This window comes from Uranotaenia lowii, chromosome 2 (assembly GCF_029784155.1).
Source record: "Uranotaenia lowii strain MFRU-FL chromosome 2, ASM2978415v1, whole genome shotgun sequence".
In the NCBI taxonomy this organism is placed as follows: Eukaryota; Metazoa; Arthropoda; class Insecta; order Diptera; family Culicidae; genus Uranotaenia; species Uranotaenia lowii.
This window is the reverse complement of record NC_073692.1, coordinates 392,692,778-392,764,866: the sequence shown is the minus strand read 5'-3', so window position 1 is coordinate 392,764,866 and position 72,089 is coordinate 392,692,778.

Genomic DNA, 72,089 nt, shown 5'->3' with positions numbered 1-72,089 from the left:
GTCCGGTCAGAAATTAACAAGAGGAACGAAAAACGGTTTAACGATACCGATTCCGATTCCGCTTCTCCTGGTTCGGGTCCGGTACACCAAATAAAAATACATAATGGCGTCTTGCCGAGTTTAAATCCGGTGCATTGTTTGTCTTAATAAATTTCAATAACGCATCAAAATATGAACCGAATCAAAAGAGATGGCAGTCTTCCCAGGCTGCCGCGTGGGTCCGTTCCAGTTCGAAGGCTTCCAATGGATTAATTTAATTGGACATTCTCCACGCACAGGTCCAAGAACTCAAAACAGAACTGACAAGGGAGAGGGAAAACATTTCAGTTCCAACGTCGTCGGTCAAACCCCATCCCAATTTTTTTTTGGTTTTTGGTTTTGACTCTCGGTTTCCCAGGGCCACTGTTGGCTGCTGGAGCCCTGCCGGGACTCAACACATCAGAACACGAGGCGCTTTTGTAGCGATCTAGTTGACGATTGACTGTGTTTTTTTTTTTGGATGATACCCCACTTCGAGAATTAATTTATAATCATTAGCTTTTCTCTCGCCAGGGTCTACATGGACAGACCTGTCCAAACATTCTTCTAACCTGCAGCACGGTGGGTTTGCTTCACATATGAAGGAGAGAAATCGGCTGTTCAGCTTTCTTCTTCCCTTCATCCTTGTTTTTATTTTTACAATGCCCGCAAGGGATGCGATCTTCGTTTTTATCATTTTTATTGATAATTCCGAGGATACGCTGTGTGACATTACGACTTCTATTCGCCGGGGTCGTAAATTTCTCCTCACCCGAAACTAACGACTTTTGAACAGAAGGAAAAAAAACCTAAAACTGAAACAAATTTCCAGGATGTCAAAGAAAAAGGAAAAAAAATTACAAACGACAATACAAAGCCGGGAAACAAATGTGGTGTCCTCTGGACACATGTTTTTCTCACTAATTATGCTCGAGTTCTCTCTGTCTCATGTCTAGTGACTGGTGGCCCGGGATCTTTTCGGAGCATTGTGATAATTTAAATTAAGATATTATATGGCCTTTATTTGCTTGCGTTTTTATTGGTACCGGTTGGTTAAAAAATAAACCGAATTAAAAGATCGGACATGGGTGGCACGGCAAAACGGTTCCCGGAAAAAAGATGAGGAGAGAGCCGTAAAGTTTTACTGGTTATGCTATGCAGCGCAGGAGGAATCACATGGGTTCACTCGTAAAAATATGATTCGGGACTCGGGTTTTGTTTAATTCCGGTAACGAGGAACTATTTGCTTTTTAATTGTACCCGGAGGAGGCCTATTCGGGGTATGGTTAAGGTTAGCTTGAACCGTATTCGGTTTTCGGGGGGCCATTTCTTCTTGTTTGCTCAGATACCCTCAGCATAGGGGTTGATCCTAATCTGACTTATTGTTCTCAGGTGCTTCAGCTGTGGGTTTTTTTTACTCGAAAACATGTCATGTTGGAATGATGATTGATGATAGTGTCGTATTGACCGAGGGTGGAAGAAAATGTCAGCCCAAATTAATTAATTCTTGCTTGGTTGTGGACAGTTCTTGTTTAATCAGCCTAGAAGAAATTTTTTTTTTGAATCATTCATTTTTATGCCCAAAAATAAAAGTTCAAATTAATCTAGCTTTATTAAATGACAAAAACATGAGAACATATTTATTAGCAGTCTTTTCAAAAATAAAAACACCAGCTTTAACGTCTGGCGTTATTCTCATAGTTTGTTAAATTTATCAACTACGATTTTTCTTAAAGCTTTCTTAAGACAATCATCGTTATCTTACAGAATATCATTAAATTTCAGTACCCTCGTTTCTAATGTTCAATTATATCCGAACATATTCCTCTAATCTTTCAATTACGCTTCGCTATCAACGACTAATTTGCGCATCACCCCCTTCAATATTTTACAAAAAAAAAACACACCTGAGCTATTCAGGCAAGAGATTACACGAATGAGCCACTTCTACCGAGAATGAAGCCAAGCAGCTCATCCAGTGGGAACACCTTTCATCAGAAAGCGCGCAGAATACGACGAGACGAGCGCTAAAATCATTCCCACTCATCGTAAGCCTACTTGCACTGCACCCGGGCAATCAAAAGTGCTAAGCCGCCTTATTTATTGCGATCGCAGTCATCATAAACCAAGTCAGGCCGACTGACTGCTGCTTACCGGGAGCTGAGTATTTTTTTTTTAAATTTTTGGTTAATCTCTGGAGCAATGTAGTTCGCTAAGAAAGGTGAAACGGTGTGCTGGAAGCCAAATATGAGTTAAATTTTAAAGACGCTAAAAATTTTTAAATGTTTTTTTTTTATAAAATAAAATCAAATAAAAGCGACAAAAAGGAAAGATGATTGGTGAAAACGTGTATGGATGAAACTTAAGTAAATAGAAAGGACACTTCCGTTGAATTTGTGTAAAACAGTTGTGTTTGGTGGAGTAAATAGTGAGGTAAAAAAGATTTTCAGTTTTGTCCAATCTTTCTGAACAATCAGTTATTTTTGAGGTATTTGTATGGCGACCGTAAAAATGAATATAGCCAATAAAAACGTAGTCTAGTCCTGGATTATCAGCTAAGCAGTAATTCTCAGCGATTTCAAAAGCAGTATAAAAATTTAAACAGTAGTTTTCTTGTTTTTTTTAAGGAGTTGTGGGGCTCGTTGCGGAGTCTACTGGAGAATCGACAATCTCAATTCCCGCTTGGCCGATCAAGGTGTCTTCTGTCGTTCGCAGCTTGGCAGAAGCTTGCGACTGTTCTGGCGCACGACCGACGAACGAACTGGCTGGCTGACGTGACGGGACCTGATGTTGCCAGCCCCGCTGGAGAGAAGGAGAGGATTAGAGCGAGAAAGATATCAATCGTGACAGATCTTACAATGCTGGCAAATAGTGATGCCAGTTGCATTGTTTGACTTTACATTTGACATTATTCCTTTTCTCATATCCCACATCTTCCCTCTTCTCCATTAAAAACAAAAAAAAAGTCCTCATGTCGTGTGCATTTTATCTATAATTGCGTTTAATAAAAACCAGAAAAAAGCTATCACACCCCAAGGATTAAGGATATTAGAACTCTAAAACATTGGCAAAACAAACCAAACACGTTTTTATAATTTTTCCATTTTTTTTAATCCTTACAACCCGAGTGTGTCCTAATCAAGTCCCAGATATAAATAAGACTCAAGATTTGAACAGAACATCAGGTTTTATTTCAAACATTAGTACCCGCAATCGTTTCATGTTTGTTATGGCTATGCAGATCTTAGGCATCATAGTATTACAGACTAACTTTTGCAATTCAGATTTCAGCTTGCAAACTTGGAACTCCATTTAACGTCATACTTGTTCTTCTTTTATTAATTCTCTAGCGTTTAAGTTATTACCTGAAACTAATTTTCGATTATACTAACTACTTACTACGCTGCCTAACGATCTCATAATCCATGTCTGACAATATTTTTGTACAGATTGTTTCGGTAACATTATTCTCAACATACACATTTGTATCGCGCTCGAGGCAGGTAAGAATTTTTCAATTTGTTCGTTTTTCACGTAGGATTCAACTCCATTATTAAAGTCTTTGATTCGATTCGAAGCATTCATGTTAGAAAGTTTAAATAATTTTATCTTTCTCCCCGAATTAACTTTTTGGTTACAGAAACATTAAAACTGGACTGTAACCACTGTAACTTCGAAATTATCACAAATTATCATAAATACCACTGCACGCAGTCTTTATAATTCTTTCACTGGAAATTGTCCGACAGATTTTTTTGTTTTACTATTTTGAAGCAAAGGTTTCAACTATATTCATCCGCCCTCCGTTACAAAATATTAATTTCTTTATTTCCACCTTATTCAGTGGTCGTCGAGAAATGTGGTTTCGTTCATCATAAATTCCTTACCGCCCACTCTTCTGCTCTTCTCGTGATATGAGTGAAAGTATTGAAGACCAGGTTTGCACCAGACCTGCTTGCATAACAGTTGATACTTCATGATTTTTTTTTAATTGAAACTTAAATTTTTTTCAGCATCTTATTCATGCCCCAGAACCACGCTTTACAATCTCCAACACGACTGAAATTTAAAACACATGATTCAGATTTAGCTGGGAGATTGAAAAAACAATGAATGAAAAATTCAAACGTAAGAATTTCATCTCAAAACCAGATTTCCAATTCCAGGCACTGGGTGAATCTCATGCTTCGGATATTTGGCATGCACTTCGTATTCGAATTCATAAAAATAATTTTTATTATTATTATTTTTTTAAACGATCCCATAAAACTCATGTTTCCCTTTTTTTCAACTCAGATTTCAATCTCCGATTTTAGACTCCATCATCATAGCGCCAATTTTATCATTTAAAAGCTTTAGCTTAGAACACAATACTCAATTTTTAAGTGCTTCATCAAAACTGGATTCTTAAAACGACGCGATTCAGGTCAATTGATTTATTTTTATATTTTTCTCGACATCTGACATTGATCTTTCAAATTGAATCGTTGTCCAATAAAAAATTCAATCAAACAATTTCTAGAGATGTATACTATTTCACTCATCATTCGATATTTCTCGACGGACGAGATGGAACAGTATCTGCTTTGATGAAATTCCTTAAAAAAAATCCTCATTTATTTCTCTGAATAATCCATCAATCACAATCTTGAACATTAAAAACAATCAAAGATCACCTTGAGGTTCCAATCCACTTATATCCGATATCTGCCAAAACGCTCGGTGTTAATAGCCGTTTTAATCAATTTCCGATATTGTTAACAACCAGTTCTTACTCAAAATCAGTTTATTTTTGTATAACAAGAACTGAATCTTTTGTCCGGCATCCCCCGAATTTAAGCTAGGTCCTGGTCAGAATCGATCTGAGATGAGCTTTTCAACAAGTTATCCAGTATCCAGCTGAAAAGTTTCAAATCCGAAGTCATTATCCACTGACTAGCATATTTTGTGCTATTCTTGATCCATTTATTTGTTTTAAATCTTTATCCTATTTCCACAGCATCATTGGAATTTTTTCAATTTCCATTCACAGTGCTATTTATTTTCATTCAAAGATATGCGTCGGTTTTTTCAAAAGTATCATTCACCGGTATCCGCCGGTTGCTTCTCCAATCCATAGTCGGTATCCGCCGAACTATGGGAATTTATATCCCGGTATCCGCCGGTTTTCTATCCATAGCCGGAATCCGCCGGACTATGAAAATTTCTATACCGGTATCCGCCGGTTTTGATACATAGTCGGTATCCGCCGAACTACGTAAATTTGTATACCGGTATCCGCCGGTTTTCGATCCATAGCCGGTATCCGCCGAGCTATGGGAATTTATATCCCGGTATCCACCGGTTTTTCATCCATAGTCGGTATCCGCCGAACTATGTAAATTTATATCCCGGTATCCGCCGGTTTTTCATCCATAGTCGGTATCCGCCGAACTATGTAAATTTATATCCCGGTATCCGCCGGATTGCTCTAGCCTAAGTCGGTATCCGCCGAACTTAAACAAGAGTTATCAAAAATCTCACACTCTACGGATTGTTTCGTCACTTGCAGTTTTTTTCCATATTGCCGACCGCCATTTTCTAAAAAACCCGTCGTTGGCGTCTTACACTCACTTTCAATTTTTCTCACTTTCACGATAAGGGGAATCAAACTGTAATTTTCCTGTCCTGTCACGGTCGCCAAAATGTGGGGCTCGTTGCGGAGTCTACTGGAGAATCGACAATCTCAATTCCCGCTTGGCCGATCAAGGTGTCTTCTGTCGTTCGCAGCTTGGCAGAAGCTTGCGACTGTTCTGGCGCACGACCGACGAACGAACTGGCTGGCTGACGTGACGGGACCTGATGTTGCCAGCCCCGCTGGAGAGAAGGAGAGGATTAGAGCGAGAAAGATATCAATCGTGACAGATCTTACAATGCTGGCAAATAGTGATGCCAGTTGCATTGTTTGACTTTACATTTGACATTATTCCTTTTCTCATATCCCACAGGAGTCAGGGTTTAAATGTGAAGCTAACTGACCCGGTGTGCTTTGCTACACTTTATTTATTTTATTTACATAGTATTCCGTCTCACGACATAACTTGACGAACATAATTTCAAAAATTCACTCGGTCCATGGCAACCGTTCTCCAATTCCTCGGGCACCCCACGTTCGCCAGATCACGCTCCACTTGGTCTAACCACCTCGCTTGTTGCGCCCCCGCTCGTCTTGTTCCTACCGGATTCGTAGCGAACACCTGTTTTGCAGGACAGTCGTCCGGCATTCTTGCAACATGTCCCGCCCAGCGTATTCGGCCAGCTTTCACCACCTTCTGGATACTGGGTTCACCGTAGAGTCGCGCGAGCTCGTGGTTCATCCTTCGCCTCCACACTCCGTTCTCCTGTACGCCGCCAAAGATGGTTCTTAACACTCGTCGCTCGAATACTCCGAGTGTACGCAGGTCCTCCTCGAGCAATATCCATGTCTCGTGCCCGTAGAGAACAACCGGTCTAATGTGCGTCATATACAGGTTACACTTCGTGCGAGGGCTAAGTCTTCTCGACCGCAGTTGCTTGTGGAGTCCATAGTAGGCACGACTTCCGCTGATCATTCGCCTCCGGATCTCACGGCTGGTGTCATTGTCTGCGGTCACCAGTGAGCCAAGATAGACAAAGTCTTCGACTATCTCCAGCTCGTCGCCGTCGATCGTGAGCTTTTTATTACTGGACAAGCGGGTTCGGTCGGTCTCGGATCCGCAGGCCAGCATTTACTTCGTCTTGGACGTATTAATCATCAACCCAATCCTTCCTGCTTCGCGTTTCAGTTTACGGTAGATGTCTTCCACCGCCGCAGATGATCTACCGACTATATCAATGTCATCGGCAAACAGATTAGTCTGGACTGGATCACCGCTCGTCGAATAACACCTTTTAGCGCCACGTTGAACATCATGCAGAATAGACCATCCCTTGTCGAAGCCCCCTGCGCAATTCTAATGAACTCGACAATTCACCCGAAATCCGCACACAGCACTGCGTTCCATCCATCGTCGCCTTGATCAGTCTGATCAGCTTCCCGGAAAAGCCGTTCTCGTCCATGATTTTCCATAGCTCGTTGTGTCGTATGCGGCTTTGAAGTCGATGAATAGATGGTGCGTAGGGACTTGGTGTTCCCGGCATTTTTGGAGGATTTGCCGTAATGTGAATATCTGGTCCGTCGTTGACCGTCCCTCCATGAAGCCGGCCTGATGACTTCCCACGAATCTGTTTGCTGTTTGCGGAGTAGGATTCGGGACAGCACTTTGTAGGCGGCATTGAGGACAGTGATCGCTCGGTAGTTCTCACAATCCAATTTGTCGCCCTTCTTGTAGATGGGGCATATTACCCCCACCTTCCACTCCTCCGGTAGCTGTTCTATGTCCCAGATCCGGACTATCAACCGGTGTAGGCAATCGGCCAACTTGTCCGGGCTCATTTTGATGAGTTCAGCTGCGATGCCACCCTTCCCAGCCGACTTGTTTCTATTCAGCTGCTTTGCTACACCTACCAATAATAAATGAAGGTATAAAAAAAAATTATTATTTTTTTTTATAGATTTTATTTAAAATCAAATTTCATCATAATTCAGAAGCAACAATTTTAAAATGAGTATTGCTGTTGGAGATTCAAAATGCGATACAAGGATAATTTTGTAAATATGGTTCACTGATATTTGATCTCAAAATTGGTTTTTCAAGATTTGGAATTTTGACTCTATTTTGAAGCTTCATAAGTTTTTTTAAACTATTTTGAAATGTATGTTTTACTTGTATGGATTCTCCACGCTATCCCATTTCCAAAGTGAGAAAGGCTTTCAATCTACCATAAAACATTGTTAGAATCTAAATAATGTATATGCTACATTCGGTTCCATTTGTTTGATAAGTTTGATGTGCCAAAAATTCGTACGCAAACCATCTCTTTTATATAAAAAGAAGGTTGCCGGTTTTATCCGAATTTGCCCGGATATTTAAGACAAACTTTGGGAACAGTCCGGCCCGGTTGCCTGGATTTCATTAAAATGCCCGGATTTTGCAGAACAAAAACAAGGACAAACAAAAAAAATTGTTATATAAAATTTATTTGATTTATACCTTCAAAATCGAAATTTTTGGATCATTTCTATAATAATAATCATCATCAAAGGTTTTTGAGAAGTCAAAATACGATTTAAAATTTGTCAATAAGTTTTTGATGAAAAAAAAAAATTATTTTATTTTTTCATTTTTGCTAAGAATTTGTTGGGTTTAAACAAAATTTACCAGCATTTTTGGTCATCGATATTGAAATCAAACGGCGGATTTTGCCAGGTTAATTGCTCGGTAAATTGCTCGGAATTGTCCAGCCTGGGCACGTGTTAAATAAATTTTGGCAACCTTATAATAAGAAGGACCATTTTTCTTAGTAGGTTGCTGATCCAATCTCAAAATTGTCCCTTTTTTTCGTAACCTTAAACTCTCTTTCAGCAAATTTTTGATCCATTCGTTAGTAATTTCTTTAGCTATACAACAAAACTTTAGTAAGATAAGTTTTCAGGTTGAGCCAAATCTGTGATAGCCCCTTGTCCCTTCCTATATCCCCAATTCCGTTTTTATATGGTAGTGAATAAGGAAAGTTAGAAAATAATATTAAAATGTTGAATGACCTGATCCTAAACTATTTCAAAGTAATATCATAAACCAAATTTGTATCAGTGTTTTGAACGAAGATTTCATTTATTCTGTTAAAAGATTTGGGAAAGAGCTCCTGCTTTTAAACGTGGGAGAATAAAAGAGAAAGGTGTGAGGAAAAAGCACAAACGATCTCGAGTGTATTGGAACGGAGAGTAACCCGTCAGTCTAGTTTCGACGCTTGCTTTAGACGTATGTGTATTTTAGCATTATGCAAATTACCGGAAGGACGTTACAGGTCGCGAAAGAAGCACAGGACACGACACATATCTCTCCACAAATAGAGTGCCCCAATTGACCCGACTTTTCAAATGTTATGCGCTGTAGGCTAAAATTGATCCTAGGCCTAGTACAAGATCTCATGCCAAATTTGGGCCAGATCGGATCACGGGAAAGGGTCGCTCATCGAGCTTGAAGTTTGTATGGGATTTTGAGACATTTTGTTCGAGAGAAACAAGAAAAACCACACCCATAGAAGAGGTTGCAAAAATCCAATGCCTATTTAGCACATCTCTGTGCCGATAATGCGCTGAAATGTGCACTGTGCCGAAGATGATATGTTTGAAAAACCGTAACTGGCATAAGGACTCGCCTCCCAACTAAAATGATGCATGACCACTACATTCAAGCAAAACAAGAAAAACATTTTATGGGATTTCGTTCCTATTGGATAATTCATCCCAGAAACAAGAAAATAAAAATATAAACCACAGCGCCCGTAGGGAGAATCGAACTCAAATCACTAACCAAATGGTCTTGCCAGACCGACATCTTAACCAGTGTACTATTCGAGCTTCATGCAGGAAGAGGGATATTTGTCATAGGCATTCTGCCACCGATCAATCACAAAAGAAACGCACGACAGTGGCTTCCCGGCGTTTGGCCTCCTTTCAAGGTATTCATTTGTCTTGCGATGGAAACGGGAAAGGGAACGGGAGTGAAGGAACGGGAAATCCATTGAATGAGAACTGTGCTTTGCTTACTGCCTGCTATTACATACACACGCTACATATACACAGCTGCTAAAGCCGGGCAGCTTGGCCGGTGCTTGTTTGCCGGTGAATTGAAGGAATATATTCTTGTTGCTTTTGCTACATACACACGCACAGCTTAGCCGTGGTTGTTTGCCGGCAAATTGAATTGAAGGAATGTTTTTTTTGTTGTTGCTTTTACTGCATACACACGCACAGCTCGGCCGTGGTTGTTTGACAGTGGATTGAAGGGATTGAATTAGAAGGATGTGTTTGTTGTTGCTTTTGCTACATTCACACGCACAGCGCTCGGTTCGCTGGCTGCCTGGTGTTGGCCGGTATTTATTTCCATCCTTCTTCGTCTTGTGATGCGATAGGGAGGGACGTGAAAGCGTTTTTATTTTGTTTCTTTAAGACATACGCAATTCGGTTAACTTGGGAGATTAATGCCGGTGGGAGCAAATCGAATCAGCACCAATCGCGTTATCTTCTTGTACCAATGATGCTATGTAATTGACTACACGCCATTGGCACAGAGGCTGAATTTTGGGTGCAGGTTTTGAATTTCCCATACAAATTTGGGGCAGTCTAATATAGGGTTACCATATCCTTCAATGCCAGAAAGAGTACGTTGAAATCATATTTCAAAATATTAAGGAGAAACGGGAGAAACCATGAAATTTAAGGCCATTCAAAAAGTTGCAATTAGTTGCTAGTTATGTGACTTACCTGGCAATTATGAGTTTAAAAAAAATCAAATTGAAAGTTATCGTTTTTTGGTTTTGATCATTTTCTTGCAGGTTTTCAGTGAAAAGGCAAAGGGTCGTTGTATTATTCGAAGAGATAGAGATGAGAAAATGTTGCATTTCAAAAAAAATTCAAATTGCTGATGTGCTGTTTGCCAACCCTTTGGGCGCTAATTGCATATTCAAGGGCGCTGATTGCCTGCACAGTTTATTTCGACGCCTGTGAGAACCTTTTCTCAAAAGCGGCTTTAAAACTTTCGAATTTGATGAATTTTAATTATCGAAAAGTACTGCTGATGAAATAGAAAACTTGTTTTTGACGAAAAATTTAGATTTTAATCGATTTGTGATACTTTTCATTTTAATTCATTGTTTGAAAAACTTAACTAAGTAGAGAAACCTGAAGTACCGTGCCATGAATGCATAAAGTGTTGCATTTCTTTTGGACTTCTTGTACACATAGGAACACAAACTTAAGAACTGGAAGAAATAAATTCGTTTCTCTGATAAAATGTCTTTCAACAAAAAAGAGTACAAACCGCAAAATTTCACAAAAAGAAGAGTACGCTCATTTCTCGATCGAAAAAGAGTACATGTACTCTTAAAAGAGTACGTATGGTAACCTTAGTCTAATATAGAAGTTATATTTTTTGTTGATGTGTCTGTTGTTGATATCTATTTAAACGCTATATAAAAAACCCGATTTAATACATTTAACAGTGGATTGGAGGCTTTATTACAGAGTGTAAATTATCTTTGGAGACATATGACACAAAAATGGATTCCTTATTTCTGAGTTATATATGATTAATGTATAAAAAATATTATGATTAAAGAAAATCGAAAGCAAAAATTACTAAACTCAATGTAAAAAAAGATGGCCAGTACGTTTTTGGAGGATAAGCGAACTGATATTTTATTTTTTTCATTTACTATCAAAATATTTCAAACTGTTCAAGTTTGAGAGCCTCATGTCTCGACGCTCTCTAGTGGTCAAGAGGTAAGCCTCGGAAACTCTCATGATAGATGGCATGGGATCGATTCTCGGCAGTTTGATTGATTTTTGTAAAATTTTCGATCGCCTCTGTAATTAATTTAGCGATTGCTGGCTACTGCTGCTCAGCAAATGACTACCTTTTTTGGAGCCGACATAAGCATGATATTAACTATGGAATAGAAAAATTTAAAACAATTTTGTTTTTTTTTCGTTTTTAAGATATGACTCACAGGAAAAAAAACAATTTTTCGATACAAAATTCATCAAAATCGTGAAACCCGGAATAGGAGTTAATGTGGTAAGAACGTTTCAATGGAACATACAAATCCATGGACATATTCGTAACTTGTCGAGCTGAGTCGATTGATATATAGAGTAAGATGGGCTAAAAGTACGAGTCGGGTAAAAGTACGTTTTGAGATTATCACAAACTGAGTACAGCAAAATTTTAAACTCTGGCGTGGATTGATAGTTATTTAGGAATTTTACATCCAGACATTTTTTTTCGTAGAAGTTGAAAATACTCCAAAAAAATTAGGTAAAGTAGCTTTTTTGCATAATTGATGTAATATTCAAAATAATGACAAACATGTTTGAGCGAAAAAATTATGGCTTTCAATGAAAGTGTTAATGTGTCTGTTTAGTTGTTTTCAACCACTATCAAATGCCTAAAATAGAATTGCATTAATTTTTCTCTGCTTTGCACAATAAACTGTGAATCACAAGAAACCTTGAAGGGGCAAAAGAACAAACTGTAAATGGGGCAACAGTACGAATGATATACAGGGTTCTCTGAAGTAAATGTGAACGGAATTTTTTTTTATTTTTTTTTTAAATGCACTGGAAACCTCAACGCATATTTTTGTTTCTACAAAAACCTGCTTGTGCTAAAAACTGCTCAAATGCGATGAGAACTAGATTTCGTAATCCTTTTGAATATGGACAATTAGTGAAGAACTCCGAATTCCCGCAGGTTATTCGCCCATGTATAGGATTTGTATCAGAAGCAAACACAGAAGTTGCTGCTGTAATCAAAGATTGATTTAAAATAATTTTCCACTTGACTTCATGCAGGAATGTGGAATTTTAAAAGGTCGTACTTTTACCCCACATCATTCGAACTTTTGCCCTAGAGCTGGGGTAAGAGTACGTTTGGATAGCAATTAGGCATTTTCATCACTGCTAGCAAATGCGTCGATTACCTTCGTAATTTTTTAGAAGAGAGATGAAAGTCTAGAGAATCAAATACTGTTTTTGGTATTTGGAAAAACAACTATGTACAAAAATTTTTAAAAATAGAATAGCACTAAGGTCGTACTTTTACCCCACCTTACTCTATATATAAAGTGGGGTCTGACCGTTCGCTTTGCCTTTCTATAAGAAAGCCAAAAAACGTGGATTGAAGTTAAGGGGGGAGTAGGGTCTAACGGGTAAAAAAAACTAGCTATCGAGCTTTCGTTCAAACAAATGTATTCAAATTTTTTGCATTATACAAAGCATTGTTAAAAGAACATTTAGTAATTTTTTCGTAGAAAAATATTGAAAAATGAGCCGGTGACGAAGCACTTTCGAGGATGCCTTTTAGAAAACAGGATTTGCGGTGGACACTATATCTCAGCACAGAATCATCTGAAGTCAAAAAATCTGAGCAAAACATTTTTAATAGATGTTTTTCTGGACCCCAACGATTTTATTTTACTTTAAAAAATTTTTTATGAAATTTTTGTGGCTGTTTGAAGTAAAAACTACGATTTTCCACAAAAAAAATCCGTCATTTTTAATCTGTAAAATCTTCCCAAAGTAAAAAAAAAAAAAGAAAATCGTTGGGGATCGGTATTTTATATGTAGAAAATATGTTCCATATTTGAAAAGAATCGGTGAAGTATTTTTCAAATGACGATGTCCACGGACTTTAAAAATGTGCTTTCGAGAAAAACGCGTTTGAAGTTTCTGCTCTAAAAATGATGCAGTATTAGATAAGAGGAGATAAAGGCATATAGTTCCTACAGTTTTGCTTCGATTGACTTGAAATTTTGACACAACATTCTTGAAATGTTTTACAATAAGAAAATAAAAAAAATCGATTTTTGAAAGTGTTAGACTCTACTCCCCCCTTAAGCTAAATTGAACAGAAATATAAAAAATAGCTCAAAATGGTACCGATTCACTACATTTTACGGTATTCCTGCGTTTCATTGATTTTTTTTCTCAATCGTATGGAAAAGTTGCCTAACTTTGGTGGATCAGAACTCAAAAATAAGACTTGTCAAACAACGTAAACATCAGGGATAAAAATCTAAAACATCGTGAATCTTAACAGAGAAACAACTTTGCTGACATGTAAGACAAACTCCCATTTTTCTTTCGGTTATGGATAACATTTTTAATAAGTCATTTTTGTGAGATTTTTCTACGTTATTTAGGATTTATTTTGTTTAAATAATCCATGCTTTTCTACTTAGTCATGTACATACGTACAAGAGTTCTGTAGTGGTTCTTTTGAGGCATAGAAAAATTGCATTTATTTTTCTCAATGAATTATATTTTAGAACACCGCATTTTTTCTCAGCTCACGTATGCATGCGTGGAAAAAGCTGAAAGAAAAAAAAACCTTTCAGCAGCAGCAAGCTACCCAGATTCACCTCCAAGAGTGAGCTGAATGCCGGAGCTTCCTGCTTATCTTCACATAATCGACGCATAGCAGATTGAGTGCAAAAGCATTCATTGTGCGGATGGAAGCCTCGAAGCGTCCAGTCTCCGGACGATTGAGGATTGCGGAGGCATACCTTATCTGCTCCAATTTGCACAACATTCACTCAACAAAACACAAAGAAGCTGCACGAACGGGCAGCAGCAAAAGCAGGGGCCCCAAATTGATTCGAGTGCCCACAGGTGAGATAAAGTTTGTTCGATCGTTGGAGTTTGGGTGGTTCCCAGATTGAGACCAACTGACAAACATAAGATGTTTTCAGACTAAAGCTTCTTTTTTTATATAGGATTCCTTAGTTTCAAAATTCGATTCTAGTACAATGCATCAGGTTTTAAGATGTTATATTTCAGATGAAATTGGCCGACCTTCCTTGTCGCAAATTCAACGCCTATCTCGAACTCAAATCAACGGAACTGTTTTATGATCCGATCACCAACACCAGCAGCACCCATATATTTGTCAATCGGTGCAAAATATAAAATAAATTCAATCCTGACAGCAGCTAATCTGCATTCGATTGACGATGGTCGAGATGCAACCGATAAATCCCCTAGTCGACATTTTATCTTCCTGAAGTTTTCGCTTCGGAAGGAACTGCAATGGTTGAGAATCTGATTTTACTGTTTCCAGAATCCAAGACACAATGAAGAATTGAAGAATGAATAAAATGAGAAAATTGAAGGAGATTCATATAACTTGCATATGTATGAGGAAAGATTCGACTCCATAGCACTGCTAAGTGGATTAATACCGGATTTCTCGGTTGCGTGACATGAATTCGATCTTCGTCGATTCCTCAAAGCGATTCGATCTGGCTGATTCCTCCATCACTGTCTTTAACGGATTTGAAGACGACGAAACGACGTCAACCGGGGTATGGAAATGCTGACATATTGTCGATGCACTCAATCCAAGTGTAAGATTTACATCGCGTGTTTATGCAGAGAAAAAAGGAAAAAAGGGTGGGTCAACTTCCCTGCCATGCAGTTTTTGCGGTTGTGCAAATCTTCCTAGGGGCGCAGATCTTATCCCAAAGCTGATGAATTGTGAGCCATGCCAAAAAGTGATGCGATCACATGATCGAAGTTTGATCCGTTCCGTTCGGATTTTCGTCCGCAGATCGATGGGAAAGGGATTTAATCTTCCTTTATGTAGATAGGAATCGATATCAGGTCAGAGATGGGATTGGTGCTGCTGCTGCTGTTCTTCGTCACTTGTCAATCCTGGCTTCTTTGGAGATTTGTTTTGGGTTGGTTGGGGGTTTTTAACGAAAGAATAAAAATACTGGAAAGACAAAGTAAGAATGACATGTTAGACTGAGTCATGGCCGTAGGAACGGGGGGGGGGGGGGGGGTTTGGGGGTTAAACCCCCCACCCATGAGGGTCCATAACAGCAAGTGAAGTATTTTACTCTACACTCAAAATTTTAAAATCATAATCAAATTATAATGATAGCGCGTAGTTATTCAAGAGTAACATTCTAGACTTAAACCTAATGCCAAAACCTAAAAAACCCATCCCAAGTTAAAAGTTCAGCTGCAGTTTCTCAAAATTTTCTTACTTGTTCATAAAATAAAGTTGCCAGAATTTTATCATCACGTATCCGGGCCAGACAAATCCGGGCTGTTTTTTATACAAACCTTACAAAATCCGGGTATAGGATTTCAAAATTGTCGGCCAAAATCCGAGCAATATCCGGGCAATTTTGGTCAAAACCTAGGCATTACTCATCAAAAATCAAGAAAAAAAACTTTTAAAAACCTTTCATGAATTTTGTTTAAAATTTGCTAAAAAAAAAATTTGAACGCATAAATGAAAAATATTTAAAACACAATTCTTTTTAATTATATTTAAGAATGAGAAAGAGAATAAACTCGAGAAAAATTCGTGCTTTTCCAATGAAATCCGGGTAACCGAGTCGAACCGGTCTTTTCCAAATTTTATATTAATTAACCAGGCCAACCCGGTTAAAACCGGGAAATCGGTCAACCTTATCATAGAAATTCAGGTCTGAATATTAAATTTTAAATCAAAACCCATTTCGTAGGTTCTTTTTCCATATTGCCATAACCAAAATTGAATTTCTATATATTTTTGTATTTTGATTCGGAAATCGTGTTTTTTGTACATTTCAGAAATCATATAAAAATTCGGAAACAGATTTAAAGTTCAATTTTTGAAATCAGGCTCAGGATTCAGTTTTAAAATTCAGAAAAAGATTGAGCTTGTGAATGCGTTTTTTAATCATCATAAAATCACAAATATAAAGTTTTTTTTTTATTTTGATCACCGCATTTACAAATAATCATTTTCTTTCCTTTTTTTTTACTAATGATCACCAAGAAAAAACAATCGAAAAAGATCATAAATATAAAGTAGAGTTTAAGTTAATTTTCTAAGTATTGTTTTATGCAAAATACCCCAAATTATATTTTTAAAAAATCATCCACACGATTTTCATTATTGAATTGATTCTTTAAGAAAAATGTTAGAGAAATATGTACCTGATCTTCACTTAAAATATCTATACAAAATCCTATGTTTTCTCGGTGCATTGTTTAACATTATGAATATTGCAGTTTTTTTAAAGCCAAAATAAAATCATAATTTTTTTTTTTGTAGAGAAATGAATCCAACTTAGATGAAATTTCAGGGACTAGATAAGGGAAAATTGATGTTGAAAAACATGCGAAAAAAATTTCGCCTTGTCTCCCGGTGAGACTTGAACCCACATCTTGCGCCTCTCCGGGGCCCATGTATTAACATTCTACTACAGGAGACCAACCTGGCGTATGAATATTATACTGGTTGAGTGTCGATGTCTATCGGAATGAAGGGAATAGTTCTCCCATGTGATCATAATCATTTTTCCTGGTCTATTTCTATTCCCATCTTTTCATCTTACGGTAGTTGGACTCAAATTTGGATATTTTAGGCACGGCAAGATTTGCATTGCCTTCTCATATACTGCACGGGTTGTCAGTTATGATGAGAAATGATGCGTTTGCCGTATTTGGATATCCAACCAAATTCGGTGTTTGGCACCGCCTTATTTTCTATTTTTAAACTGTGACCCAAAGATGGGTCTTGACTCAAACATTCAGTCAGCGAAACTTTTTTTTTTGTAGAGAAAAAAAAAAAAAAAAAAAAGTTTCGCTGACTGAATGTTTGAGTCAAGACCCATCTTTGGGTCACAGTTTAAAAATAGAAAATAAGGCGGTGCCAAACACCGAATTTGGTTGGAAATCCAAATACGGCAAACGCATCATTTCTCATCATAACTGACAACCCGTGCAGTATATGAGAAGGCAATGCAAATCTTGCCGTGCCTAAAATATCCAAATTTGAGTCCAACTACCGTAAGATGAAAAGATGGGAATAGAAATAGACCAGGAAAAATGATTATGATCACATGGGAGAACTATTCCCTTCATTCCGATAGACATCGACACTCAACCAGTATAATATTCATACGCCAGGTTGGTCTCCTGTAGTAGAATGTTAATACATGAGCCCCGGAGAGGCGCAAGATGTGGGTTCAAGTCTCACCGGGAGACAAGGCGAAATTTTTTTTTACATGTTTTTCAACATCAATTTTCCCTTATCTAGTCCCTGAAATTTCATCTAAGTTGGATTCATTTCTCTACAAAAAAAAAAAAAAAAGTTTCGCTGACTGAATGTTTGAGTCAAGACCCATCTTTGGGTCACAGTTTAAAAATAATAAAATCATAATTTTAGTTCAACTTTACATCAAGCAAGTTTCATCCGAAATTTGTTTTATCTCTTACTGTCTCTTGGGAAAATTTTATTTATTCTCATCAAAGGTTAGAAACTTGGAACTTCAAAAGCGTTTGGAAGATTGGGCTTGTTTGATTTGAGTATAGAATAAGTTTTTTTTAAGAAATTGAAAGCTTTCCTAAAAAGAACTTATTTTATGCTCAAATCAAATAACTTTGATCTACCAGACCCTTAAACAAGGTCAAACATTTAAACCATCGTTGAAAGCAAATTGCATATTTTGTTTCAGAGGGTTTCATTATAAAATTTTAGCTCACCTTTCAGGCCAAGGACCACTTTTTTAAAGTTACGATTCTATACGAAAACTATTAATGAGTACTTAAAAATTAATAATCATATAGAGACAAACATAATTTGTTTCATTTTTTTTGTATTCGTGAATAGTTGGGAAAAAATCATAGGTAAAAATCAGTCACGAAAACCCTCCCCATGAGTCGGTTCTTCCTACGGCCCTGGACTGAGTCGATTTGGGGTAATTATTGAATTTCTCAAACCTTGGGGTCTGAAATGTTTCGTTTTGCTTCAAAACACATCCATATTTTTTTTTTTCAAATCCACTGTTTCGGTATTTGTAATCTATAAAACCGATAAAACCGATAAAACCAGTATTTTCAAAGTATATCATGTATTCATGAAAGTATTCATTGTGTATATCAAAGTATTCATGAAAAGGTTTTGTCTTATTGCAGTAGTAAAGCATGGATCACGACAAATGTGGACGCATTAAAACGTGTCTATCTAGGAGCTATGTAAACGAAATAAAAATGTTTTGTAATCAAAATGTAGGGTTTTATGTACTTTAAAGGAAAAATAAAAAAAAATTCCGATGTTGTTTTGATGAATTTTCGAACTTTTCGTCGAGTACCACTCATTATAGTTTGGACACCCTATTCGACCTGACCTTAGCGGCCATTTTGTTCCACAATCTCTTCATCTCTGTTCCATCCCGAGTCGTCCTAACATTCTTCACCATCTTCTGCTTGACAATTACCCAAAAATTTTCAATAGGGCGAAATTGAGGGAAAATGGGCGGGTTAATGTTCTTTTCGACAAAATCCACACTGATACCACTGTAGTACCTCTTTGCTGTAGTGGCTGCTTGCCAAATCTGGCGGAAACTTTACTGGTCCTTTGTGAGATCTAGTGTACGAAAAAAAACGTTTTTTAGGCACTCCTCCTTGTACATTTCGGAGTCCATGGTCTTGTTTTTCACAAAAACCGGGGTTTTTCGTCCGCAGCTGCAAATACCTTGCCAGATCAAACACTTTCTTGCAAACTTATCGGAAAAAACGAATTCGAACTTGCCGGGGACATCACCCCGACCAGTGGCTTTGTAAAATATTTGGCCAAGATGCCGCCCAAAATCAAATTTAACGACTTTTGAACCAGACCACGTCGGGTTTTGACGTGGGTGTCCAAAATAAACTTTCGCCTCACGGCTTCCATTACGTGTAACTTTATTGGAACAAAACGAATCGTAATGAAATTTTCAGCACTGATAAAAGAAACATTTCCGAACAAAGTAGGTACTGTCAAAACATTCCAGATCTGACAACTAGGAGCGCTATGGTATAATAAACAGTGCGTCCAGATTTTGGATGTTCTTTATCATGCTTTATCACAACTTCACAAATATCAACAATACTGTTGATCAAACGCAATAATGAAGTTCAGATGATCAATAGCAAATTTATGTAAAAACAAGATGCAAAAAAAAAAGATTTCAAATTTATGTTATTCAGTCCGAGCTATTTGAATATAAGTACAAGTACTTTTATTTTAATTTTTCCAACATTTCATATTTGAAGCATAACTCAAACTACAGAGATTTTTTTAAATTTCATTTTCGGATTCAGCGTCCGAATTCACATTAAAAATTTTGGGTAAGTCGATGAAGCTTACGATTTTGTTTTTCAAAATTCTGTGAGCTAGTGTTATTAAAACAGAGGCAACGAGAATACTGTTTTAGTGATCAATTGAATTCTGTAAATAATTTTTCTAAGTTCAAAAAATAATATTTATTATCTTTATAATTTGTTTTTGTTGAAAACGCAGGTTTCAGTGGTAGAATAGAGTTATCTTTATTCATGTTTCATCTGTGAGGTCAGTAGAATACAACTATATTAATTAGCGATAGCTAATTATCACTTTCCACTTCTTATATTCCCTAACCGGGAAAGTACTCATTTCTCAATGAGTACTTTGATATTCTTACCCAGAATATTTGGAACATTGTTGTGTTACCACAAACCTAAGTTGAGTTGTTTGGCTTCACAATGTGATGATGTAAACATTTGTACCGTGTTTACCATCATCAGCTGTCAGCATCAATCATCACCGCTATTGTTTCAATTGCGAATTGACTCAAAGCATGCGGAACCAAAACAAACTGTTTTGGTTTCGCCGACGGAGCGGCAGATTTCCTCTGCCAAAACCGTAAGTATTAACAGTTTTGATTTTCAATTAATTTACCAAATTTCGAATTTTATTGTATGGTTTTTTTTTTTAATTTCAAATGAAAATTTTATGAATTTTATATGCTTGTGAGTTTGATTGTTTCGTTTTTCAAATAACACAAACACATGAAAGAAACACATTCAGAACATAACAGTGCATACGATGCCATGCTTCGGGTATGTGATGGTTTGCATTATAGATTGTTCGAAGCCGAACTAGTAATCTAAAGAATGCAAATTAGTGCATACGTTGGCGTAACTGCGGTAAATCCGTGCACCCATAGTGTATTATCTATATACATACATACATACAAAAATATTAATTTGAATGGTTAAGAACTTAAAATTTATATTATTTTGCTCCACAATTATTAATCATGGTTAATTTCAGATCTGATCTGAAATTTATTTCGGAATTCGGATTGAATTTCTTTTCAAATAGTGTGATATTTGATGGATCTTATTTCCGTGCACTGATCATTATTTCCGAAGCTTTAAATTCTAGTTCTATTCGAATTTTTTACTCGTATTCGTTTTATTTTATATTCATTTCAACTTATTTTTTCTTTTGGGGGTTCTCGTTGATGTTGTTCGGTGATGTTTAGAAGAAAAGATTTGCTTGTTTTTTACGTTTCGGTTTACTTTTTTATTTCAACCATCTTCAGAAAAAAAGCTTTTTTTCCGCCTGCTAAGGCCGTTGCTTAAATTAGATAGCTTAATAACTTTCCAATTTAAGCGACGACCTTAGCAGGCGGAAAAATAGTTTTTTTTTCTGAAGATGTTTGATATAAAACAGTAAACCGAAACGTAAAAAACAAGCAAATCTTTTCTTCTAAACATCACCGAACAACATCAACGAGAACCCTCAAAAGATAAAACCAGCGGTGATCTAAACGGTCGTTAATAAAATTATTTCAACTTTGCAAGCAAGACTGCTTAAATTGTTTTTTTTTTCAAAAAATTTCAAAATATGAAACATTATTTTGAAGAATTTATTCCAATGACTGAACGGAAATAACATTGATTTGAAACATTAATTCCAATTTATTTTTAATCGTATCATTTTTTTTTTTTGTGATGGTCATAAGAAGGAAAAGGGTTTTAAAAATCAATTTTCTTGTTTCTCTTTTCAATAGAGATTTTTAGCTTTTGGCTGGTTCGTCTCTGCGATCTTTTTATACTACGTAGAATTTGCAATTTCTGTTTTCTATGTTGCATTATTTCAATTCGTTATTGGGTAACGGACATATTTAGGACCGGGTACATATTTTAGAGCACCTTCATGCTTTTTTCCAATATCTCTCTCATAAATCATGTTCATTATGAAAACTTTGAGCAAATATAGATAAAGTTACTTTTTATGATTCTAATCACATCTAATATTCCTTTCAATAAGCTGTTCAGGGAGAGAAAATTGAAAATAAAGTTTTGATTTTTAACAATTGGGCCGAATCAATCCCATATCAGGAGGACGTGCCATTAATGGTGTCAACTTCCATGAGGTTTTCTGCATAACTGTGATGGGTTTTAAAACTAAAAACATGTTTACAGCTATGATAAAACACATAAAAACTAGTTTGCAAGCTGAAAGACTCAAAACAAAAACTTGTTTTAATAGCAATTTGACCCATGTCGAAAATAGGTCCTACTTAATTTCTTAGGGGCTTATTTTGGACCACTCAACATAACCTAGGTATTAAAATTGCTTTTAAATGTTCATAAACGTTATAAGACGTTTAACAAAGATATGAAAAGAATTATGCGCACCATTTCAATCGCTTATTATAAATAAAATTAGGAATTTTGGCATTATTTTATTTTATTAACTCGTTATAGCCCAAATCCCCCTATAGACGGGGTTCACTTCAATCGGCAGAAATCATGCCAAACATTCTTTTAACTTACTTTTGGTGCACTTTGCTTTAAATTTCGTTAATCTAATAATCCACAAAAAAGGCAACTGATTGATAAGCAGTTGCCAAATCTACAGCTTAAAGAATCTTGAAAACATGAAAAAATGAACATGCACCAAGTTTTATGAAGTCATTATTTTTAATGCTTCACAAAAAATAATTGACAATTTGGTCTAGAAGGCAAAACCACTCAGGGTTGATTTTCGAGAAAAAAAATAATCTTGGTTAGGTAGAAAAGATGAAATATAAACCTTGTTTAAAGGAGGGGTTGAGAAAAAAACGACGAAAAATCGGCAAATTTGTAACGAGATTTATTTTTAGTTGAAATATCTAAGTTAATAGTAGAACAATTTAAACAAAAAATATATTGAACTAAAGCTAAAAAAATCTAGCTTTCAGATGGTTAGAAAGGTCTCATAATTCTCGCACATTTTTATCCTTTTTTGAATCTGTGTATTCTACAGAACCTAAGCTAAACCAAGTTACTAAGGTTTCGGAAGTCAAATACATCAATTGATGTCGCCGAGTTGATGATCTCAGACTTTCTTAACTTATAATTGGGTCGCCTGAAGAAGGTTTGCGTTCTTAAAACTGAGCTTAAAGAAAAGCCAACTGGCCTTTTTTTTTATCGAAAATTACTGTTTTAAAGCATAAGAAGTTGAAGAAACAAAAACAGATGGTTGTAGTAAAAAATATTCAACAAACAAGTGTAGCTTAATAGTGACTGGGGAAAAGTTGAAAAAAGTTAGTTCAGAAATGAATGTGATATGTGTCGATAGAAAAGGCCTTGATTTTTGTAAAGAACGCAAAAAGCAGTCAAATATTGTAAAATATACTTTTTTTATTTAAGAAAATAGCATAGCCACTTCCCAAAGCGGTCCAAAATAAGTCCGTTACCCTATATGTGTTTATTGACCGTTCAAAGGATTCCAAAGTTTCCTTATTCTTGATTGAGGGCAGTGTTCCGAAAATCACTCATTTTCAATGAATGTTCCTGATTGCACTTTGCAACTGAACGTACAGCGATCGGGTTTTGTTATTGATTGCTACTGGACTTATCCGATCATCGATCGTTCTATTCATCGCTAAAATACAGATCACCTCGCACGATGTTTGCTGTCAAAACAGTGCAGCACTATCATCAAATTGGAATTTCACCATTGAGCGATGCATACGGCGAATTATGTTGGGCTAGGATCAGGAGTGAATGGTTCAGGCAGTGAGCGAGTGATACATGTAACCGATCATAAGCAAATGTTGATTGGTTTTTAACTTAGCCAATTAATAAATTTATTTGATTTTACAGCTTTTTTACTACAGTAAGAATAAAATCAAATTGTAGTTGTGTTTGTGATGGAAAGATGGTCACTTCCGCCGTCTTTTCAATTTCTAATCAGCCAGGCGGATACTGAGTGCAAGGTTCCGAAATTGGATCATTTTTCGAGAGAATTCTCCGCCGAAACAAACATAGTGTATTTTCTCTCTGCTACAATCCCGCGTGACATTTTGTCAGCCTAGAGAGAGTTTCTGCAAATAATCTTGTTTCATTGTATCCTACGGGCAGACGAATGCAACAAATCACCTATCCATAATGAATCAACTCAACGATGATAAGCGACATTGAAAATACAAGTTGTCGCTTATCACCTCTGAATGCTATCTGTGAAGAGCGACTCAAGAGACAACGCTGAGCGATGTATTATCCTTCGTTTGTATCCGAACTCGTTTGGTTGAAACGTTCAGCAGAAGGATAGAACAGTTTTCCTAACAGGAGAATCGGCGTATACAAATCGTATACCTATACGTATTTTGACTTATTTGGACTTCGAAATTGTTCTGGAATTTTTACGATCCACCTAGATAATTTTTGAATTATTTGTTTTTACTTAATGGAAAACATTAGCTTACTCCTTATGCATGGTGGTATCGTTCCAGTCGAATTGATTTGACTGAAAAATATACATTTTCCATCAAAATAGATACTTTTCTGCACTTTTCATGGTTGAATAGAAATAAATGCTGCTTTCATGTTAAATTTGAAAATTAAAACTTACCCCAGATAGGGTTTTAGGTGTACCAACCTCCGTCGTATCCCTCTGATTCGTCTTAATTCATGAATGCATGTTTTAGAACCGAAAAATCATTTTCTACTTCAATTGGCTACTTCACATGATAAACTTACGCATGTGAATATATTTTCTATCACAAATTTGTAACTTTTCAAACTATTTTTTGAGATATTTCATTTTAAAATCGCGAAGTGAAATGAATTATTAGCGCATTCTGCCATATTGAAAGACAAACTTAGTGATCCCCCCAACGTGTTTCTTTGCTTTAAAGCTTCCTGTCAACGCATGTAACGATCAAAATCATAAAATCCAACATTCGCGACTTTATCAACGTTCCAGTTGGCGGACAAATATTGAAAAACTTATCCGGTACAACTGTGTTCGATATTTACTTTTGGGCTCGAACTCGCGGACATCGGCTCAGGAAGCAACAGACTTGCCAACTGAGCTATATCACAAGCACTGCCATAAAGATGGTAAAACGACTATAATCGAAACAAAAAAAAAAATAAAATAAAATCCAACAGAAAAATGTTGACATAAAAAAAATGATTTCAAACAGATCTGATTTGTACAAATTTGTTAATTTTCGATTGAAATCGAATCGCTATGCCCCCATAATTCGTCGTAATTTTGCGACAACAATGGGAAACCGCTTTGCAATTACTGGAGTAAGACCGGTTTTATTTTACAATTTTTTGCTGACCACATTTGGACTCATAGAGTATGAACATAATTGATTTAATAGTAATTTTGATTATTTTGACCTCAATGAAGCTAGGAATTTGATGCGCTGGGAGATAAGTGCAAAAAGTCGATTTACATTAATAAATTACTTGAATGTATTCAGCATTGCATATAGTGCATGGTTTTAAATGAACGAAGAATTGATGGCTTTTTTAGCTAAGTGGTTGGATTTTACAAAATATTCACTAAGAGTACCGTGCATAATTTAACAGAAGTTGAGGTGCACGCAAGAATATCTCCAACTTTACACATATCTAACGTTCAACTCCAATGACATTGTTTCTTCAAAATTTTATATTTCAAGATTTGATTATTTTTAATTCTATTTTCTGATGACATTAAACATTAAACACATGTGATACATAAATTCTATGAAAATTAGACTTTTTGAACTTTTTTCATTCAAACTGCAATATCTCACATACGATCAAACGCTTTGCTCTACAGAATGGTCACTGAGAGATCTCTGAAAACTAAAAATAATGCCGTTTTCGTTTTGTCCACTGGCGCGGGGCAAAACTTTTTCTGAATAAACAAACAGCAAAAACGACTATTAATTTAATGTTGATCGATGCTCGATGCTGTGGAAATTTAATCCAGAAAATAGGAGGAAGTACGGATTTTTACACACTAAGTCAGACAGCACTACAAAACACTAGAATCACAAATTAATCACAACATGTTGTAACAGACACAAATGACAGCTTTACCCGATCAGCCGAATCAAACCTGACAAGAAATACGACACATTTTAGGTAAGAATCAGTTAATTTTGTGAAGATTTTTTGATATTTTGTTAACACACAATAAACATTACAGTCCCTGATGACGATCCTATATGGATTGAAACGTTGGAACGTTGGAACGTTGAATAAATAGTCGTTTTTTGCTATTTGAACAGACTGAAATCAAAAAATCACCTTAAATTAAAGTAACAGTCGTATAAAAACATCGTGAATAAACAAACAGAATCGTCACCCGGGACGATGCAAATATATGGTTGCTATGCTCACCCTTATGCTTACGACGAACACTGGCAACTTCTACGGGTTGCAACCGCCTGCTTGAGGTTCAAACCTCGGGCAAAACTAGTGGACAAACATTAATAAACGAACACAATAACAGTAGTTAGTAGACTCGATTTGGGGTCATTTTTGAATTTCTCAAACCTTGGGGTCTTAAAAGCTTCGTTTTGGTTCAAAACTCTTCCATGATTTTTTTGCAGATTTTTTAAGTAACGTTTATATGAGTAAATTTGAACTTTTAGGATTGTATGGGAAAATTGAATATTTTGTACTGAAAAATCATCATCATTTTTGTTTCTTCTGTGGAAGCGAGCCTGCTTATGGTTTTGTGCCAATTTATAAATTCTCCAAAGGAAATTTTCCGCTGAACAACTTTGTCGAAAACCTCAACACTGTATCTTATTAGGCAAAAAAGTTATTGGCTTTAAGTGAATAAAAAGCGGGGCAGTGGGAAATTTTCGAATAAAGCGGGACATGGACCACTTCTTCAAAACGGGAGCCAACCCATGGTTAAACCTTATTCTTTCAATTTATATAAAGTATTCTTTATTATTTCATTGATTTTTCCCCGGAAGTTCCAGCCATAATATTTCACAACAATTCATAAATGACGAACCTAAATTCAATATTTATGGTTTATTTCGTTCTGCTTTTCCAAAATTGCTCCACTAACCTGCGCTCCATAATTTTTAACTGCCCCTATCGAATAAATTACAAAATAAACAACCATGAAGAGGTTCGGCTCCACTTGATTCCGATTCGATACCTATCGCTGCTGCTGTTGCTTGCTAGAGAGTCCAAGAGAAAATTAACTCTAAGCACCAGCTATTTACTGACTTACCAACTAGAGAAGGTATCGATGCCGCACACACACCGGATCAGGCTAATGAACGTTGAACATAAATATGCATTTCCCGGTCGAATCAAGCGTGAAAAAACCATACCAAAACATATCGTTAACCGATTATTCTTTGGGCTTTCTTCTGTTTCTTCTCAGTTTTGAAATCTCCAGTGATGGTATTCCTCTGCTTAGATTTAGCTGGGGTCTTAAGCTGGTCCCATCGTAGTTTGCCGCGGTATTTTCTTAAAATTGTTCCACAAATTTCTCCTTGCTTTGCTGCGTGTCTCTGAGAAGTAAACATCATCGGAATCTAATTTTTCCTTCAACTCTTAATACCTTAGCCTCCACAGGAGCCGAAGAAGATCATGTTTTGGGTCAAAGTTAAAAACCCGTAATTTATGTTCCTATCGAGCATTTAAGTCTGCTGCAGAGGGTTAACATTTCTTCGACGGATTCGAAGGGCGTCGACGTCGCCTCGGAAACGATCCAGAAAAAAAAACAAACCTCCGAAGCGAATCGACCCAAGTACCCAAACAAATTTTAAGCCCTCCGCTGGCTTCTTGCTGCTATTTGATCTGCGGAGATGTGCGTAAAAGCAAGGGATACGAAAATCCCTGCGGTTTGAGACCCTCCTCGAGGAAGATTATCAGTCGAAATGTTTGATCCCGGCCTCGAGTAAGCGAGCCGTAAGGAACTGTCTTTCGGATTCTCGAAATCGAGAAATTGGGAACACACAGGCACACCTGCCTTTTTCGGGATTTGATTTTCCCGTAACCTACGAGCAAAGGGTAACACCGAAATCGGAAAATAGAGAGATAAATTTAGGAGATATCTTTGTTATTTTTTTTTTACCATCTCCTGTTTACGGGGTGTTTCCTTGCGCTTCTTCAATGCCCACCCGAAAAAGGTAATAATGAAAAGATTGTTACATCTCTCGATCGTAAATCCTTTTCTTATTGGGTTATCAATAACGGGATGAAAAAGATGGGATTATTTTTTGTTCATTTCTTATTTACTTGTACAGTTTTTAATTCCTTAATAAAAAAAATTCTGTACGTTTCCGATAAATGTCTCAGAAATCCTGAGTCAGGATATAATTTCACAAAAAGAGAAATTTATTTAAAAAAGTGTTTGAACAATTTGTAACCTGTGAAATGCGTTGAGTTACAGACGAAAATCAATATTTGTCCTACCTCAAAGTTTCATGCCAAATTTGGGCAAGATTTGTCTACAAGAAAGGATCTCTCATTTAAAAAAAAATGGACTCCTCATCAACAGTTTAAAGCCCCCATTTGAAGCCTAACAGCTTTTAAACTAAATTTAAATCGAAATGCGGTCTTCGGAAGAAATGCGGTCTTCGGAAGAAATATTTCCCATATTCGGCTTAATCGGCTTAACTTTGAACAATTTAAAACATATTTGTTATATTGTCTTTTAGTTATTTTTGTAAAAGTTGTCTTTTTTGTAATTTTTGTCATTTGTGTCATTTTTGTCATTATTGATATTTTTGTCATTTTTGTCATTTTTGTCATTTTTGTCATTTTTGTCATTTTTGTCATTTTTGTCATTTTTGTCATTTTTGTCATTTTTGTCATTTTTGTCATTTTTGTCATTTTTGTCATTTTTGTCATTTTTGTCATTTTTGTCATTTTTGTCATTTTTGTCATTTTTGTCATTTTTGTCATTTTTGTCATTTTTGTCATTTTTGTCATTTTTGTCATTTTTGTCATTTTTGTCATTTTTGTCATTTTTGTCATTTTTGTCATTTTTGTCATTTTTGTCATTTTTGTCATTTTTGTCATTTTTGTCATTTTTGTCATTTTTGTCATTTTTGTCATTTTTGTCTTTTTTGTCATTTTTGTCATTTTTGTCATTTTTGTCATTTTTGCCATTTTTGTCATTTTTGTCATTTTTGTCATTTTTGTCATTTCTGTCATTTCTGTCATTTTTATCATTTCTGTCATTTTTATCATTTCTTTCATTTTTATCATTTTTGTCATTTTTGTCATTTTTGTCATTTTTGTCATTTTTGTCATTTTTGTCATTTTTGTCATTTTTGTCATTTTTGTCATTTTTGTCATTTTTGTCATTTTTGTCATTTTTGTCATTTTTGTCATTTTTGTCATTTTTGTCATTTTTGTCATTTTTGTCATTTTTGTCATTTTTGTCATTTTTGTCATTTTTGTCATTTTTGTCATTTTTGTCATTTTTGTCATTTTTGTCATTTTTGTCATTTTTGTCATTTTTGTCATTTTTGTCATTTTTGTCATTTTTGTCATTTTTGTCATTTTTGTCATTTTTGTCATTTTTGTCATTTTTGTCATTTTTGTCATTTTTGTCATTTTTGTCATTTTTGTCATTTTTGTCATTTTTGTCATTTTTGTCATTTTTGTCATTTTTGTCATTTTTGTCTTTTTTCATTTTTGTTATTTTTGTCATTTTTGTCATTTTTGTCATTTTTGTTATTTTTGTCATTTTTGTCATTTTTGTCATTTTTGTCATTTTTGTCATTTTTGTCATTTTTGTCATTTTTGTCATTTTTGTCATTTTTGTCATTTTTGTCATTTTTGTCATTTTTGTCATTTTTGTCATTTTTGTCATTTTTGTCATTTTTGTCATTTTTGTCATTTTTGTCATTTTTGTCATTTTTGTCATTTTTGTCATTTTTGTCATTTTTGTCATTTTTGTCATTTTTGTCATTTTTGTCATTTTTGTCATTTTTGTCATTTTTGTCATTTTTGTCATTTTTGTCATTTTTGTCATTTTTGTCATTTTTGTCATTTTTGTCATTTTTGTCATTTCTGTCATTTCTGTCATTTTTATCATTTTTGTCATTTTTATCATTTCATTCATTTTTATCATTTTTGTCATTTTTGTCATTTTTGTCATTTTTTGTCATTTTTGTCATTTTTGTCATTTTTGTCATTTTTGTCATTTTTGTCATTTTTGTCATTTTTGTCATTTTTGTCATTTTTGTCATTTTTGTCATTTTTGTCATTTTTGTCATTTTTGTCATTTTTGTCATTTTTGTCATTTTTGTCATTTTTGTCATTTTTGTCATTTTTGTCATTTTTGTCATTTTTGTCATTTTTGTCATTTTTGTCATTTTTGTCATTTTTGTCATTTTTGTCATTTTTGTCATTTCTGTCATTTCTGTCATTTTTATCATTTTTGTCATTTTTATCATTTCATTCATTTTTATCATTTTTGTCATTTTTGTCATTTTTGTCATTTTTTGTCATTTTTGTCATTTTTGTCATTTTTGTCATTTTTGTCATTTTTGTCATTTTTGTCATTTTTGTCATTTTTGTCATTTTTGTCATTTTTGTCATTTTTGTCATTTTTGTCATTTTTGTCATTTTTGTCATTTTTGTCATTTTTGTCATTTTTGTCATTTTTGTCATTTTTGTCATTTTTGTCATTTTTGTCATTTTTGTCATTTTTGTCATTTTTGTCATTTTTGTCATTTTTGTCATTTTTGTCATTTTTGTCATTTTTGTCATTTTTGTCATTTTTGTCATTTTTGTCATTTTTGTCATTTTTGTCATTTTTGTCATTTTTGTCATTTTTGTTATTTTTGTCATTTTTGTCATTTTTGTCATTTTTGTCATTTTTGTCATTTTTGTCATTTTTGTCATTTTTGTCATTTTTGTCATTTTTGTCATTTTTGTCATTTTTGTCATTTTTGTCATTTTTGTCATTTTTGTCATTTTTGTCATTTTTGTCTTTTTTGTCATTTTTGTCATTTTTGTCATTTTTGTCATTTTTGTCATTTTTGTCATTTTTGTCATTTTTGTCATTTTTGTCATTTTTGTCATTTTTGTCATTTTTGTCATTTTTGTCATTTTTGTCATTTTTGTCATTTTTGTCATTTTTGTCATTTTTGTCATTTTTGTCATTTTTGTCATTTTTGTCATTTTTGTCATTTTTGTCATTTCTGTCATTTCTGTCATTTTTATCATTTCTGTCATTTTTATCATTTCTTTCATTTTTATCATTTTTGTCATTTTTGTCATTTTTGTCATTTTTGTCATTTTTGTCATTTTTGTCATTTTTGTCATTTTTGTCATTTTTGTCATTTTTGTCATTTTTGTCATTTTTGTCATTTTTGTCATTTTTGTCATTTTTGTCATTTTTGTCATTTTTGTCATTTTTGTCAGTTTTGATATTTTTGTCATTTTTGTCATTTTTGTCATTTTTGTCATTTTTGTCATTTTTGTCATTTTTGTCATTTTTGTCATTTTTGTCATTTTTGTCAGTTTTGATATTTTTGTTCTATTTTATAGTTTTTTCTTGTAATTTTATTTCATTTGGTTTATTTTTTTTATTTGGTTTTCTTTCACACGTTATATATTTTGAATGATTCTCTTGCATTGTCTTCAGATTTTTTTATTTCTCTTCTTTTTCTTCATCAACTTTCCTTCCTCAAAATGATATCAAATGATGTATGTTGACAGGTTTGTGCACGCCTTCAAGGCTATCAAAAATTTTACGACTCTATATGAAAAGCCATAAACATCTTCCCAGTTTGTAGTCTCAGCTTTTTTTTCCCATGCCATGCTTCCGCGAGATGACAAATTCATTCCAGTAGCACACTCCTACCGGTTAGATGCGGTTGGTTTGCTTTTATTTCATAAGAAGTAAAAAATGTTTTTTCTCCTGATTCAAGGCGGAGCAAAGCAGAGCAAAGCTTTTATTTAATGGTTCTGCAGAAATGGGTTGGAATGTTGTCAAGGTTGATTTCGGGGCTTGCAGCGATTTGTGAGGTTAGCTTCTACACACATGTGTGGTCAGAGCTGTGGTGGATTCCAGAATGATCAGGAGAGCTAATTAAGCAACACGAACAAGGGTCAAAAGTCATTTTTCACGAAAGTCTACGCGCCAAGCTCGCTTCCCAAGAATTTGTTTTAAGGAAGTGACTTACCATTGAATGAGAAAGATGCTCTTTATCATCCCAGAATTAACATTTAAAATATTTTTTAAACAACCAGTCGTAATTGAAATCTCTGTAAAAATTAGCACCTTAAAAGAAAACAACCTTTTAACGTTAGTGATCACATTTCAAATGCTGATATTTTTCCCTAAAAAAATTTTTAAAAATGGCTACTTCAAACTTCAAAACGTAGAAATTTGTTTAAAAGTTGTTTCAACTCCATTTTAATGTAATAAAATTAAATTCTTTTGAAAATTCCTTTACTTTTGTCGTAAAAGTGTTTTCTAATACAAAAATGAATAAATCGTTTTTCCCCTAATAGAAAAAGAAAACAAATTTCGATAGACAAATTAGAGGAACGCTGAAGTTGAAAAAAAAAAACAGTAAAAGTTTTCTGGCACAGAGCATTCTGACCTTTTGCTCTTCTTATCACACCGTTGTTAGGATTGGCTAAGTTTTTTGGATTCTTTTGGAAGAGCAACGTCATCCACCAAGATCGAGCGTTAAATTTATCCCATGTGTCTGTTACTATAAATCCCCAAAAGGAAAAGTTTTCTTCTGAAACTGCTATTTTGCACAAGATTTATTGCCTAGAATCAAATTTTGTCTCCCTTTACGAAGAATTTGGAGAGTTTGAGATTTGCAGGTGTTAAAACATAAATAACAAGTAATTTTTTAAAATTTATTTTTAAATATAAATGACGAACCTCCTTTGGCTTTAAATTTCTGATTTTTTAAATTGTTTTTAAAATATGATTTGATAAAACGAAAATTAGTAAATAAGAATGTATTTAGTTTAAAGACAAAGCGAAAGTTTAAGTTTGACATGAAAATGTAAATAAAATTTAATGAATAAATAATACAAAAAGGCGTAAATAGCGCTTGAGGAGAAAACAAAACATCTAAACAATATTGACAATCCTAACAAATTTTACCAATTAAGAAAACTTTGAAAATTTTGCCAATGTTGAAAATTTTGACAATTTTGACAATTTTAACAATTTTAACAATTTTAACAATTTTAACAATTTTATCAATTTTAACAATTTTGACATTTTTAACAATTTTGACAATTTTGACAATTTTAACAATTTTGACCATTTTGAAAATTTTGACAATTTTGACATTATTGACAATTTTGACAATTTTGGCAATTTTGGCAATTTTGACAATTTTGACAATTTTGACAATTTTGACAATTTTGACAATTTTGACAATTTTGACAATTTTGACAATTTTGACAATTTTGACAATTTTGACAATTTTGACAATTTTGACAATTTTGACAATTTTGACAATTTTGACAATTTTGACAATTTTGACAATTTTGACAATTTTGACAATTTTGACAATTTTGACAATTTTGACAATTTTGACAATTTTGACAATTTTGACAATTTTGACAATTTTGACAATTTGGACAATTTTGACAATTTTGACAATTTTGACAATTTTGACAATTTTGACAATTTTGACAATTTTGACAATTTTGACAATTTTGACAATTTTGACAATTTTGACAATTTTGACAATTTTGACAATTTTGACAATTTTGACAATTTTGACAATTTTGACAATTTTGACAATTTTGACAATTTTGACAATTTTGACAATTTTGACAATTTTGACAATTTTGACAATTTTGACAATTTTGACAATTTTGACAATTTTGACAATTTTGACAATTTTAACAATTTTAACAATTTAACAATTTTGACATTTTTAACAATTTTGACAATTTTGACAATTTTAACAATTTTGACCATTTTGAAAATTTTGACAATTTTGACAATATTGACAATTTTGACAATTTTGGCAATTTTGGCAATTTTGACAATTTTGACAATTTTGACAATTTTGACAATTTTGACAATTTTGACAATTTTGACAATTTTGACAATTTTGACAATTTTGACAATTTTGACAATTTTGACAATTTTGACAATTTTGACAATTTTGACAATTTTGACAATTTTGACAATTTTGACAATTTTGACAATTTTGACAATTTTGACAATTTTGACAATTTTGACAATTTTGACAATTTTGACAATTTTGACAATTTTGACAATTTTGACAATTTTGACAATTTTGACAATTTTGACAATTTTGACAATTTTGACAATTTTGACAATTTTGACAATTTTGACAATTTTGACAATTTTGACAATTTTGACAATTTTGACAATTTTGACAATTTTGACAATTTTGACAATTTTGACAATTTTGACAATTTTGACAATTTTGACAATTTTGACAATTTTGACAATTTTGACAATTTTGACAATTTTGACAATTTTGACAATTTTGACAATTTTGACAATTTTGACAATTTTGACAATTTTGACAATTTTGACAATTTTGACAATTTTGACAATTTTGACAATTTTGACAATTTTGACAATTTTAACAATTTTAACAATTTTAACAATTTTAACAATTTTAACAATTTTAACAATTTTGACATTTTTAACAATTTTGACAATTTTGACAATTTTAACAATTTTGACCATTTTGAAAATTTTGACAATTTTGACAATATTGACAATTTTGACAATTTTGGCAATTTTGGCAATTTTGACAATTTTGACAATTTTGACAATTTTGACAATTTTGACAATTTTGACAATTTTGACAATTTTGACAATTTTGACAATTTTGACAATTTTGACAATTTTGACAATTTTGACAATTTTGACAATTTTGACAATTTTGACAATTTTGACAATTTTGACAATTTTGACAATTTTGACAATTTTGACAATTTTGACAATTTTGACAATTTTGACAATTTTGACAATTTTGACAATTTTGACAATTTTGACAATTTTGTCAATTTTGTCAATTTTGACAATTTTGACAATTTTGACAATTTTGACAATTTTGACAATTTTGACAATTTTGACAATTTTGACAATTTTGACAATTTTGACAATTTTGACAATTTTGACAATTTTGACAATTTTGACAATTTTGACAATTTTGACAATTTTGACAATTTTGACAATTTTGACAATTTTGACAATTTTGACAATTTTGACAATTTTGACAATTTTGACAATTTTGATAATTTTGACAATTTTGACAATTTTGACAATTTTGACAATTTTGACAATTTTGACAATTTTGACAATTTTGACAATTTTGACAGTTTTGACAATTTTGACAATTTTGACAATTTTGACAATTTTGACAATTTTGACAATTTTGACAATTTTGACAATTTTGACAATTTTGACAATTTTGACAATTTTGACAATTTTGACAATTTTGACAATTTTGACAATTTTGACAATTTTGACAATTTGACAATTTTGACAATTTTGACAATTTTGACAATTTTGACAATTTGACAATTTTGACAATTTTGACAATTTGACAATTTTGACAATTTTGACAATTTTGACAATTTTGACAATTTTGACAATTTTGACAATTTTGACAATTTTGACAATTTTGACAATTTTGACAATTTTGACAATTTTGACAATTTTGACAATTTTGACAATTTTGACAATTTTGACAATTTTAACAATTTTGACCATTTTGAAAATTTTGACAATTTTGACAATATTGACAATTTTGACAATTTTGGCAATTTTGGCAATTTTGGCAATTTTGACAATTTTGACAATTTTGACAATTTTGACAATTTTGACAATTTTGACAATTTTGACAATTTTGACAATTTTGACAATTTTGACAATTTTGACAATTTTGTCAATTTTGACAATTTTGACAATTTTGACAATTTTGACAATTTTGACAATTTTGACAATTTTGACAATTTTGACAATTTTGACAATTTTGACAATTTTGACAATTTTGACAATTTTGACAATTTTGACAATTTTGACAATTTTGACAATTTTGACAATTTTAACAATTTTAACAATTTTAACAATTTTAACAATTTTAACAATTTTGACATTTTTAACAATTTTGACAATTTTGACTATTTTAACAATTTTGACCATTTTGAAAATTTTGACAATTTTGACAATATTGACAATTTTGACAATTTTGGCAATTTTGGCAATTTTGACAATTTTGACAATTTTGACAATTTTGACAATTTTGACAATTTTGACAATTTTGACAATTTTGACAATTTTGACAATTTTGACAATTTTGACAATTTTGACAATTTTGACAATTTTGACAATTTTGACAATTTTGACAATTTTGACAATTTTGACAATTTTGACAATTTTGACAATTTTGACAATTTTGACAATTTTGACAATTTTGACAATTTTGACAATTTTGACAATTTTGACAATTTTGACAATTTTGACAATTTTGACAATTTTGACAATTTTGACAATTTTGACAATTTTGACAATTTTGACAATTTTGACAATTTTGACAATTTTGACAATTTTGACAATTTTGACAATTTTGACAATTTTGTCAATTTTGACAATTTTGACAATTTTGACAATTTTGACAATTTTGACAATTTTGACAATTTTGACAATTTTGACAATTTTGACAATTTTGACAATTTTGACAATTTTGACAATTTTGACAATTTTGACAATTTTGACAATTTTGACAATTTTGACAATTTTGACAATTTTGACAATTTTGTCAATTTTGACAATTTTAACAATTTTGTTATTTAGAACAAACAAATTTTACAAATACTTACAAATTTTGTGTTTCGCATTTTTCGTGCCATGGTTTGAATTGGAAAAGAAACAATTAAAAAAGTATGTTCAATACTTGTATTCATTTTCAATAGCAAGGGAAATTTCTCATTCAATTAAATCCAACCGTTTTCGAATCGACCGAATCATTTTGTTCCATTGAACGGCCACATTAATCACCATGTACCTACCTACTTGTACCACTTTCCCAAAATTTGCGATGATTGATTTCGCAGCTCATCAGCACGGTTTGGCAAAGGAGAAAACATTCTATAATCTCTTGAACCGTTTCCCACCATAGAAATACATCTCCCCGATGTAAAATACATCTACTTAGGCCGCATCCCCGAAATCGATTCTCTCCATCCGTTAAGCTCTTATTGAGTTTTATTGATGTTCCGCTGATGCCACACTCAAAATAACATGCCCGTTTAATCAAATCATTTTTCCCTGGTTTAATTTTTTTTCGTCGGACGTTGATTCATTCAACCAGTCACCACTTCTCAAATGCCAAAATCCGAATCCATGGAAGTGATGCTTCGGCTGCTGTTATATGTTCCTATCAATTCAATGTTTCGGGACTTTGGCCCAAGCTGAGATGAATCTTTTCAATAAAAGCGCACACACACAGCACCTGAAAGGGATAAATTGAACGGCAAATGAATGCAGGATGCACTCTGTGGTACAGATTTTTTTCCTCGCAAAATTCTATCGCTTCCAGGGCATAATCCCTTTTTGATTACGCAAGTTCGAGTGGTTTTCTGCCTTTGGCTTTAGCTGAGAGATTTTCTGCTAGAATTTACCGGGAACAAAGGGGACCATTTTTGGCAATTAGAGTTTGATCGGTTATATTAATAATTTTGCAGAGCAGCAACAATGGCGAGTTTGCTTTATTATATGAATGGGATTTTGGTGTTATGGTTATTGAAATCGGATGGATCGTTGAAATTTTCAATTGCTTTCCAGCAACAGCTTGTGAGATTGATTCCCAAAAAGGAGGCATTTTGATAGATTATGTTTGTAAAATATGCAAATATTTATTATATTACGACTCAATTTTCAACATTTTATATCAACTTTTGCTGATTTTGGAAGCCAAGGCTTAAGTTACTCAACCAGCCTGTTAAGTGCTGACAGCTTTTCAGCTTCTCAATCCATCGGTATTCAGAATCTTCAACGTCTCAGTCACTATGCTGATGACCTTCCCAATGGCAGCAGTGCTGTTGAGTTCAATTGGTCAACTATCCGATTCACAGAAAAGACTACTTGTGCGGTTCAAGTACTTTATGACGAATGATCTCTAGTGAGGCTCAGTGCTATGGTCTGGTGGTACTTATCTATTAGTGAATCTCGGCCGTCCGGCCACTTTGCTAACGACACACTTATCGCTACCGATCTGACGTAAGATTCATTGAGATCGCTTGTTGTGGGGAGCTACGTATGTGGTTAGGATTAAAATTTTTCAAGCATTCAACAATTTAGGCTTCCATATTTGGACGGCAATCATTCATTGGCCATAATTTTATGCCTTGAGGTTCCAGAAGTGTTTAAAAATTTTGAACTTGAACCTGCATTTGGGTTCGAAGTGAGGTTAATTCTCAAATTACCCATTTGATGGTATGAAGGATGGATGAGTTGTTTCACAACGAAATCATATTCCAGTGTATTTATAAATAGGCGTTCCAATATTCAATTAATCTAACCCAGAAATATATTCAGTAATTTTGCTTTCGGGGGACAAATTGCTTGTTTTGACTCTGAATTAAAATAAGCTTAAACAGATATTTAAGGAAATTATTTCACTTGGATGACCCTTAGCTATATGAAGGTTTTACGAAGCCAAAATGTCCTTGCTCTCACCTCCTGATATTGATCCACGAACAAAGATTTCAAACTGTGAAGATGTTCACTTCGATTAAACATTTCTAAAGCTGTCTTCAAACGCATTGAAATTCAAAAATTGGTGCAAAAAGTAAAATATATGAGCGTCCACACCCGGGAATTCCCGGGAATAAAAAATCTCGGAAATCCCCGATTTCCGAATGATAAATAAAAACTCGGGAATTCCCAAACACAAAAATAAGCTTAAACTGCTGATGATATTGTAAATAAAAAAAGGGTGATACGGTCAAAATTTGGTCAAGGGAAAACGCATGTAAATCGGTGAAATCGTTGATTTAAAAAATCAAATTAAATTTCTTTTTCAAGTTTAATTAGTATTAAATTCAGGAAAAATATTCAGTTAGGCTTCTGCTTTTCCAAATCCGAATTGCCGGGCCTTACGCTTAACCCCTGTCATCAAATTTTGTACAGTCTTCTTTAGGTTTTGCTTGAAAATAGCTCAGTATTTCTCAATTGGGCGGAGCTCTGGCGTGTTGGGAGGGTTCTTGTCCTTGGGAACCACCTGCACATTGTTGGTGGTGTACCATTCCATGGCCTTTCTACCGTAATGGCAAGATGCCAAATCCGGCCAAAACAGTACGGAACAACCGTGTTTCTTCAGGAAAGGCAGCAGACGTTTATTCAAACACTCTTTCGCGTAAATTTCTTGGTTGAGAGTCTCGTAAGCTATGAAAGTGCTGCTTTTCAAGCCACAGGTACAGATGGCTTGCCAAACCAGATATTTCTTCGCGAACTTTGACAGTTTCATGTGCTTGAAAATATCTGCTACCTTTCCCCTTCCTTTTGCCGTATAAAACTCTTGTCCCGGAAGCTGCTTGTAGTCGGCTTTGACGTAGGTTTCGTCGTCCATTACCACGCAGTCAAACTTCGTAAGCATCGTCGTGTACAGCCTCCGGGATCGCGCTTTGGCCGTCGTATTTTGTTTATCATCGCGATTTGGAGTCACTACCTTCTTGTAAGTCGATAGTCCGGCTCGTTTTTTTGGCTTGATGCACGGGTGTGGACGATACACCCGGCTTATTTTTTGTCATTTTTGTCATTTTTGTCATTTTTGTCATTTTTGTCATTTTTGTAATTTTTGTAATTTTTGACATTTTTGTCATTTTTGTCATTTTTGTCATTTTTGTCATTTTTGTCATTATTGTCATTTTTGTCATTTTTGTCATTTTTGTCATTTTTGTCATTTTTGTCATTTTTGTCATTTTTGTCATTTTTGTCATTTTTGTCATTTTTGTCATTTTTGTCATTTTTGTCATTTTTGTCATTTTTGTCATTTTTGTCATTTTTGTCATTTTTGTCATTTTTGTCATTTTTGTCATTTTTGTCATTTTTGTCATTTTTGTCATTTTTGTCATTTTTGTCATTTTTGTCATTTTTGTCATTTTTGTCATTTTTGTCATTTTCGTCATTTTTGTCATTTATGTCATTTTTGTCATTTTTGTCATTTTTGTCATTTTTGTCATTTTTGTCATTTTTGTCATTTTTGTCATTTTTGTCATTTTTGTCATTTTTGTCATTTTTGTCATTTTTGCCATTTTTGTCATTTTTGTCATTTTTGTCATTTTTGTCATTTTTGTCATTTTTGTCATTTTTGTCATTTTTGTCATTTTTGTCATTTTTGTCATTTTTGTCATTTTTGTCATTTTTGTCATTTTTGTCATTTTTGTCATTTTTGTCATTTTTGTCATTTTTGTCATTTTTGTCATTTTTGTCATTTTTGTCATTTTTGTCATTTTTGTCATTTTTGTCATTTTTGTCATTTTTGTCATTTTTGTCATTTTTGTCATTTTTGTCATTTTTGTCATTTTTGTCATTTTTGTCATTTTTGTCATTTTTGTCATTTTTGTCATTTTCGTCATTTTTGTCATTTATGTCATTTTTGTCATTTTTGTCATTTTTGTCATTTTTGTCATTTTTGTCATTTTTGTCATTTTTGTCATTTTTGTCATTTTTGCCATTTTTGTCATTTTTGTCATTTTTGTCATTTTTGTCATTTTTGTCATTTTTGTCATTTTTGTCATTTTTGTCATTTTTGTCATTTTTGTCATTTTTGTCATTTTTGTCATTTTTGTCATTTTTGTCATTTTTGTCATTTTTGTCATTTTTGTCATTTTTGTCATTTTTGTCATTTTTGTCATTTTTGTCATTTTTGTCATTTTTGTCATTTTTGTCATTTTTGTCATTTTTGTCATTTTTGTCATTTTTGTCATTTTTGTCATTTTTGTCATTTTTGTCATTTTTGTCATTTTTGTCATTTTTGTCATTTTTGTCATTTTTGTCATTTTTGTCATTTTTGTCATTTTTGTCATTTTTGTCATTTTTGTCATTTTTGTCATTTTTGTCATTTTCGTCATTTTTGTCATTTTTGTCATTTTTGTCATTTTTGTCATTTTTGTCATTCCATTTTTGTCATTTTTGTCATTTTTGTCATTTTTGTCATTTTTGTCATTTTTGTCATTTTTGTCATTTTTGCCATTTTTGTCATTTTTGTCATTTTTGTCATTTTTGTCATTTTTGTCATTTTTGTCATTTTTGTCATTTTTGTCATTTTTGTCATTTTTGTCATTTTTGTCATTTTTGTTATTTTTGTCATTTTTGTCATTTTTGTCATTTTTGTCATTTTTGTCATTTTTGTCATTTTTGTCATTTTTGTCATTTTTGTCATTTTTGTCATTTTTGTCATTTTTGTCATTTTTGTCATTTTTGTCATTTTTGTCATTTTTGTCATTTTTGTCATTTTTGTCATTTTTGTCATTTTTGTCATTTTTGTCATTTAAGTCATTTTATTTTGTTTTTCGAAATACATAAAACAACTTTCTCAATCTATAACTTATTCATTCCACAGAATTGTTTATTGGTTTATTTTTCTGGGATCTTTAAAAAAGATAGAAAATTTTTATGACCTCGAAATAAATATTTTTTTTGTCTAGTCAAGATCATTCGAACCGTTAATAAATTATCCGTGTACATTCGAAAATCAAATTGGCCATTATCCTTTTTGAAAATCGTGAAAAAATGGAGAGAGGGTATAGGGGGGGTCAATTTAAAAATTTCAGGATATGTAATGAAAACCTCAGTAAATTCATCGACCAAGTTAAGCGCATTTCAGATAATTTTTTTTTCGCTGTGCACATTTGACATGGAATGATCCATACATATTTTCACTTGATGAACTTTATTTTTAAATGTGTTTGTTTTCTGATTTTCGCAGTTCATTTGCAAGACGTGTTGAGAACAGTAGCGTCCATTACCAGGGGGCTCAATTGAGCTTTTTGGTGTGGGGGAAAGTGGTGGCCCGCTACACAAAAAAATCATGTTGCACATATGTCGAGACCGAGATTAGATTTCATGACCTTTAGCTTTAGAAACTTGAACGCTATCCTCCTGGCCTAATAGTAATAAACGTCGACTTTTGTTGATTCTTTCAGCCAGGGGTGATAACTGTCCGAATGTCATTCGACATTTTTCTGAAGCCTAGAGCGACATTCATCAGTACGAAAACGACTGTCGCAGTCATGTCCTTTTTGGATTTTGTGAATGTCATCGCTAAGAAATTCCTTCGAAAAAATGTCAAATAACATTTGGGACGAATGTCACAGCTTGCATCGAGACTGTCATAGTCATGGGAAAAAATGTTACGATAAGCTGATGAATGTCGGTCGTTGCTTCGATGACATTCATAATGGCAAATGTTATGGCGACATTTAACATTTTGAATGTCACATAATGTAATCGTAACATTCATCAGAATCAAAATGAAATGTTATTAAAATGACAGTCGCGACAGTCATAACGGTACTTGCTGACTTTGCCGTCTGGACTGGCCAATCTGGCCGGTTCCGAAATCCGGAAAATCAAAATGATCAGATTTTAACTTGCGACACATCATTGGAAAGCTCTTGGCCTGTACATGATGGGAATTGATAGGAAAAGTGGTTTGGGGCCGTGGCCAGGACCAAATGGCCCCGAACAACTTTTCCTATCAATTCCCATCATGTTCGGGCCAAGAGCTTTCTAATGATGTGTCGCAAGTTGAAATCTGATCATTTTGATTTTCCGGATTTCGGAACCGGCCAGATTGGCCGTGGCCAGCACTAGGTGGCCCCGAACCACTTTTCCTATCAATTCCCACCATGTACAGGCTAAGAGCTTTCCAATGATGTGTCGCAAGTTAAAATCTGATCATTTTGATTTTCCGGGTTTCGGAACCGGCCAGATTGGCCGTGGCCAGGACCAAATGGCCCCGAACCACTTTTCCTATCAATTCCCATCATGTTCGGGCCAAGAGCTTTCTAATGATGTGTCGCAAGTTGAAATCTGATCATTTTGATTTTCCGGGTTTCGGAACCGGCCAGATTGGCCGTGGCCAGGACCCGATGGCCTCGAACCACCTTTCCTATCATTTATTATCATATGCAGGCCAAGAGCTTTCCAATGATGTGTCGCAAGTTAAAATCTGATCATTTTGATTTTCCGGATTTCGGAACCGGCCAGATTGGCCGTGGCCAGGACCAGATGGCCTCGAACCACCTTTGCTATCATTTATTATCATATGCAGGCCAAGAGCTTTCCAATGATGTGTCGCAAGTTAAAATCTGATCATTTTGATTTTCCGGATTTCGGAACCGGCCAGATTGGCCGTGGCCAGGACCAGATGGCTCCGAACCACTTTTCCTATCAATTCCCATTATGTTCGGGCCAAGAGCTTTCTAATGATGTGTCGCAAGTTAAAATCTGATCATTTTGATTTTCCGGGTTTCGGAACCGGCCAGATTGGTCGTGGCCAGGACTAGGTGGCCCCGAACCACTTTTCCTATCAATTCCCATCATGTACAGGCCAAGAGCTTTCTAATGATGTGTCGCAAGTTAAAATCTGATCATTTTGATTTTCCGGGTTTCGGAACCGGCCAGATTGGTCGTGGCCAGGACTAGGTGGCCCCGAACCACTTTTCCTATCAATTCCCATCATGTACAGGCCAAGAGCTTTCTAATGATGTGTCGCAAGTTAAAATCTGATCATTTTGATTTTCCGGATTTCGGAACCGGCCAGATTGGCCGTGGCCAGGACCAGATGGCCTCGAACCACTTTTCCTATCATTTATTATCATATGCAGGCCAAGAGCTTTCCAATGATGTGTCGCAAGTTAAAATCTGATCATTTTGATTTTCCGGGTTTCGGAACCGGCCAGATTGGTCGTGGCCAGGGCTAGGTGGCCCCGAACCACTTTTCCTATCAATTCCCATCATGTACAGGCCAAGAGCTTTCTAATGATGTGTCGCAAGTTAAAATCTGATCATTTTGATTTTTCGGAATCCGGAACCGGCCAGATTGGCCGTGGCCAATGAATGTCATGACTGTCAAAACCATGACATTTTTTAAAAATTTCCATGACAGTCACGGAATCCAAAATTCAAAAATGTCATTCCGACAGTCAAAGGACCAACAGAATCTTCGACTGTCACAGGTAAAAAATGTTATCGAGATGAATAATTCGATGACATTTTTCTGAGCGAATGTCATTGCAAAACTAAATGACATTTTTTCCTGTCGTTTAACATTTTTTTGGATGACCGTCAATGTCATTGCGACATTTTCGAATGTCATTGGAAAATGTTATGCGACTGTCACGATCCCGACTGTCATTTGGATGACATTCTCATCCCTGCTTTCAGCCAACATCTCAAGTTAAACTATGTCTCTTAGATTATTCTTAGATTTTTCATTCAACTGTTTCAAAGATGCTTGATAACATGTTTCTACTACAGCATATTTATCGGTTGTTGATTCATTTAAAGGTTGTTTTCTCTTTATTTTTCTGCAAACAAAGAATAAGTATACCATTTTAATTTTGAAAATAAAAAAAAAAAGCTACTGATTCAGTCAATTTAATAGAATGGATTTCATAGGATTAAACTTTCAATTTTTCCGAAATTTCATAGGTTATTTTAACTCTTCGAAGGGCAATAATTGACTTTTAAAATAGCCGTCTGATAATAACCATGAGTAGGTTTGATATGATTGATAATTGTTATGACTTACAAAGAACAATGGTAATGAATCGTCAAAACCCAGTTTTGTTTTGATTTAAAAACCAAAGTTGCTGTTTCCCTGTGTAATTGTGAAAGCATATCGGCTTCTTAAATCGTGATAGAATTTACATGAAAGCAGAGATAAGCCAAGATGAAGCGATTATAATGATGATACTTCTCTTACATAGTTAAGCGGTTATAGGCAATTACGTTGCGGCTTTGGCTTCAAACAAGCTCCTAGGCTCCGTGAAAAAAGGGAGACGTCAATGTGGTTTGTTGCTACCAAGAAGTCTTAAATAGCTAGCAAAGAAGTAAAAAAATGCTGCTGAAGGTGGTTCTTCTCTGCGTCGTCGCGTCGGTCGTTGAGAAATTTTGAATTTGATTCCATCTCATTGTTCCAGGCAGATTTACGACAGCTGATTGAGAGTTCGCACTTTTCCGCCAATTCCGAACCGAGACGGGGCTGCCGGTTTGGATGGACGGAACAAAAAGGGCAAAGCTGACAAATTAAGACGCGTTCCGTTGGTACCGATAAAGGTTATACGGCGTGGGAGAAAGCTTTATTTAGGCATTCAAATTTCATTCTCTGCCGCTTAATCGGTAGGATTTGACATAAAACGGTTTCTGTTCAAGTCGGCTTTCTTGAGCACCTGGGATAAAAATTGGCGGTGTAACAAAGTGGATTTATGGGGGCTTTCTGGAAGTGCTTATGGTTTAAAACTGTAGGAAATTCCCACGAATGTTTTTCTTTCAGATTGAGAAAGCGGATGAGCGTTGAAACCAATAAAAAATAACTTTGTTTTCAAATTTAAACTGCTTAGTTGAATTTGAAACCATATTATGCAGCACCTGTTGACATTATCTCAACTAAAAGTAACAAGATTCAGCAAACAATTTAGAATCACTTTTACCTGCGATAAAGCAGCAGAGCCCTAAAGTCTTTCTATCAAACATCTACCTCCGATGCTAAAAGAATTTGCTTCTATGGATTTTAAGAAGCTTCTTTATTCAACATGTTGTAGCTTTCTCATGTTTAATTATGTTTTCTACTAAATAACAGACGGATTACAGCAAATGAGGGTATTGCTCCAGTTCCCATCGAATCCTAGAGAAAACCTACTATTTGTTCCCGTCACCTATGATTAACGTAATTACTATCAAGTGCCATCAGTTGACATCTTCCCAGAATGTTTGCAAACTAACAGGAGCTCGTCACATTTCTTTGACGCAGACTCTGTATTGGACATTTTTTCCTACCATTCATGCAACCGGTATAAGAGGAAAAAAATGTACATCAACTTAAACACACTAATTTGCCATGACAAACCACAAAGAGCCATCACCGATTACCAAAGTGCCATTTTGCGCTGTCATAGCTGCGACTTTTCGCGACTCGCCAACAAACCGACCGAGACAAACCGTATGGACATAAGACGCAAATTAAACACCATTCAGTCAAACAACATCCAACAACCAACTAACCGACTAATGGGGAACCCTCCTTAGCTTAACTCTTTCACAAGTGAATGGTCTTCTGTATGAGTACGTGTATGTGAATTGTAACCACCAGGCGTCGCGCCATCATCAGACGGTAGTTTCTACTTGCGTCTTGTCGTCTTTGAAATCGGCGACGAATTATCAGCAAATTACATCTTATTTTCGTTTCAACCTCGTTTTGCGAGTCAACAAATGCAATTGGTGACAGCTGAAATGTGCCTTTGTGTGGTATATCGTAATGGGTTCCATCTTCGAGAAGATTGCTGCAGACGGCAAATCGACGGAGACGCCGACAAACGACGTCGGATGCTGCTCCCTGGGAAGATGTGATTGTAATTTCGGCGACGCCAAGGAATCGTTTAACATACAGCTCATCAAACAAATAAGCGACATCTGTGCAGGGCTCAGAGGATGTGGTTCAAAGATACGAGCTGCAAAGTCAGCAGATGACGGTGGCTCATCACTGGCAACAAATTAGTGGCATAAGGATGCCGTGCTCCAATTTTTGTGCTCAATTTGGAAAAAAAAATCATCCCATGCCCCTGCTGGTTCAGGGAGTCCCATTATGTCTAAACACGATTCAAAATAAACAGTTTATACAAAATTTAGGAGAAAATCCATTTTTTCCACTTTAATGCTCTCTGTAGTCTTCTGTTACAGAGATTAATAAAAGTAAGATTGTAGTCAATCGTAGGGCAGTGATCGAAATTTAAGATCAAAGACTACTCAACAGCTTCAGCAGAAACTGATTTGCGTTGATTCTGGCTACTTTTTTTTTTTTTCAAGTTTTTGCGAAGTTTTGAACAGAAACTGAAGGCTTCAAATGTTTTCTCAAATATGATTTGGTATGGGCCCAAAAAGATTCAATCTTTGGATACACTTGGTGGTTTCTTCCCTTTCGGTTCGATCTGGACTTTGTTGAATAAGTACCAAATTATCGTGTCCTTTGAGATGTCCTTTGGAAAATCAGGCCAAAACAGTACTGGGTAATGATGTTTGCGAATCGTGGGGAGCAGACGATAGTTCAGCCCGGGAAACTGAAATGATGGGAGAAAATTCGTTAATGATCATACAAAATGTGCAGCCATGATTGAATTTGTGGTAATTTGTTGCAATTTGTTAGAAATTGAATTTAATTAAAAGGTTTGAGTTCAAATAAGAGAAATCAGTGCTCAGAGAGAGTGAAAATGTGATAATAGTTGTAAATTGTTGCAGTTTGCCCTCGCTGGCTGAAATAGAACCGTCTCAAAAACATGAAATCCAACAAAGCACCTGGGATCGATTGCATCCCTGCTGAAATGCTGAAAGCCGACCCTGCCCTGTCAGCACAAATGTTGCACCGTCTTTTTGCTGACATCTGGGATACTGCAACATTCCCAGCCGACTGGATGCAGGGTAAAGGTCCCGAAGAAAGGAGACCTGACAGATTGCGGTAACTGGCGAGGCATAACGTTGATCTGTACAACCCTCAAAGTACTCTGCAAAGTGATCCTGAACAGGATCCAGGAGAAAATCGACGCTACACTCCGACGGCAACAAGCTGGATTCCGATCCGGACGATCATCACAACGCTACGAATCATACTGGAACAAATCAACGAATTCCAGGACTCTCTTCTGCTGGTGTTCGTTGATTTCGAAAAGCATTCGACCAACTTAACCATGAAAACATCTGGGCGACTCTAAGGCGACGAGGGGTCCTAGAGAAACTAGTCCATCTCATTGAAGCACAATACGAGGCATTTTCGTGTAAAGGTCTTGCACGATGGTGTCTTGTCCGAACCAATCCCGGTAACTGCTGGAGTGAGACAAGGATTTTTCTTATCACCGACTGTATCGATCGACTGTAGACCAAACCGAGGATTGCCTTGGAATCCTTCAACAATGGAGCAACTGAACGACCTTGACCTGGCTGACGATATTGTTTTGCTCGCCCAAACACGACCGGATATGCAGAGCAAACTCGACGACCACACCGAAAGTTCCAAGGCAGCAGAGCTCAAAGTCAATGTCGGAAAGACCAAGTCGATGGAGATCAACACAGCAAATCCCTCCAGTTTCATGGTAGCTGGGCAACAAGTTGAGAAAGTGGAGTGCTGTGAAGAAAGTGGAGTGGATCATTAAGTAAGTAAGTAAGCAGTTTGTGAAGCAGTTGTGGAATTTTGATCATTACCACTCCAAATACAAGAATGCTCTCGTGATTTCAATCCCTTGGTTCAGCCACTCTACGACGTAAACAGCTGTTTTCATTGTGTCAGTGTTCAAGAACGGCTCGGAGTGCATGCCACACTTACATTTATATAGATGGACAAACCATTGCATTTTCATCGATTTTTTCTGTAAAAATTGAAGTCTCCGTCTTGTCTTATTTTTGGCCTTTACAAGCTTCTTCAGTTTATGGCTCCACTTCGGCTTCTTCTTTTATGTCTTTAGAACCAATCTTACTTTGGCACGATAGACGATGCTGAGAGGAGATCCCACTTTTTGGCCACATCCCGAACTGTGGCAGTCTCTCTATAAGCGTAAGAAAGCGCCTACTACTGGTCCAAAATTTTGTCCACCGGACCCAGTTTCCACCCAAATTCTTTTTTGTCCCTAAAGCTGCTTTCTTGGTCGAAAAATTCTTCATTGAACGCTATCTCAAAAATCACACGACAGAACATCACAAAAATTACCAGGTTACTTTATCAATTTACATCCGTGCATTAAAAAATTATTCACAAAAAAACGGTTGCATTTTTTTCGAATACACTTCTTATGCCTTAAAAAATTAATTATTTATTTTTTCATTACCATAAAAAGTTTCGTTGTAAATATGTTAAAACAAGAAATCAATCTGAATAATTGCTAGCTGAAACACATTGGTTAATTTCATGAACAAAAATTTTGATTCCGATTTTAATAAACATGCTAGGGGAAAGTCGGGTGAAACGGACACTTTCAGTACTTCAGAAATTACATTGTATAGAAGAAATCTAACGATGGGAAAAAGTTTTTCTTAATGTATGTATTAAAACTTTCGAGATATTCTATTGTAGTAAACAAAACAAACAAAAAATTTCTGACTGCACCATTCGATGTTATTTTCTCTACTCAGAAAAAAGTCCATTACTCGCAACATTTTCGGAAATTTCAAGCGCTTTCAACGGGGGAATCATTATTGGGCTTCTCATTTACCATCTGGAGCAAAACCATCGAATTTTGGGCGACGGGCTTTAGCAACAAACGTCTTGAACAAAAAGTTGAAAGTTCGGGTAAGACGGACACTGTAAGGTCGGGTAAACGGACACATAAGTTTCTAAAGATATGTCAAATTTTTCATCAGTCTGATCCTCCAAATGCTTTCAGAAGACCTTGGCAAGAGCAAATGTCTGTCAAAAAGTACTCAGTATTTCAAACAGGCCTTAAAAACTGCTTAAAGTTGATCCCTGGTGAAAACAGCCCTATTAAATACGGAACTACAAAACCCACACTGTTTTGCTATCGGATTCGGACCAGTTGGTTCCATTTAAGTTTAAATACATTCTGAAATGTTATTCCACAAAATTATGTAGGTGAGAGTGGGGTATCGTTGGCCATGAGGAAACGTGGGCCACTTTGAATATCTCAGATGTGTGTTGAGATAAAAATCTTAAACCAACTGTCATCGTCGTAGCTTTGCGTGAGCATATATTTCTATATGTTGTTGACTTAAATACGCACCATATGCTTCTTTTATTTATCAAGCTAAAAAAAGTTAGAAAAATTTACTTACATAATTAAAAAAGCACCCGCTAATTTCATCGATGGGGAACCAAAAGTGCATAACAAAAACATGCTCATACGCTTATGATCTTAGTTTTTTCATGATCTTTCACGTGGAAAAGAAATTTTTGATGAAACATCAATAAGTCACACAAACGCAACCAATTTGCAAATCATAGCTTGTGGGGAATCGTGGGCCACACATCTTGAACCACCTATATTTTTATGTTTTTATACACATTCAGAACTTAAAATACGTTTTTCCTATCTGTAAAGTTTTCTAATGCCAAATGAAGAGTTATGAAAAATATTTTGTCCATCCTATATAAGAAATTTTGCCAAAACGTTCGCTAGCCAGGTTTTGGAATCTATTCGATCATACACAGCTCTCTTTTTTATTTCATCGTCTAAAATTGCTTTAAAATTACGAAATGAATTAGGAAATCACAGTTTTGGGTCAACTCATAAATTTTGCATGTTATTTGGTCAATTTGTATTTGGTGGCCCACGATTCCCCACCATTTTTCAAAATCCAAAAAATATTGCTTTTTTTAAATCTGTCAGAATTTGGGGAAAATAACTTATTAAAAATTTAAAAAAAATACCTTATGATACCTTGAAAATGTAGAAAACCATGCCATTTTTTATTTTCATTTTATCTTTTATAATAGAGAAGATATGCAATAACAAAAAAAAAAAAAAGTGACCCATGATTCCTCACTCTCCCATACTAGTACAGCTATTTTTTGTGACAATATCTACCTTTTCTACACAGCGTCTGTATTACCCGACCATTTTAAAAAACTGTAATTTGCAAGCATGTTTTAGATTGCTTTAAAAACAGTTATAATGAAGGAAATTTACAAATGCCAATAGTTAATGTGATAGCAAACATCGTAAACTCCTGACACATTAAAGTTAAATTTATGTATCAAAGAAACATTGTTAGTATTATTTAGAGAAGATTTTATTTTTATTTTTAATAATAATTGTTAGCCTTGTTATGTTCCAGGATTTTCATCCTTTAGGATGATTCGTCCCTTATGGTTTGTTTTGTTTGATAATTCAAATCCTTGCCGTTGCCAAATTTTTTTCATGATTTTAATGGGGATTTTCCCCGTAGTCCAATAAATTTCAAAGTCAATATTTATTGAGAAAATTTAAGCATTAATGATCATACTTGTTAAATAATCTTTTCTGATAAAATAAAAGAAGAAGGCCCTTACTTTTAATGGGACAAAATTAGAAATAAAGTAGTTTTTCGATTTTATAACTGTTCGATTTTTTCTATACTCGCCATATTCACGCTGGATTTTATCACAGTTCTTGTCTCAATTTCATCACACTTTTTTTTTTTTCAAAAGTATTAGAAACCAAACAAAACCAGTTTCCAACCTCTTAAAATCTATGAAAAAACACGAAACGCGTTTGTAATTCGTATTTTTATAGTTCCTGGTATGGCATATGAATTTTTAATAATGTTAAAATGTCGTTGAATTTGAAAATTAACATTAAAACTATCTGGAATTTACATTTAAATCCAATGGCACACTGTAGCAAATACACATACACAGGGTAATAAAAGTTTATTCTCGATTATCATTTCTTTCGAAGACAGAATGTTGTTTTAAGTTGAGTTATGAAAGTTAAAATTTAATTACTCAACAATATATAGTTGCTTCAGTAAAAAAAAAACCAAAAAAATGATTTTCTAATTGACAAAAAAGACACCGTGTGCTGACAGGACTGACTGAGAGTGTAAATGTTTGAGATATATGAATGATTTTTTTTAATGGTTTAATCTTTGAAATGAAATTAAATTTTCAGATTATTTGTTGATGCTTTTTTGAAAAATCCAACTTTTTATGGACATTTTGGATCTATGGTATCAGTTAAGCACAAAAAATGGAACAGTAGCTTTTGAATTATGATCATCCACATCTTTGGAAATCTTTAAACCAATATAAGAAAAATTATAAGAACATAAGATAAAAGAAGATAAAAGAGGAAATTGATATTTGTTCCAGAGTTATTGATATAACTAGAATGTTTTTAGCTTATTAGTTTTGTAAAGTTTCGCCTGAGCAGACTTCTATGCCATAATCGATAGCAAACATTGACCATAATGAGCTATCAATGCCAAATTGATTGCATAATTAAGAGTCGCATTTTCCCTGATAGCAAAATCATTGAGGCATTAATATGTCATGGATGTTGACTAACCAACACCTAAATAAGACAATTAAACTGAAACAAAAGCAATGTACGGTTTTGCTTTTTCCAATATAACCAAACAAGGCTTCGCCAAGTTGTCATTATTTTCATCGAGTAAAAAGGTGTGATGAAAATTATTGATTTGGTGTACAATAATATGGTTTTAATTTATTCATAGAGACCGGAACAAACTACAAATCCTACTTTTCTCACTCGGAGTTGGAACATCGAGAGAGGGGGGGGATAATAAAAAATAATGCGAAAAACAAATAAATTGTAATAAAAAGCACGAAAGCTTGTAGACATCAACATTGCATAATATATCGTTTCACAAAACCTATAAACCCAGTAATTTTTTATCGAATAAATCTCATCTTCTTAAATTTGTTTTTTGGTCCTGTAATCTTTCAGATATTGGAATTTTTTATCGAAATTTACATAAATTACTTCAAACTTTATTTATTTCCCCCTTCGGGTTTTTTTTTTATTTCGAAGCGGGGGGAGGGAGGGAGTGACAAAAGAAGAAATTGATATTTGTTGCAGCCTTATAGAAAATCAAGAATGGATTTAGGTGCAAAAAATTGCTAAATGATAGTAAATTGAAACCGAAATGAGGTTATAGCAACAAACTTATTCCATATTTTTTTGAATAATTTTCAACGAAAGTAAAACATAGCTTAACTAAGGTGTCATTAATTTTAATGAATAACACACACCACAGTCATGTCAGTTTTGTTTTTTTTAATTGAATGTGGCTTCGCTTTGCCAGCTTCAGCATTATATCTCAGATACTATAATATTTAGGAAAGATTACAAAAGTGATTTTAATTAATTAATTTGTACGTTAATTTGTTATCATTGACTAATTAGGCTCGGAACTATTATTTTCCATTTTGTCGATCGATTTGATTAAAATGATATACAATTCTGACAAAGAATTCCAATTTAGAGTGTCCAATTCTACGAAAATCAGCACCACGAGCACCAGTCAAAGTCAGTCAGTCAAAGTCAGTTTGTTGTTTATTTGAAATTTTTAATTCTTGAATGATGCCTGATTTTGCTTTCAGTATAATTCGTATGCCATATCATGCTATCAGTATGCTGTTAAATCCTTATTTTGGTTTCACTCCACTATTTTATTAAAAGTTGAATATACCTGGTTGGTGCCTAATTTTCCTATCGATCGAATCTGGGTACCAATATTTGCTGTCATTTTGCTAAAGATGCCTTAATTTGGGATTAATTTGGTTCACATCTGACGAAATCAATGTCTAAACAAAACTAAATTCTGCTATCGGCTAAATTTTTTCACCAATTTATGGTATTGAAACTTAATTTTGGATCCAGTTTGTTATCAGTTTGGGCATCAAAGTTTGCTCGGGAACGCATATCAGCTTTGAACTTCTGAAACTTGCAGATTTCGACAGTAATCGATTAACTACTTCATTTTATAATTTTATGAAATTTATCAATTTATTTTATCGTGGTGAGCTTTACCATAGACTAGACTCTTCAAGCACCTAGCACTCAATTTGGGTGGGAGATTTTTCCTATTATGGTCTCGACTGCTAGTCGATATGCCGAATTTGTAAAAATTTAGTGCCATTTATAAAAAGTGACATCGAGCTACGACGTCATATTTGTATTTCATTAGATGCCAATTAGTATTTCATCATATTCCGAAGTATATTTTCTCATTAATTACAAAAATTCTTTTGTAACAGTAAGGTGAGGAGATAAAATTTGAAGTAGAAGCTCTATATTTACATATGATACAGAAATTACAGCAGTTCCAAAAGCGCGCGAATGTCGAGAAAACGTCTGACAAAGATATGGAACAACCGTTGATCATAGGGTGAAAACCTGAAAAAAAGTGTGTTAAATGTATCTAAATAGTGATATAATCATAACAGGTTCAGGTTACCAAGCGTGAAAACAATTGAGGATTTTGTACTTGGAGGTAAAAAAATATCGTACCAGAAGTCGAATTAACAAGGAGTTTCATTAGTAAGCACTAAACGTAAGTATTTTACATCTTAGTAACTAATAAAAATACTTAACCTTTGTTATTTGCAGAAATATTTTAATACAGTGTAATGCGCATAAAAAAGTTGGAAATGATGCTTCCTGAAATCTCCACAATTATAATTAGCTTGATATTTTTATAACGGTTTATTAAAAATTCTGTAGGCATTAATGGCGATATATCGAATGGTACAAACATCATCATTATCTCGGTTGAAGCAAATTTTCGATTGCTTGTTGAAATGAATACATTCGTACTTTTTTTGAGTTTTTACTATGCGCTAATAGATGAATCTTCAAAGGTTTATTTGCATATCATAGAGGCTTTTACTGTAAGCCTTGAAATAGTTCTAGGCACAATCACCGCAATAATTACCTATAATCATCTTGCATTGTGCTTCCATTGAAGTTTTCCGACAAATCCAGTCACCTAAACACCTGAGCAAATTGTCACCCTCATTCCATTCTTTGCCGATCGGAGGAGATCAAGATCCCATTACTCGCACATTCCGCGTTGCATCGGTATCAGTTGACGCTTTTCCGTCCCATAAATTATTCAGCGGAGTTGCTTTCAAGACAATGTAGCATTAAAGTGCACGCGAGAAAATTATAATTTAATAGCTCACTGCACCTTTTTACCGAGATCTTTTTTTTTTCTTGCTTCATTTCAAAGTTTTTCGCCAACTTGCGACGAACGTATTCGAGGAACTTCCTCTGACCTAACGGAGGAAATGTGCGTAAAATTGTGTGTGACCCAGCAACTGAACGTCATCGTCGTCGAAAAACCGTTCCCGTAATCGGGTGTTGAGTGCCGTGAAAAGTTGAAGCTGCAAACGAAAATTCAATTTGCCGCAAACATACCTTTGCTTCAAGTTGCATTGCAAAAGGCGGAATGCAGCCGCACATGGAGAGTTATTTCGCGACGATTAAAATTGATTATGTGCGGGTAGCCTCTCACTCACTCAGAGAACCTCCTGCCACTTCACTGCTGCGCTGCTTTTGCTTCTGCTGGTTGATGATTGTGGCATATTTTGGCCTAGGTTCGGGTCCTTCCCGCGGGACAAAAGATCATGACCGGTTTGTTTCCTGACGAAGTGCACACAATTCTCGAACGCAATTGGTTGAGCGCTGAACGATGCATTGTATGCGAAAATTTAAGATTCCTATTTTTTTTCTTCTCTTCCAGGAAGGGGCAACTGTACGGAATGCACTTGTGGTATAAGATTGCCTGAAAAATTGATTTTCACAAATAAAGCATGGACCATCAGAAATCTGGACGCACTGTTTATTATACCATAGCGCTCCTAGTTGTCGGATCTGAGATTTTTTGACAGTAATTTGTTCGGAAATGTTTCCTCTATCAGTGCTGAAAATTTCATTACGATTTGTTTTGTTCCAAAAAAGTTACACGTGATAGAAGCCGCGAGACGAAAATAAATTTTGGACACCCAAGTACAAAACCCGACGTGGTCGGGTTAAAAACATCGCGAAATCGTTAAAAATGCTCAAATCAACCGTGTGCAGCGTTCTTAAACGTTTTCGTGAGATGCATACTAACGATCGGCAGGTTCATACCAAGCGATATAGTAGACCTAAGAATCAGAAACTGCATTTGAAGGTGTTGAGAACGATCAAGGCAAACACAGGGTAGTCGGACTACGACATTGCCAAGAAATTCAACGCCGACCGGTGCACCGTCAGAAAGATTAGTCTACGCGAAGGAATACGATCCTATCGGACCAGTAAGCAACCAAACCGGACATTGAAGCAGAATTTAGAAGCCAAAGGACGTGCCCGAAAGTTATACAAGAATATTCCAACGAAGTACGACGGATGCATCCTCATGGATGACGAAACATACGTGAAGATGGATTTTGGGCAGCCTCCTGGCCAAAAATTTTATAAAGCCACTGCAGTGGTGCACTGCACTGGTCAGGGTGATGTCCCCGCCAAGTTCGAATTCGTTTTTGCCGATAAGTTGGCAAGAAAGTGTTTGATCTGGCAAGGTATTTGCAGCTGCGGACGAAAAACCCCGGTTTTTGTGAAAAACAAGACCATGAATTCCGAAATGTACAAGGAGGAGTGCCTTAAAAAACGTTTTTTTTTTCGTACATTAGATCTCACAAAAGACCAGTATAGTTTTCGTCAGATTTGGCATGCTGCCAATACAGCTAGGAGGTACTACAGTGGTGTTGGGGCAACGGGTGGATTTTGTCGAAAAGGACATCAACCCACCCAACTGCCCTAAATTCCGCCCTATTGGAAAATTTTGGGCAATTGTCAAGCAAAAGATGAAGAAGAATGGTCGGACGACTCGGGAAGCAATAGAGATGAAGAGATTGTGGAACAAAATGGCCGCTGAGGTCAGTGAATAGGGTGTCCAAACTTTGATGAGTGGTTCTTGACGAAAAGTTGGAAATTTTATCAAAAAAAACATCGAAATATTTTTTTTTCTTATTTTTCCTTTAAAGTGCAATAAAAACCCTACATTTTGATTACACAATATTTTTATTTCGTTTACATAGCTCCGAGATAGACCCGTTTTAACGCGTCCAGATTTGTAGTGATCCATGCTTTACTTAATTTTCTTCTCAATAAAAAGTATATTTATATTTATTTATTTATTTAGATTTAGATTTAGATTTAGATTTATCTTAATCTAGAGTATAATTAATATTATGAACAACACGAACAATTAATATAGATTAACACTGCTCACTTCTAATCTTAATTTGCTCTCTGGCCATATTTTATTTAATAATATCAACGTTTGCATTATAAAGTGTCATGATTCGGTACATAGGCTCATTCCTAGCATAATTTTGAATCCGATAGCTAACTGGAATGGCCTTACGCTACGCAAACTACTGCGGCCTTCGTTATAACATATTTGAGATGTTAAATACTGTTGATGATCAGACTTTGTGGAGCCGATCTCGAACTTGATCTTTTCACCGGTGCTCGAGGCGTTTACATCGACGTGAGAAAAGAAATCCCAGCAGCTCTCCTTTTCCTCAATCGAAAAGGACGGCTATATTATGACGGTATAAAGCAAAAGTGCTTCCTCTGCAAATCCGAGGGTCATCTAAAAGTTGAGTGCCCTCAAAACTAGAAAAAGTCTACGAAAAACATCATATCAAAGAAACGGTAGGATAAAGAAACAGAGGAAAAATTAGAAGCGGTTAAAAATGTAGAACGAGCTGCAACTGAGTGCAGTTACTCAGAAGTACTCAAATCTACAGTACAAAAGGAACCAGCACAGCCGACGCTCAACATGGTCCAACAGACATCCAGTGAATCGCAAGTCGAAACGGAGATGGTGGAGGGCGAAAGTCCTAAAACAAATTTAAAAAGGCAGCTCTCAAAGGGATCTCATGGAGATTCGACAAACGGTACCGATGAGAAAGGGCACACTTTCACTTCAGGAAGAAGTAGAAGTCGTCGTCCAAAGAAGACGGCACTGGAAAAGATAGCAAAAACGGTTAGATGCCGTGCAAAATCGGATTCAAGAGCAATAAATAGACATAGAGCAATATTTTTTTGCTTGAATATTCCATTGAAAAGTGATTTGTGACTTTGAAGTGTTATTTTTTAAAATTTTAATGTATGATTGTATTTGAAAATAAATAAAATGAAATTTAAAAGAAAAAAAATACGGTGAATAATATCTTCCACTGGTCAGATCTATTAAAAACAGTGCGTCAATCGATTTTCTGCGGGTTTCCAGGGGGTCCAATCCTACCAGCATGCACAACACTTGTTACTCCGGCATTTCTGCTTGCCATCCAAGGTTTCTCAAGGCGTATCTCAGGAACTTCTTTTGAACTCTCTTAAGTCTGTTGATATGAATGTTATAGTATGGACGCCAAACAATACTCGCGTACTCCATTGCGGTCCGAACCAATCCGACGTAAATTGACACAATTGTATAGGGATCACTCAACTCTAGACTAATTCTGCTAACCATTCCGAACATTGAATTAGCCTTTGTCACAACTTTTTCTATGGAAAAGTTTAGCTCTGAGTCCAACTCAACTCCAAAATTTTTTATTTAAGCTTGCCATGCAACTATCAAAACATTTCCCAGGCGGTATTCGTACATGATGTTGCTCATTTTCCGAGAAAAAGTAACCACATTGCATTTAGAGTCGTTGACTTTTTATCCAAATCTGCTGCAGAATTCCGTAAACCTGTATAGAGCATTTTGCAGAGTCGTGCAATCTTTTGGGTGATGAATTGGCAGAAACATCTTTAAATCATCGGCATACACAAGCACGAACACATCAGACAGCACTCCTGGAAACTCGTTCATAACAGTGGTGAAAAAAAGGGTCCCAAGTGACTCCCTTGTGGTACACCACTGTTTACCGAGTAAGTCCTGGATCTCACGTTCTCCAGCTTAACGTATTGCGTTTTTTTTTATTTAGAATGAGCGAATCCATTGAAGGCAAGTGCCGCTTATTCCATTTTTGCACAGCGCCGACAGAAGTGCCTCTATGTTGATCACATCGAAGGCTTTGGACATGTCGGTGTATAGAGCATCGACTTCCATTATCCATTGTGAGACTCTTGAGACAAACTCCGTTAAATTCGTGACGGTTGACTGCGTTTTAAGGAAGCCATGTTGAACATCTTATATTTTTGTTTCTATCCATGGGTACATCTGGTCATAGACAATGCTTTCGAAAAGCTTGGGTATAGCTGAAAGGATTGCTACACCATTGTTTTTGGGGCCAAAAACTAACGAGAAATGCTTATAATTTTTGCCCCTAAATGTATGCGGAAACAGTGTCCATCTTTAGAGTATATTTGTTTTTGAAAGAAAACTATGAAGAAAAATTCTATTGAGTCCGAACAAAAAATTACTGTTATTGATATTTTAAGTCTTCTGTGCTACTTGGCTTTAAACCAATAATTTTGGAGACGTTGAAATACGTCAAAACCATAGTAATTAAAGTAACTCGAAACTTGAAATCTGGTATTGTAACAAATATTTAATTATATCCACTGGTTTCGTTTGAATATAAAATAGATAAAAGATAAAAAATCCAATAAAATGTTTTTTTTTGTTCTGCTTTAATGTATTGGTCATGCATCAGTTTGCTTGTATTTATACCAGTAGTGCTTTTCCAACCATGTCATCTTTGGACGCATTCTACGCGCTTGTACCGCTCACAAGATATTTTTCTTCGTAATCATATCAAGAAATCTCAAATTTGCCAATTATATTGATAACTAAAATCACACAAAACCGACGAAAAAAAAAGAAATAAATTTTGTTAAACATGTTTTAAATAATTTTAAAAATCAATTTTATCGTTGGAAAAAGTATACATGTTGACTACTTTTACAAAATGATAAAATGATAAAATATATGGATTTATTTTTTATTTTTTTGAATTTTTAATAGGTTTTTAAGCCAACAAATATTGCTTCATGGTGTAGAAAAAAGATTTTTTTAATCCAATGGAGTTGTTTAAAAAAGCCAACACAAACCATCGCAAATGAGTGAATTAACGTCACAATAAAGGAAACTTTAATAAAAGTTTTATTTTTGGCTATTTTTCAGTGCTTAATTGCAAGCAAACAACTTTCTTTTTGAAATGCCCGACCTTTCGACTATTTTTGGTGTTCTTCTTAAAGGGTATTGTTAAACGGTTGTTATTATCACCGTTAGACAATACTCTTGAGGAAGACCACCAAAAATGGTCGAAACGTCGGGAATTTCAAAAAGAAAGCTGTTTGCTTGAAATCCAAGACCGAAAAATAGACAAAAATAAAACATTAAGCATCAAAAACGGTCGATAATATTAACCTATTAAAAAAAATTAAATCTTCTTTGAAAATAATGAGTGGATTCTGAAACACAATTTTTTTAGAAATCAATTGGAATCCAGCTTAGTTACAACAGTGCGAATAAGTGAGTTAACGCCAAAAAATTTGATTTTGAATAAATTTTGATAAGTGATAAAGCTGTTTTTAATGCTCCGAAAGCTGTTTTGACTCTCCAGATAGTCAGATTTTTACAAAACAAAGATGGTTTAGTTGTTTTTTTTTTACTTTTCGTTATTTTCAAAAAAAAATATTGAAAAAGTTTAAAAAATATTATTTGGTGAATTTACAAATAAAGACTTGGGAAGCAGTAATTTTAACGTATTGTTCCTCAATATATTGCTATTCAAGAGACAGTTAAAATATGGAAAAATTTAGGAAAAAAAAAACTAAAAATTTGGAAAAACAAAATATAACTTCAAAAAGTATACACAAAATTTGATGGCTCTACAGAATTGTTCAGAATAACTTGAAATTCTTGACGTGAATTCAGTACATTGCCCTGTTCTGATTTAACTGAGCTTATTCTCGTCACAACTTCAAAAAGGCATAACTTTGCCCGTTGTTGTATATTCGTGAAGCTCTGAAAATCAATTTGTTAGTAATTGTTTTTTTTTCTAATTTTGAGACAACAACATCCTATTTCCACAAAAAAAAAACAGGAAATCAAAGTGGTATGTACTGTAGTAAGTAATTGATCACAACACAAACAACTTTAATTTTTTATTGAGTAAAATTATTTTCAATTTGAAAGAAATTCAACTTGCGACCGTTTTTTCACGTCATGGTGGAATGTGTCAATTGTGTACTCATGGACTTAATTATTTTCAAAATCACCGTGTGTCTCTGAATTTTTTTCCCAGAGTCTGAAAATTTAACAATTTTGTTTAAATCCACCCATAGTTACAAAACAAAATTTGGAAGAACAGAAAAAGAAAACTCACCACTGCAAACGTTCAATAGAAAAGTATTAGAACTCAATTATAATGAACAAAATGGCGAATTGTTCATAAAAAAAACGTGGTTTTTTACAAAAGACGTAAAATGTGTTCTTTTCGTCTAAATTTTATGATAAAACAGAACAAATAAATAAAACTAAACCAAAAATAAAATATAAATGTTGAAATACGGCGATCAAACCAGAAATCCCAAAACTGCTAATGAAAAATGTGTTTTCTATCATTAGCGTCAAAAACGATTCTGATACACGGATTTTTACATCCAAAACTACTTACTCAGCAAGAATTTAAAAAAAATCACACAGGTTCCAAAATTATCACCTTCTCGTCGCCAATTATTGTGACCACGAAAAATATAATTTTTTATAATATGGGAAACTATAGGATTTTCCTTTAAGTTATCAGTGAATGATAACACGTCTAGTTAGGCTTGTAGTTACAACAAAAGTGAACGATTACTCTTTATTTCTCTCATATCTTACAATAAACTGAGTCTCCCTCGTAATCGGTTATTACCGTTAAACTCTCAAAATGGATTAGCCTAAACAGATCGAATGCCAGATTGATCGACTATTACATAAAGTATGATCATTTAAAAGTTTAAAATAATAAAATTTGCCAATCACTTAACAACTTAAGGTTTAAATGTTGTCAAATTCATACAGCTGTACAAGCAATTCTTTGGACCGAATTTCACCAAATTACTTTTAAAGGGAGAGTAATTAATCCGAATTTGCTGATCAGTTGTCTATTATACATTTGAGCTACATGATGAAATGTTGATAATGTAGACGATACTTAACATATTACACTAATTTGCGGTCATATGCGGTCATAAGTAAAAAAAAAACGATAGGCCTTTAAGTAAAGAGTTTTCTTTATAGTGAGAAATTTAAATCGCAGTTAAATCATTCATTGGAGAGATCAGATTTCCAGTAAGCGCTTAAGAAGCTTATGACATCCGCTGGCAGTCTAACATTATAATCTTTCTTTTCAATATTGTAATTATATTTTCAATGTTGATGCAATTCGGCTTCTGATAATGACTCACTAAGTTTCAAATTTAAAACATAATTGTCTAACATAGAAAATGTTACAAAAATTTTGTCAATTGATTTTTGCGTTGATGTATATTATTTCTTGCTAAATTATTTAAATAGAAAAATTAAAAACTGTGAGTTGAAGGATTTGAAGTTGTTTCAATCCTTATGATAACTTGAAAATAATCTTCAATTTCAAATTTCTTTTTTTTAATGCTAGCTCTGATTTATTTCAGAAAGCCCATACGTTTTACTTATTAAAAAATTGCGAAACTGACAAGATGATTTCAATAAAGAAGAAACATTTAAATTTCAGAATTACCAAAATCACCAATATACAAGAAATCGTCCTAAGAGAATCTATAACAAGCTCACTGATTCTTAAAATGTTCTCAAAAGCTAAATTAAGTTTAATTTTCTCCCACACAAACAAAACAATTTTTTTTGTTAGGATGTTTATTTTAGAAACTTTCTTAAAAAAGCTTTTTTGATACTTTGCGTTTATCACAACCAAATAATTGTAATACTTATTTAAAGTTTTCATCCAAAACTTCTATCCTTGAATAACAAAAAAAAAACAAAAAAAGTCATGGTGAATAAGTAATAATCGATAAAAAGTAATTTATTCTGAGATAAAAAAAATTAAAATTTATATAAAAAAATTCTATTTTAGATTTTTACCATTACGTTTTAATCGTAGTATACAACAAATATTGGCGTCGCATTTATATTTCGAGGAACAGGAGGTTCCCTATCAGTATTATTTTTTGTTTATCAAGTTATTTTCAAAATCGACGAAAACCACGAATTCTGAATCAAAATGAAAAGATTATACCTAAACTTTGATTTCAGAATAAAAAGCTTTATAAACATAAAAAATTTAAATAAATTTTGGATTTAAAAATTAGAGTATCTCTACTTATTTACAAAGTCATATCAGATGTCTGAACTAAGTTAGCCAGATTGCACGGTTTTACACGAACTAGCCGGAGTATTTGACACAAAATTTGGAAAAAGTCCCGTTAACAAAATGTGATTTGAAGATCTATTTTTATCACTTCTAAATGTTTCTCAAATAAAAAAAAATTAATAATAATATTTATTCTATCTATCTCTATCGTTAGAGTTTAATTTGAACTTCATAATGACATATTTTCAAAGCAATATGATACTCTCAATTTTTGTAAGAAGAAATTTTCCAAAATGTATGTTATCGGTATAATTGATCCCTAGAGCCTAAATTGATATATTTTTCTTCTGAATGGGTCGTGATCAATGGTTATTATGAATTAACTTATGTTTGTCCAATAACTTATATGTATCAAGTAATTATCTCTGTAATACTGTATTCATCTAAAATTCAGAAAATTGCGCCTTTAAGGATGCAATAACTCTAGTGTAGTAAACAAACTGTTGGAATTCTCTTTGTCTGATTCTTTCAAATGTGAAATTTGAACTAATATGGTGAAAAATAGTTAACGATTCTTTTATCTTCTGATTTTATTAGATTTCTGCCTAGGGTCAGGGCACCCTGCATTAAGGATCAAGTTTCCATTAATAAAGGATCAAGTCTTCTGTAACTTATAAAATATCACAATTTTTTAGTCTCGCGAAATTTCTATCTTTTGGAGCAAATTAACTTGGAATTACACGCTGTCAGAAAATGCAAAAGACGGTGAGTTTCAAAATGTTCCATAAAAGTTATGATGAAAATAAGAAAAGGGGATCAAGTATCCTCATTCTCCTCTAATGTTAAAAAATTTAGCCCCTTAATTTAGGCAGCCTCATGGTCTATCTTTCGATTTTAATTGTTGTTCGGCCTTAACACGTGAACTGCCTTAGTTTATCAATTACTAGTATTTGTAAATATTATGAAGGTGTTTTGTATCCTTTATGATCAAGAAAACTCGTTAAACCGTCAAAATAGAGACTAATCAATGTTACCTCAAAGCATCAAATTCTTAACAGAGACGAAATTGATTTTTGTATCAAATTTGAAGAAGTCAAATAAATTTCTGCAACCATGTTTTACGTTCATAGGAGTTTAGTACTGGTTTTTATAATATATGCAACATTTCACATTCCGCTTTACAGAAAAAAATCGAGAAATATTGAAAAATGTGATCAAAAATGTGATACCTGTTTTGCGGTACAAGTTAATGAAAGTTGAAAAATTAGAAATTTTTTGAAAAGTTCCGCTTACCTTCTCTAGTTTCGTGTTTTCCAAAGTACTTGTGATTTTGTTCAATACAATTCAAGGGAGGAGGAGGACTAGTGTGCAGCAGTACACTCATTTACTACCACCCCCACCCGCCTTCTCCACCCTCCTCCCCCACCCTCTCCATGATTCGCTTTATGAAAATGCACATATTTTTCACCAAATATTTACGTTTTTTTATTCACTTATTTTTGAACATTTGGAAAATCTCACAAAACCCTCTCGAAGCCAGCTCTAGGACCGCGCCTGGTTGGAAACATGTAAGCAGGCACCAAAAAACAGCTTCTCGTTCCCTATTCACTTTCCCATCATAATACAGTACCTCCGGCCAAACGCCAGACACTATGTTCATTTTCTGGTGATGAGCCGTGCAAAAAAATTATGCCAAAAAACCCTCGTTCTCCATCTTCCTCAGGTGGTACACTGGTTAAGCTGTGGGATGGGCAAGACGATGGTAGGAAAATATAGCAGTTTCGATTCTCACCGACGGCAATTTTTTTCTTGTTTTCGGGAGAAATTATCCAACAGGATGAAAAATTTTAGTTTGCTACCAAGCATTCCATTGGAGTGTTTATTTAGAGCGGTTGCTCCTGATGAACTGAAGATGCCTACTATTTTCATAAAAGCGGGAGAAAAAGTTTATTCTCAAGTCACATTTTGAAGATCCAGGTGCTTCCGTTAATTCGGGAAAACTACGTTGAACTCGGAAATGCTGTTTTCCAACCAAGTGGATTCCTTGCTATGCTTCGAAACGGACCCAAAGCATTCTAGATTTGAGACCCTGGACTTTTTTTCATAGGCGCATATGCAAGCGAGGGTCTGTGGATCGTCTTACCCTATTGTCGATTCTCTGAAGGCTTCCATTTCTTATGCATGGGATTCAATGTCAAAGGCTTATATCGCGAAAGTATGCTTCAGATTCAGATCTCGCCTTGAGATTTAAAAAGATTTTTAAGTCATGTTAACATCAAGAAAAGTATTTTTTAACTTTGAAGACAGATTTTCACGTTTTTTATTGGTCACAGAGCAAATAAAAATTGGAAAATGGCTTAGAAAATCTGTCGTCAGGGAAAATAGTAATGAATTGAAGAAGTGGTATTATTTAAAGGAAAAGAATGGCAATAATTTTTATTCCCCAATCTAATCGACGTGCTGGTTTCGGTTGGTACAAAAAGCTGAAATATTAAACATGAGATCTTACAATTCTACTTTTCTCACTCTTTCTCCTCAGTGTAGCAGAAATAGGTGTCGGCGCTTTTTATGTTAAAAAACTTTTTCAAAGTGTTTGTGATCTTCTTCATGCCATGTGCATTTCATGCAGTTCTCCCCATCTTGATCCACCACTGTTGGATCCCTCTAAATTTGCCATCACTGCCGCTCAGCTCAACTTGCGGCTCCGTAATCGGTCAACATCAAAGCCACAAAAGCGTTCTGAAAGTTGCTCAACGACAGCCCAGCAGTTTTCGACTTGGCTAAGCTCCCTCGCCCTTCGCTCCGGTCGGTGGCAGGATTTACGGCTCAGGAATGAAAAATATGTCCCCTCATGTATTGCTGCTCATGGGGACCGCGAGTAGGAGATAGGTTCGTTTCGCGATGCTGTGACCTGCCCTGAAGGGATCCAACTGAACCAAACCGAGTAAGCAAGCAAAAAGGAGGACAGTCCACCGTGAAAAATTCCACCGGTGCAAAGGTGCATAGTTTTTCTTTTCCACCGCGCGGCGATGCTAATGCAGATGGGCGCTGAGGAATTGCCAAGTGCATCTTACTACCTGTACCTGAAGCTACCTTCAGCTGTATTTACGTCTTCCAGAATGAGTGAGAAATTGGTTTGACAAAAGATCGAATGCCACTTTGGGGTTGATGCGATGCGAGGAAAGTTAATGCTCGCTCGGAAATAAAAATAAATGACTGGAATTCCTGCTGCCGGCTGCTTCTGGCAGCCTCAATTACCTTCACTGCTCATGAGGGCCAAGTTAATTTCTTCTGAAGGACGGTTCTCACAATTGGGAGAGGCTTGTTTTTTTCCTGACTTTGTCAATGGTTCAAAAATTCATTTCAACATTGTGCTAAATGTTGAAATAATAAAATAGATTCTCTTTTTTCCATTACATAGAAAAAGCAATTTTACTGTCATAATTGTATTTCGCTCATAATCTACTTTTCTTTACTATACTATACTATACTATACTATACTATACTATACTATACTATACTATACTATACTATACTATACTATACTATACTATACTATACTATACTATACTATACTATACTATACTATACTATACTATACTATACTATACTATACTATACTATACTATACTATACTATACTATACTATACTATACTATACTATACTAAAGTCTGCTTCATTTAATATTGGAACAAATTCTTTTGCTCATTGTGGCGCTCCTAGTGGACGGATTTGGAAACTTTTTTCACCCACGTGTCGGGAAATTCATTACTTTTCACCATGTATTTATGTCATAACACCAAACGATAGCATTTTGTAAACAACCGCCATGGAAGCCGAACGGAGAGATCAAATTGTGCACAGTTTTCTTGAAAATCCATTGTTGTCGGCATTGAAGCTAGCTAAACAGCTTAAAATGCCCAGAAATACCGTATGGCGTGTTATCAAGCAGTACAAGGAAACATTGACGACGGCTCGGAAGCCGCATTCGAAGCGTCGGAGTGGAACTGTCGACCGGAAACTGCGTGGGAAAGTCATCAAGGCCGTCAAAAGGAATCCCAATCTTTCAGACCGCGATTTGGCCAATAAGTTCCAGGCCGCTCACAGTACGGTGCGACAAATTCGTCTCCGGGAAGGAATAAGGTCATTCCGAGCCAGCAAACAGCCAAATCGGACGCTGAAGCAGAACAATGTGGCCAGAATCCGTGCTCGAAAGCTGTACGACCAAGTGCTGACCAAGTTCGACGGATGTAAAGTCTGCTTCATTTAATATTGGAACACAAACAATTGCGTGTAGTTCAGTCATTTATTTACGAATTCATAATTTGTTTTTCATACAAATGTAGCATTTTCTTTACTCTTTCATAAAAAAAATTAAAAAAATTATTCATTGCTGTTTCGAAGAAATTCTCGTACTCGTACTCGTAAGAAAACTGTGCACAATTTGATCTCTCCGTTCGGCTTCCATGGCGGTTGTTTAAAAAATGCTATCGTTTGGTGTTAGGACATAAATACATGGTGAAAGGTAATGAATTTCCCGCAACGTGGGTGAAAAAAGTATCCAAATCCGTCCACTAGGAGCGCCACAATGAGCAAAAGAATTTGTTAAAATATTAAATGAAGCAGACTTTATACTATACTATACTATACTATACTATACTATACTATACTATACTATACTATGCTATACTATACTATACTATGCTATACTATACTATACTATACTATACTATACTATACTATACTATACTTTACTATACTATACTATACTATACTATACTATACTATACTATACTATACTATACTATACTATACTATACTATACTATACTATACTATACTATACTATACTATACTATACTATACTATACTATACTATACTATACTATACTATACTATACTATACTATACTATACTATACTATACTATACTATACTATACTATACTATACTATACTATACTATACTATACTATACTATACTATACTATACTATACTATACTATACTATACTATACTATACTATACTATACTATACTATACTATACTATACTATACTATACTATACTATACTATACTATACTATACTATACTATACTATACTATACTATACTATACTATACTATACTATACTATACTATACTATACTATACTATACTATACTATACTATACTATACTATACTATACTATACTATACTATACTATACTATACTATACTATACTATACTATACTATACTATACTATACTATACTATACTATACTATACTATACTATACTATACTATACTATACTATACTATACTAGGTATACTATACTATACTAGGTATACTATACTATACTATACTATACTATACTATACTATACTATACTATACTATACTATACTATACTATACTATACTATACCATACTATACTATACTATACTATACTATACTATACTATACTATACTATACTATACTATACTATACTATACTATACTATACTATACTTTACTATACTATACTATACTATACTATACTATACTATACTATACTATACTATACTATACTATACTATACTATACTATACTATACTATACTATACTATACTATACTATACTATACTATACTATACTATACTATACTATACTATACTATACTATACTATACTATACTATACTATACTATACTATACTATACTATACTATACTATACTATACTATACTATACTATACTATACTATACTATACTATACTATACTATACTATACTATACTATACTATACTATACTATACTATACTATACTATACTATACTATACTATACTATACTATACTATACTATACTATACTATACTATACTATACTATACTATACTATACTATGCTATGCTATACTATACTATACTATACTATACTATACTATACTATACTAAACTATACTATACTATACTATACTATACTATACTATACTATACTATACTATACTATACTATACTATACTATACTATACTATACTATACTATACTATACTATACTATACTATACTATACTATACTATACTATTCTATACTATACTATACTATACTATACTATACTATACTATACTATACTATACTATACTATACTATACTATACTATACTATACTATACTATACTATACTATACTATACTATACTATACTATACTATACTATACTATACTATACTATACTATACTATACTATACTATACTATACTACACTATACTATACTATACTATACTATACTATACTATACTATACTATACTATACTATACTATACTATACTATACTATACTTAACTATACTATACTATACTATACTATACTATACTATACTATACTATACTATACTATACTATACTATACTATACTATACTATACTATACTATACTATACTATACTATACTATACTATACTATACTATACTATACTATACTATTCTATACTATACTATACTATACTATACTATACTATACTATACTATACTATACTATACTATACTATACTATACTATACTATACTATACTATACTATACTATACTATACTATACTATACTATACTATACTATACTATACTATACTATACTATACTATACTATACTATACTATACTATACTACACTATACTATACTATACTATACTATATTATACTATACTATACTATACTATACTATACTATACTATACTATACTATACTATAATATACTATACTATACTATACTATACTATACTATACTATACTATACTATACTATACTATACTATACTATACTATACTATACTATACTATACTATACTATACTATACTATACTATACTATACTATACTATACTATACTATACTATACTATACTATACTATACTATACTATACTATACTATACTATACTATACTATACTATACTATACTATACTATACTATACTATACTATACTATACTATACTATACTATACTATACTATACTATACTATACTATACTATACTATACTATACTATACTATACTATACTATACTATACTATACTATACTATACTATACTATACTATACTATACTATACTATACTATACTATACTATACTATACTATACTATACTATACTATACTATACTATACTATACTATACTATACTATACTATACTATACTATACTATACTATACTATACTATACTATACTATACTATACTATACTATACTATACTATACTATACTATACTATACTATACTATACTATACTATACTATACTATACTATACTATACTATACTATACTATACTATACTATACTATACTATACTATACTATACTATACTATACTATACTATACTATACTATACTATACTATACTATACTATACTATACTATACTATACTATACTATACTATACTATACTATACTATACTATACTATACTATACTATACTATACTATACTATACTATACTATACTATACTATACTATACTATACTATACTATACTATACTATACTATACTATACTATACTATACTATACTATACTATACTATACTAAAGATACTGAACGAATTTTCATGCTTCACATTTGTTTATAAGTATGAACCTATAGTATCACGTGGAATGATTTTGACTAGAACATGCTATGATCAACTTGTTTATGTAAAAAAATTACAGCAGTTGTCATTTTTGTGATTTTTGTCATTTTTACATTTTTGTCATTTTTGTCTTTTTGGGATTTTTGTAATTTTTGTAATATTTGTGATTTTTGTCATTTTTGTCATTTCTGTCATTTTTGTCATTTTTGTCATTTTTGTCATTTTTGTCATTTTTGTCATTTTTGTCATTTTTGTCATTTTTGTCATTTTTGTCATTTTTGTCATTTTTGTCATTTTTGTCATTTTTGTCATTTTTGTCATTTTTGTCATTTTTGTCATTTTTGTCATTTTTGTCATTTTTGTCATTTTTGTCATTTTTGTCATTTTTGTCATTTTTGTCATTTTTGTCATTTTTGTCATTTTTGTCATTTTTGTCATTTTTGTCATTTTTGTCATTTTTGTAATTTTTGTCATTTTTGTCATTTTTGTCATTTTTGTCATTTTTGTCATTTTTGTCATTTTTGTCATTTTTGTCATTTTTGTCATTTTTGTCATTTTTGTCATTTTTGTCATTTTTGTCATTTTTGTCATTTTTGTCATTTTTGTCATTTTTGTCATTTTTGTCATTTTTGTCATTTTTGTCATTTTTGTCATTTTTGTCATTTTTGTTATTTTTGTCATTTTTGTCATTTTTGTCATTTTTGTCATTTTTGTCATTTTTGTCATTTTTGTCATTTTTGTCATTTTTGTCATTTTTGTCATTTTTGTCATTTTTGTCATTTTTGTCATTTTTGTCATTTTTGTCATTTTTGTCATTTTTGTCATTTTTGTCATTTTTGTCATTTTTGTCATTTTTGTCATTTTCCATTTTTTTTGTTAATTTTGTCAAAATCGTTTTCGGAAATCATTGACATTTATGAAACATTCTTAAAGTAACATGAAATCGAATGGCTTGAGGCGAAGAAAACGGTTTCATTGAAAGGAAAAAAAATTCTTATCGCTACAAAAAATCTCTTTCATAACCATAATAATTCCATTGATGGCCTCCGCAAAACAAATAAAAGGAAAAATTCTCTCACCCAACCCACCGCCTTTCCCTGCCAACCAGTCTCACTCCAATCAAATAATTTATTGACTTTTATATCGGTTACTAGAACAAAGTCCTTACTACGGTCACGGAGCATATCTTTAGTTTATTGGAGCTGGAAGCAATGTGTATTTTTTTGCTGGTGCTGTCTTTCCCGTTTCCGTTTTTCGCTTTTCCGAACGCGATATGGGATCCTGAGCAAAATTTCGTGTTCTTTGTGCTTTGTCGGTTTTTTCTCCCTGGAACCGTTAGATGTTCACGATACGCTTGGATTAAGCATAACAGTTACACAATTCTAATAAGACATGCAATAAAAAATAAATTGAAATTATCGTTTCCATACCACCCGGATGGCTGCCGACTTCATCAGACCTCGTCTGGCTCTATCGATTCGTCCTCCGTCGTTTGCACGAGACATGGTTAGGAATCCAATTTCTGCTACAAAAACCGGGGAGCTTTCGAAAGCTTACGGGTAGCTACTCCCATGGAAGCAAAAGCAATCGTCTGATATGGTTCTTTTTTATTCATTTCGAATACTACGGTTACTGATTTTCCGCCACACTGTGAAAGTGAAAACCAAAAGCATGATAACAACTCTGGGCGGCTAGGTGATGTGCACTGAGAAAAACAGGTTACTTGAACGTTGATGAATTCTTAAATACCATCAGATATGAAATTATGACCTTGTAGAATAAGATTCAAGCCTAACTTATTTGAGTTTGTCA